Consider the following 72,089-nt stretch of genomic DNA (forward strand, 5'->3'; position numbering starts at 1 on the left):
TCGATACCTGAGGAGCCACCAGGAATGTTGGATACCGTAGACAACCTAACAGGGCCCAAAATACTGGGATAATGGTCCCCCATGTGTACGGATCAACACCAGCCCGAAACATTCGACACTCTGCCAGAACAGATGGAGGTGGATAACACAGCATCCCCTGGGCTGATGAAGGTTGAGGAAGACCAACCGGTGCGTTGTAGCAGAAGGGGTATGCAACCACCCAGGAACCTATCCCCACAGATATTAGGCACATTGCACAACTACTCCAGAGCCTCAAAACATTGGACCACAATGCAAGTATCTTGTGGCCCTGGAAGTGTGTAGAAGTGGAATCGAACCCAAGACGCCCAGTGGTCTTGGCATCAAACCTCCATAGAAGTAGACTCACCCATTTGCATGAGAGGTGAGAGCGGGCTACTTAAACAAGACATTCATGGCAACGAGTTTGCTTTCAAATATACGTCGTCTTGCCGACACTTTACGCAACCAATGTAGAAAATTTCAAATGACAGAAAGAGCACTCATGTTCTTCAACCCGAGTATGCACATGGCGCCAGTCAGTTAATCCTTTGATAAATGTAAAATTTTCTGAGTTGCTCAAAAACACTATGTATACTGAGCAAAGAAGCGAATGATTTTCCTTGTTGTAACACAACCAACATCTGTTTGAGCCATCTTTTCGAAAAAAAGACCTTTTGACAACTTAGTTGTCAGTTTTCTGATTTGGATGGTAATTCCAAAACAATAAATTTTCTTCACTACTGCACGGTTTCTTGAAGTAGAAAACTGGGGTTCCCTCTTTAATTTTAGATGCAACATTTTTTACAGCTGAAGACACCTTTTCTTCCTCAACCTTTTGCACTACTTCAGATGTTTTTTCTGCCACATGGTCATCTGCCGACTCAGCTGCGAATGAATCGATTGTCATTACATTAACTCCACAAGGTCCACTTTCGAAATGAGTGGCCTTATCATCTTCACTAATGTCTACAGTTACAATATTGGCTTTTTAAATAGATTTGAAAGGTTCTTGCACTTTGATGCACTCTCTTCCAACTTTCTCCTCTTTCAATCTTGCTCTTTTTCAGCACCTTCTTTTTTTTGGTTTCTTTTGACTTCTTTTCTCCATAATCTTTTACAGATGGAGACTCTTAAAAAAAAGATGTTAATTCAAAAACCTGAATATTTTTTTGAAAATAGCTTAAGCATACACATACGATATAATATTTCTACGTGTATCATTAAAACATGGCAATGTTTGAATGATGTCGTTAAGTCTGATTTTAGTCATGTGAAACTACTTTGAGCTTCACCATTCACTTATTTTGCAACTAAATTTTAAAAAATACACTTCATAGGTCACTTTTTCAGCTATATTTTGAAATAAAAATTTCAATTTTCGTTCATTAAAATAAAAATTATTATAAAATTAGTCATGCCCATTATTTAAAAGGGAGGAAATTTTTAACATTAATTAATAATAATTTAGTGATTAATTCTATAAATTTTTAATACTAATTAATAATTTAGTTATTAATTCTATAAATTTTAATACTAATTAATAATAATTTAGTAATTAATTCTATAAATTAAAACAAAATTCTTTCTTTAAAAAGTATTTGCAACGCAGTACAATAAATTTACTTTTGTATTCTAAGTTTGGACGATAAAACAGGGGAAACCTTTTTTTTCTTTATCAGTTAATTCTAGGCTAGGTCGACACATAGACACTTTATACTCGGCATATTATCTCTCAAATAAAATTGTTCTTATTCAATTTGAATTAGACACGAAATAAATTTTCTTAACGAGAGGCACCAAAAAAGATAGGGAAATTTTAACAAACCTTTGTTGAAAATTTCGTCTGGTAAATTTCAGATATTTCTCGGCAATTTTTCTATATTTTTTTCTTTTCTTTTCTTTATTAATTTCTTAATAACGAATTATAAAATTACTGAATTCTTTTACATTGGAAGTTTTCACCAACGGAGTTGTACATATACTTTTTCTATTCCTCGAATTCTGGGGGCTGGCTTCTTATCTATTTGATGAGTCAATTTCAGGACGTCGACTTCGTACAGAGAAAAAATGTGTCACTGACTTTTTCAATTCTAAAAATTCCCCTCGTGGTTTGATATTGGTGCTGACTAACCAATCTCTTTGATTTAGCCAATCAGGTTGTTCATTCTCTGATTTCTAAGAATAGATCAGTCCATGGCTTCAAATTCCAAGCCCCCCCACTCCGTTTTAAGTGGACTGAAAATTCTGAACTCTTTTTATTTATTCATTTTTCTACACTCGCCTGATTTTCTCTATAGGTAGTAATTTCAGCAGCAAGTGCTGTGCCTGCCTTGCCAATGGTATCCAGGTTAAAAGATAAATCCCTTTCTCCTCTTCTACTAAGACTGCTGACCAGCTCTCCTTCAGGTCTAGGACAACAGCATATTCTTTTCATTATTTTGACTCTTGATTGCGGATCTGTTGATATCTTATATGCTTTTACATAGAGTGATGTGGTTATCGATTGATTAGGTGTGTCTAACTGTGTCGGATATATACTAGAGAGTCAAAATAATGAAAAGAATATGCTGTTGTCACAACCCTAATATCAATATATAAATTTAACATTTAAAATCTTAGCTAAAAAATATTGACAATTTGTTAAATATCACAAAACAAATAGTATATGGCATATAAAAGAACACCTGAGAAAATTAATGTTTAAAAAATCCCAGGCAACGTTGAGTAAATACATTTAGTTATGTATAAAATTGAAGGAATAACTATAAAATGTCTGTCAATTAATAAACAAGTTGTTGACAAACTCTGAAATAATTATCTGAAAACAACAAAACACAAGACAAAAGCTTTTTTTAATATATTTTGTATGAGTGTGAGTATTAAACTAATCGAATTTTAAGTACATAATAGGTTTGTGGTAGTGTACATTTAAATACATCATGTTTTCGTGGAGTGTACATTTTAAATACATAATATGTTTGTGGTAGTGCACATTTTAAATACATCATGTGTTTGTGATAGTGTACATTTTAAATACATAATATGTTTGTGGTAGTGCACATTTTAAATACATCATGTGTTTGTGATAGTGTACATTTTAAATACATAATATGTTTGTGATAGTGTACATTTTAAATACATCATGTGTTTGTGGTAGTGTACATTTTAAATACATAATGTTTGTGGTAGTGTACATTTTAAATACATCATGTGTTTGTGGTAGTGTACATTTTAAATACATAATATGTTTGTGTTAGTGTACATTTTAAATACATAATATGTTTGTGGTAGTGTACATTTTAAATACATCATGTCTTTGTGGTAGTGTACATTTTAAATACATCATGTGTTTGTGGTAGTGTACATTTTAAATACATAATGTTTGTGGTAGTGTACATTTTGAATACATCATGTGTTTGTGGTAGTGTACATTTTGAATACATCATGTGTTTGTGGTAGTGTACATTTTAAATACATAATATGTTTGTGGTAGTGTACATTTTAAATACATCATGTCTTTGTGGTAGTGTACATTTTAAATACATAATATGTTTGTCGTAGTATACATTTTAAATACATAATATGTTTGTGATATTGTACATTTTAAATACATCATGTGTTTGTGGTAGTGTACATTTTAAATACATAATATGTTTGTGGTAGTGTACATTTTAAATACATCATGTGTTTGTGGTAGTGTACATTTTAAATACATCATGTGTTTGTGATAGTATACATTTAAAATACATAATATGTTTGTGGTAGTGTACATTTTAAATACATCATACGTTTGTGGTAGTGTACATTTTAAATACATAATATTTTTGTCGTAGTGTACATTTTAAATACATCATGTGTTTGTGGTAGTGTACATTTTAAATACATAATATATTTGTGATAGTGTACATTTTAAACACATAATGTTTTTGTGGTAGTATACATTTTAAATACATAATATGTTTGTGGTAGTGTACATTTTAAATACATCATGTGTTATTGGTAGTGTACATTTTAAATACATAATATGTTTGTGGTAGTGTATATTTTAAATATATAATGTGTTTGTGGTAGTGTACATTTAAAATACATAATATGTTTTTGGTAGTGTACATTTTAAATACATAATATGTTCGTGGTAGTGTACATTTTAAATATATAATGTGTGTGTGGTAGTGTACATTTTAAATATATAATGTGTTTGTGGTAGTGTACATTTTAAATATATAATGTGTTTGTGGTAGTGTACATTTTAAATATATAATGTGTTTGTGGTAGTGTACATTTTTAATATATAATGTGTTTGTGGTAGTACGCATTTTAAATACATAATACAAAAACTGGATCACTGCTCAACATTCAACATACTCCATTTCACATCCGACTCAGTTCAAACACCTGTAAAACAGAAACAACAACTAGTTCAGAGCTGTAATTCGCCACATAACCCGCAGAGATATAAATCATTGCACATGCAAAATTTCAGCTAGATCAGACAACTGGAAGTGGGTCATGGGCATTAATTATTGCACGCCCCTCGTAACATACGTCTGACATAGATACGTAAAACTCCAAACATTAACTTATCACTCTTGCAAAATATATCAATTTTACACTTAAATCCTTATAACTGCTGTCACAAATTTAATTTTTACATATCCTTAAGGCATGGTATGTTTTTTGAAATGTGCATTACCACAAATGTATTATGTATTGAAATGTGTACTACTACAACTATATTATTTATTTGAAATCTGTACTAACATAAACATATAATGTATTTGAACTGTATACCTCAACAAACATATTATGTATTTGAAATGTATACTACCACAAACATATTATGTATTTGAAATGTATACTACCACAAACATATTATGTATTCAAAATGTATACTACCACAAACATATTATGTATTCAAAATGTATACTACCACAAACATATTATGTATTTGAAATGTACACTACCACAAACATATTATGTATTTGAAATGTATACTACCACAAACACATTATGTATTGTAAATGTACACTACCACAAACATATTATGTATTTGAAATGTATACTACCACAAACATATTATGTATTTAAAATGTATACTAAGAGATGTCCTTTCAAACAGCCAGAAGATAATTATATTAAAATATAGGTCCTCTGTGTTTGTTGAATAATGAAAGTCTTGCTGAAACCGTTTTGCAATATAGTAGTGATATCTTTGCAACACCTCTATCCAAAGCACTGATTTCTACCTCCAATTCTAATGTACTAATTTCATATCTTCAAAACTTATGAACCAGACAACACAGTAGGAGCTGAAAATTGTTAGGTAACCCTGTCTTATCTAATGCACACAACATAGTGTATTATTATTACATGAAGGGAAAATTGATAGAATGGCTAAACACGTGTTGATGGAAAACAATAGACAAAGTTGTCGAAACTATTTCTGTCAAATTAAGGTTGGTTGGTCAATTTAGCGGCTGAGTTGTCAAATTAAGGTTGGTTGGTCAAACAGAATATGTCTGCGAAATCCTAATCATCCAATATTTGTCCATCACCTTAAAGGCAAGTCAATTTAGCAGCTGAGTTGCTAAAAACTCGATGGAAGCAACCGTTCTAGGGCAATAGCTCTTGACATATCAAAGGCCATTGATAGGGTATGGCATAAAGTTTTACTTCACAAAATCTCCAGCTATGGTAAAGCTGGAAATGTCTTCTCAATTATTAAATCATTTCTCTCTGATAGGTTGATAAGAGTAGTAGTTGATAGGCAGAAATCAGAAGCTCTCAGTATTAATGATGGAGGCCCTCAGGGGTTCATCCTGGGCCCAACTCTCTTCCTGATCTACATTAATGATCTTCCAAATCACATCCTTGCATTATTCATAGACATGCTGATGACACTACCGTCTCTGGTAGCATATTTAAGACTGTAAATGACCAAGTTCTCTCTGGTTCTCTCTCCTCTGATCTTGAGCATGTGGTACAATGGAGAAAGAAGTGGCTGGTTACTTTTAATGCATCTAAAACCAAGCTTTATCTTTACATCATCGACGCTCTCATGCCTATCAAGCATCAATTGAAATGAATAACTCTCATCTCAGAGAGGATCCATGTTTTGACAAGCTTCTGGGCTTGACATTTACTCTTGATCTGAAATGAAACACGCACATCAAATCTGTTGCCAAGGTCGCTGGAAAAATGATGGGATCCTTCTATCGATTACATAGATATCTCACAGCTTATGCAATTCTCTATCAATATAAGAGCCAGGTACATCCAACGACAGTAGTGTTGCCACATCTGGGCAAGAGCTGCTAGAAATACCTTATGCCTTGACAGAGTTCAAAATAAACTTTGTAGCCTCGTAGAATTTGCCATTTTCCTTTCCCTGCAGTCTTTATCACAGAAGAGATGTTGCGAGCCTGTCTCTACATCATTGTTATTTTCATGACAAGTGCTCCTCTGAGCTCCAATCTATGGTATCCCTCGCCAAACATTCATGATAAACACTCGTCTTACTGAAACCACTATTAATAATTCCCCCCACTCTTTATCTGTGCCTAAACCTAAACGTAGATTCCATGAACAAAGCTTCTTTCTTAGTTCCACAGGTGTGCAGTTCTGTCTTCTGTTTCTTCTGTTTGCCTGCTTTCCAACTGACTACAATATGGTCACCTTCAAGTCCAACGTAAATGAGCTGTTCTCCTTAAGTAATCCAATTTACCAATTTTAAACAACTAACAATTACTATGATATTGTCCCTTGGCTACTGTACACTCTTTAACTCTTATCCCCGAGTGACCTTGTGGTTTTTATAAGTGGTGACTCCTATGCAAAAAAAGCAGAAAAGAAATGATTAAAGATAAAACATTAAAATTCTAATAAAGTAAACAACTGTGGTTAAAATAATTTAGTGTTAAGCTGAATTATGTGTATATATCGCAACAATATCCAATGCATATGCTAATGTGAGCTTTATAGACGTCTTGAATACTCTCAGTTAAGTAATTTTATAGTAGTGTTTAGCAAAGCCCACCTTTTTAGAAGTCTTTTTAATGGTTTCAAATTATTAGTATATTAAAAAAAATTCCTACAAATATTAAGACAGGCGAAGCTTAAACAAACTGATAATTTAAATATCTGTAGTTATAAATAATTTTATATTCCGATGATTGAACATATATTTACTCAAACTAACCTGTGATAGACTAATATGATTAGTAAATTGACAAATATATGAGAAAAAAAACGAAGCATATAAGCAAAAAACGTATAAAATTTCACTGTAGCTTTTTAATAAATTAGTATCTTTTGGAAGCACTAAACAATCACACATTAAGAAAATGGTTAAATATTTTTGATAACTTTGCATATTCAGATATCAATTATATATATGGAATACAATGATGTGTATGCAATAAATACTTTTTGATAAATTTATTGTTACATTAATATAATATATTATATATATATATATATATATATATATATATATATATATATATATATATGCGCTTGTGTTTCTCTTCTTACTATGATGGAAGTCATAAAAAACTGTTAGATAGAATTTCAACTAGACATGTTAAGCAGAATATTTAACGACTTTTCAGATGAAATGAATTCTCAATGTTGTGAGTTTAATGCGATATTTATAATAATAAACAAACAGAATACTAATATATGAATGCAAATACTAAAACTATTGAATTTCATTATTTTTTTCAGATTTTTTTCCTTATTTAACACAATTATTGAATTCCAATGGAGTATGATTTTCTTTAAACATTATACTATGAACAATCATCACTTATGTGGCAGACTACACTGAGCTTTGTGAGAACATTTCTTATACTGGACACAACTGTTTAATGAATTTTGTGAAATAGTGGTAAATACTGAACCCATCTTAAAGGTAATAATAATTTTTGTGTAATATGTGTTTAATGTTCAAAAAATTTGAAACGTAATAAGAGATCGAATCACAAAAAAGTATGTGGCGTTTGAAACTGCAATATGTTCTATAGTACCGGAAACTATAGTAACAAAAACTGTAGCACTAAAATAAACTCATAGAAAAGTAACAACTCAGCATTTAAAAAAGATCTCTCAGTTGGAATATATGAGACCATGGCTTAATCTTTAGCATCTAGTAGAAGGATCCATTCTCAGCTTGAACAAACTGACAAGAAATTGAAATAGAAAAGAGAAAAGCAATTTTCCTGTAAAGTGTGGATATTCTTGATTGAAAAATCACAGTGAGGAATATGAGAACTCAGTGGGAAAAGCTGCATACTTGATTAAATATATCAGAATTCATGCTGGAAAAAATCACATTCTTGTGTAGTGAGTCGATATACTTGTTCTAAAAATCATATATAAAAACACATTGGGAACTTGAATGCCTACTAGACACTATCCCCACGTGTCTAAAATCCCTCTGTACAAGGGTTTGCCAGAACTTGACATGAGAATATATTTCCCTAGAAAAAAACCCTGAACAAATATTCAAAATCACATAGTATTAGCTGCCCAAATAAGATCTCCCCTCTAAAGCTAACCCACATTAGCTTTTACAAAGAATGGTGCACCTTCTCCATGTGATGTTACCTCACGTAATAGAACGAATCTGACTACTACACCAGACTAAACCACAAGGAATGATGCATCTTCTTCAAGTGATGTTGCCTATAGTAACACCAAATTAGATGCAGTCTTGTCCTGGAATCTAGTAAATCTAAGAGACCACAAGAACAATATACTATTACGTATTTACTTGGAGACGTAAAGGAGATTTAATGAATTATTCGAATATCTATGTATTTTATATAAATATCAAGTGTTAGCTCCAGAAAAGTCCCTTTGATTTTTTTTTGCGACAGAAGTAAAATGAAAGTAAACAGGAAAAAGCAAAATATTTGTGAAGTTTGTGGATATTCTTGTTCTAAAAAATCAGATTTAGGTAAACATATGAAAACTCACACTGGAGAAAAGCCACATTCTTGTGAAGTGTGTGGATATTCTTCTTCTAGAAAATCATCTTTAGTTAGCCATATAAGAACTCACACTGGAGAAAAGCCGCATTTTTGTAAAGTGTGTGGATATGCCTGTTCTGAAAAATCAGACTTACTGATACATATAAGAACTCACACTGGGGAAAAGCCATATTCTTGTGAGGTTTGTGGACATTCTTGTTCTAAAAAATCATCGTTAGCAATACATATGAGAACTCACACTGGGGAAAAGCCACATTCTTGTGAAGTGTGTGGATATTCTTGTTCTCAAAAAGTAAGGTTAGTGACACATATGAGAACTCACACTGGGGAAAAACCACATTCTTGTGAAGTGTGTGGGTATTCTTGTTCTCAAAAATACAGATTAGTGACGCATATGAGAACTCACACTGGGGATAAGCCACATTCTTGTGAAGTGTGTGGATATTCGTGTTCTAAAAAATCATCGCTAGTGACACATATGAGAACTCACACTGGAGAAAAGCCATATTCTTGTGAAGTGTGTGGATATTCGTGTTCTAAAAAATCATCGCTAGTGACACATATGAGAACTCACACTGGAGAAAAGCCATATTCTTGTGAAGTGTGTGGATATTCGTGTTCTCAAAAATCAAGATTAACGACACATATGAGAACTCACACTGGGGAAAAGCCACATTCTTGTGAAGTGTGTGGATATTCGTGTTCTCAAAAATCCTATTTGGTGACACATGTCAGAAGTCACACTGGGGAAAAGCCATATGCTTGCAGTTTATGTAGTTATTCTTGTTCTCAGAAATCAGACTTACTGAAACATATGAAAACTCACACTGGTAAACCAAAATGAAAGATATATTACAATGTATAAAAATGGTAAATTGGGGAGAGGAAAATTATGTTCTCAATTTCTTTACTAACTCAGGGTTTAGGGAATAAAGAACATAAATGGAACATTCGAACATCTCATATAGAGTTCAAGTGTTTGACCCAGGTTGTGTACCCCTTGATTTCTGAAAACTCTGACTGAAGTAAAATAAAACAAAAAAGTAAAGTGCAAAGTATATGGATATAATTGTTTTCAAAATCAGATTTAGTGACATATATGATAACTCACTCTGGTGAAAGCAAATACCTTCACTGGAAGATATGTAAGAAACTCAACATTCAGTGTAGTAAAAAATCCTGGGAACATATACCCGAACGAACAGTTGGGAATGACAACTACACTATTCACTATGACTACATAATCCCTACTGCTACATATCTAGAAAACGCAGCTGTTAAACCAGATATAGTGATTTGGGACAGAGCAAACAAAAAAGCGACCGTAATAGAGGTCAGTGTACCCAATGATACAGGGTTTAACAGAGCTGAGAGGGAAAAGATAACAAAGTATCAAGGACTTATGTATGATATGAAACGAAATTGGAAATTAAAAGACGTTTCAATTAAACCAGTCATCATTGGAGCAACTGGGCTTATGAAAAAGATCTTTAAAAAGTACATAGCAAGCATACCCGGTGAACCAAGTGCAAGTGAAATACAAACGATTGCACTGAAAGCAACGGCTAGAATCCTAAAAAGATCTCTTGCTGGACTCACTAAAATAGGGGTAAATGTCAGACATCTGGTTGGATGTCCCATCTCCTAGAAGAAAAAGTTTAAGAAAAATGAAAAAAAAGGGAAAAACCACATACATGTGAAAGCAACCAGATATTGTAATATGGAACAAGCCTGAAAGAACTGCACTCATTTTTGATGTCACAGTCCCAAATGATGTTGGCCTTGATAGAACGGAATGGGAAAAAATGACAAAATATTAAGACGTAAATGTCATCTAAAAACGATATTGTCTTTGAAAGAAAGAAACATACCGATTCTGATAAGAACAACTGGTTTCATAAAACAAAGAATCTTCAGAAATACTTAGAAGCAATCCCTGAAAGACCAAGCTGTAACAATATAAAAATAGCAACCATAAAGGGAACATCATTTATCTTAAGAGTCCTCCAATATAAATTTAAATTATAAGAGAATCAAGTGTTGTCCCAAGATGGGAGTCCCTTGATATCATAAAACTTACTGATGTAAAATCAATAGTGAAAAGTCATACTCTTGCACAATGTTTGAATATTCTTGTTTTTTATCAAGTTTCTTGATACATGTGCGAAAACACAAGTAAATGCAAAATATATGTATAGTTATATTGTAAGAATTTTCATTTTCTTTCGTCTTCAAGTCCAATGTAAACAAGTTCTTAATGAGCCATCCCCTTAAGTAATCCAATTTTTCCAAATTTCCACTACTAACAATTATTATGACAATGTTCCATTAACCACTGTACGCCTATTAAACCACATTCTCGAGTGGCCTATGGGCCTTGGTAAGTGGTAGCTCCTTTATAAAAAAAATACAGCTAAATCTACTGTCTCCCTACTTATTGTTGCAAATGCTATGCAATATTTAATCATTTGAAAGAGAAGAATGTTATAAAATAATATATAACAGTTGAAATTGAGTTCAGCAAAACAAAGAACGTTTGAATGCAAGTTAATCAAAATAAAATTTTTGCACATAGTTTTTAAAGAGTAAAAATACACTTTAAAATAAGGAATACGATTACTTGATTGGTGGCATAAGAGAATGAACAAAGAAACACCTTCTCATATAACAGTTACTAAGAGAGTTAGTCAATCTGAGTTTGCAAGTAAATGTGGATAGAGATTTTGTTTGTGATTCGTTAAAGCAGATTGATCAACTAGGAAAGATGGAGTAAATAAAGAGAATTATAACTCAGGGGGAAATCACAGACCCAAAATAAAGCTATATGAAGATACAGCTTAGTGTTATATAGCTTTGTTGTGAGGAATATATATTCTGTGTAGTGTGACAATTACTAACAGACAAGGGACAAAAAGATCAGATATATTTCTTTTTTGTATCGTGTAAAAGATGTCTATTCATCATGTTTAAAGAACAGTCTTGCATACCTTATTTGTCGCGGATGTGAACAATGTTAATATAAATATACACCTATGAACTGAAGACAATAGACGCTGTATACTAACAAAACAAAAGAACATTATACATGCATCAAAAGACATATTTACATTAATATTATTATGAAGACGCGATACAACCTGAAAGATATATATGCGCATTAAAACTATATCTATACGCAACAGTATCCTACAGCACATCTGATTAAGTTACTGACGTCAATATTAAAAACTGCCAACAGAACTAAAACAAAAGAGTCAGCCACTTGCTTCTACGTTTTACTATTTACTCTAATAATAAAACTGTTGTTGGGTACAAACCACCTTTATTTGAGTACTAAATGGAATCAACCAGTCCTATGAATAACACTGGTTTCAGAAACTAAACGTAGACATTCATACCATGTTTAACCGCATGCTACGAACACATTCCTCTAATACCACTTTAGTGGCTCCTGTATTCTTTATGATAAATACATATTATATTTTATACACTTTACACTACTTGTGGTTTCTTTCATTTGTAACCCCTAGCATTGGTCTACAAAAAAAACATAGCAACTATTCATTTTCTAAATTTAACATAAGATAACATTTTCAGTAGAGATTAAAGCTAAACTTACCCTTACTTGTTTTTTTTTTTTTTTATTACATTTTCACCCCAAACAAGGCACATTACAACTTTGGTGTAGGGGCTACTATCAGGGGCAGCAACTACTGGGGCACTATGTTGGGATTTGGGCAGCAAGATGTCGGTTCACGTTACACTTGAACTTCTGCATGTCAGTACAGTTAGGGAAGCAAGGACCTGGAATGGAATTCCAGAGTCTAGTGGTTCTGGGGAAGAAACTACTGGAGTAGAAAGATCTTTTACATCTAGGGATCTCTACTGTATGGGGGTGGGATTTAGCTGCCTGTCACAAATGTCTGCAGTTCGTCAGAGCATTCACCATTAAGATGCATGTAGAACAGGCAGAGGGATGCAACGTTTCGTCGATGGGACAGAGGCTGAAGCTTAGATGCCAGTTCAGGGCCTATCAGATTGGCGACCTTCTTTTGAACCTTGTCTAGGAGCAAGAGACTAGCAGCAGATGCACCAGCCCAAATGTGACAACAATACTCCATACATGGGCGAATGGTGGCCTTATAGAGGTACAGGATACTTTCAGGTGTCAGTAGTTTTCTAGCAGGGTAGAGAGAGCTCACCTTTTCCGCAGCACGCCAGGCAATGTTTTCAGTATAATTGTTCCAACTCATGTTTCTTGTGAACGTTAGGCCAAGCAGTTTGAAAGATGTACTCTCATACAGGGAGTCGTTGGCCATTGCTATTGGTGGCAGAGAAGGTCTCTTGTAATTATTGAAGGAAACCAGTTTAGTCTTGGCAGCATTGAATGTGACCATCCATTTATGTCCCCATTCCACTACAGATTGGAGGTCATCCTCTAGTGTTTTTGCCATTTCTTTAGTTATGTGTTCATTTGTTTTCCTGTCATGCCTGTTATAGAGTGTGGCGTCATCAGCATATATACCCATCTCAGAGGCAGTTTTGTCGGGGAGGTCATTAATAAATATTAGGAACAATAGAGGTCCAAGGATAGACCCCTGAGGCACTCCCACATTTATATCACACTGTTTAGATGTACGACTGTTGAGGACAACCTGGATTTTTCTCTTATCTAAGAAGGATTTAATTATGTTAAGTATTCTACCAGTGATACCGTATGATTTAATTTTCCTAAGGAGACCCTCATGCCATACCCTGTCAAAAGCCTTAGATATATCTAGAGCTATAGCTCTGCCCTCCCCCGCTTTGTCCAGTGAATGTAATTGAATTAGCTTAAATTGTACTTTTTTCTAATTGAGAGTTACTTTTAACTTTATCACAAACCAATGCTGCCAACATGAAATCTAGCATTTACAAACAGGCTTAATGCCGACCAGAACAAAAATATTTCAGAAGTCTAACTAATTTTTTCTGCCTATAAATATGCTACTTCATAAATGTGAGGGTGCTAAAAATCTTAGTTAAAAAATATTCACCATCTGATCTATTTAATACCTAGGAGAATGTGATATTTGTAATATATAAAGGGCCTTCATCAAATTCTCACATGGGAAATATTCTTAAAAAAATTTACATGTATTCATTAAATGAAGAAAGCTGTCTTTTTGTATAGTGTACGAGCCTTTTTCAAGTCTCACACAAAAACACACATTCACATTTCAAGCTATGTCATATGCATACGTGTACACAAACATACGCGCCCACGTCACACATGTACACATATTCACGTTCGCGTACATACACTCACATGGTATGTACTCACATGCACACACGAATGCACACATGGACGACGTCACTTCTGCTTTCTGGGGAAATATACACATGCACAAAACACCACCGGAAACGAGTATAAAACAAAGGGACAAGCTGTTTCTAACCCTTTTAGAACCAACTCTCAACCAGAGAGGTTGGGCTAACCAGCTGCCTCCCGAAAGGGAGGCGCACACTCGCGTGCGTCAACACCCCTGCAACTATGTATGGGGCACGAGCTAACAGACCGCATGTACACATTCACACTCTTTCTCTCTCTATCTACTACTGTTCCCTGAGAACACCTTTGCATAGCTTACTACTAACTGATGTCAACTCTCATATCTTCTTCTTTGTCTACACGCTGGACTATCATTCTCAATTTTCACTACAACACTTATTTCTCTTCCCACGCGCGAACAAACGATAGTGACCCGAACTTGAAATGAAAACACATTTCCTTTTCTTGCTACAACACCAGTCGTGCAACGAACATTGGTTACATACGCGCGGACATGAACACATGTTATAACTAAAACGTTCATTCTTTCAACAGCAAATAAACGACGTTTATCTTATCCATCAATTGAGTCTTTGTTTCCTTCAATTCCATTCGTTTCATTATTCTTTTGTAACGGGATTGGGGTATTTATATATCCTAGTCCCCTACAATAGATGTTACATTATTGATTGGCCATGTGGCTACATCAACAGTCTTTGCATAAAAATCAGGAAAATGCTGTCCCTACTAATATACAATGCAATCCTAATCTGTACTTTATATAAAGAGAAGGTAGTTTGGGCCTAAAAGAATCCTTGGATATAAATTTATCTCAGCGGATCAAGTGGTACAGAGGAACCCATAATATATTTGCCTTTACAGTTAATATATATTAGTGTTCCAAATTAGAACACATTAGAGAGAAACTGTCTCATTAAATATTTTTAAATTATAGTTTGATCTGCTGGACAGAGAACGTTGGTAGAGATAAGTGTTAAGCGATTCATTAATGTTTACGTATATTTACTTTGTAATGAAGTCTGGATCAATTCAGAAAATAAGAAAATTGAATGAAATAACCGTATTTATATTGAGATCTATAACTTAATGATAATAAATTGCTTATGACTGCTATTGTTTATATTAAACTGAAAGAGTATTTTGTGTAAATTATATTCACTATTTTTTATCAAACATTTTATATAACCATTAAAATATGTGACGTTTAAGTAATTTAAATAATATTGAACACACTTTGTAAATTCAATATTCTTATTATTTGATAAAATATTACAGCACTGTAATTCTTTATGACTCGAATTTTTTTTTCACAAACACCACACATTTATTCAAGTTTCTGATGGAGGTAATCGATATTTGTAATGACCCCTAGCTACCAATGACAGCCTCATTCAATGTTTGTAATTTTTTGTTTTGTTAACTTCCCATTCAGTTTTCATTTATTTTCATTTGAATAATCTTAATGAAATGGTTTTATTTACTTAAAAATTTTGTTCTTTTACGTGATTTGAATTTTATTTTTTCATTTAATCTTAATTATTGCTATCAGATTATCAATTTTTTTTTATTAATATAGATTTCTTAGTTGTTTATTTGCTACGTTCGTGTCCATTGTTTTGTAAAATATATATCAGTTTGTATTGCAGTAAAAATGTTTATTTTTTGTGTGTGAATATATATATATATATATATATATATATATATATATATATATATATATATACGAGCATGAGTGTCCAGCGTTGCCCGGGTGTTTGGAGATGTATATTGAGCAAAACATAAGTGGTAGTATGATGGGAGGCTCGATCCCGTACCTCAAAGAGGAAAAGAATGCGGGAAAAACGTGACGTCTTGGCTGTTTAAACACCGCCAAACCGGAAGTTGCGTAGGTTTTACTTAAGGCAGATTTGCATACATACATACATACATACATACATACATACATACATTTATATATTAGTAACTCCAATTTTCGACCGCAACCGATTAAAAGATTGCCCTATCTCTGAATACCCTTTATGTAAAATTTCAAATATGTAGAAAAAATTGCCAAAGTAATTATTTTGTTATGGCATTTAGTTATTCTCAACACAATGTCCTTAGAAAGTCCCACGTAGGAAAGTAGTTTATGTCTTGAACAAAAATCGACTTTATATCAACATGACAACATTATACATGTTGCTATAACTTATTCATCTAATTTTGCCATCGTCTGAAGACACATTCTTGTGTTTAATCGCAACTTTCCACCAATATGGAACCATGCATGACGCTAAAACTTCAGGACACAAACTTTTATATAGAAAATAAGAAATTGCGAAAATGATGAAACATAAAATAAAGAATATATAAAAGACATATGAGAAAAACTCATTTTTATTTGCATTCCTTTGTTATCTAGTGGAATTTTGGTGACATGTGGATGAATGAATGCATATATATATATATATATATATATATATATATATATATATATGTACTACATAATGCATATATATACTACATAATGCATATATATACTACATAATGCATATATGTACTACATAATGCATATATGTACTACATAATGCATATATGTACTACATAATGCGTATATATACTACATAATGCATATATATACTACATAATACATATATATATACTACATAATACATATAAATACGACATAATACATATATATATATATATATATTGCATAATACATATATATACTGCATAATATATATTGCATAATATATATATATATATTACATAATATATATATGGCATAATATATATATATATACATATATATATATATGAGCAAACAGTTAATGAAATATATTAAAAAACACTTTGAAATGAGTTAAAAACATATTTAATCTGAAAAGGAAACACTAGATAAATGGATAGTCCTTAATCCGTGGAGTTTCGAAGAAATACTCTCCTTCTCATCAGAGGGTAGGAATTAGCAAAATGCGGGATCGGATTTTGCATGCAGAAGTATTTGATGAAACAACAAATAAGTCAAAGATCTTACTTAAAAACAAAATATATATTTCATATCGTCGGGTTTAATCCAGCTCAACAATCATATATATATTGCACAATATATAATGCATATTTATATATATTGTAGATTTATATATATATTGTATGATATATATACTTCCTAATATATATACTGTATAATATATATATATACTACTGCATAATATATATATATATGTATATTGAATAATATATATATATATATATATATATATATATACACATATGTTATGAGGTATACATACAAGGTGAAATAAAAAATGTTACGAAAAAGAAAAAATGTATTTTTTTGAATTACAACAAAGTTTTGTACTATACATAATATATATATGACTGCAAATTCTGTGGACAGAGCCATGACAAAGGAAAGTGTCAGGCTTATGGACTCACATGTGCTATCTGCTTAAAACGCAAGCATATTGCCAAAGTATGCCAATCACAGCCACAACCCACCTCATCACAACAGCAAAATAACTCCTCAGCGAACTGCAAAGGTGCGCTATGTGGAAACAGAAGCAGTCAGCAGTGACGAAAGCATTTATGCCCTGAGAAGTCTCACAGCCCGCAAACACTATCAGGCAGACGTTTGCAACCCCACTCCAGGAGACGGCACAAAAACCTTATGCAAATTGCAAAATGACACTGGGGCCAGCTGCAGTACCTTGACTTTTGCTGACTACAAACGCATTACTAAAGCACCGCTACAACTGTCTATCACAAAGTTGAAGCTGTATGACTCTATACTTCAACCTTTAGGCTCAATAACACTCCACTGTGAAGTGAAGGGAATAAAAATCGTAACCTTCCAAGTCGAGGATAGCAACTCACCATCACTACTTTCTGGGCGGCCTAGCTCTGCACTGAAGTTCATAGCTTTTAATACAGAATAATAATAATAATAATAATAATAATAATAATAATAATATTATTATTATTATAATCATAATAATAATAATTATTATTATAATTATAATTATTATAATAATTATAATTATAATAATAATAATAAAATTAGCTCCACATTATCTTGTCATTTAATTACCCCCTCACACACACGTTTCTGCGAGTCTAAAAACAAGCGTAGTCGCCAAGTTACATTTATATATGTGTTGCGGGGCCGGTCGTCCAGAGACAATCGACCCAACAACTAACAAGGTAGACACAGGTAAAAAGTAAACAGCAAGAAAGGCAAACAAGAATGACAAACACAAGTTGTTTGGTTTTAGACAAGGGTGTTGCGAGGCCATATCAAGCATATTCACGACATAGTTATAAGGAAAACCATTATACCAGTATATATATAAAACTACATCATTTATTTAATACAAAACAAAGCAAAAGTCATACATTGGTGAAATAATTTGGTAGTCACGTCAGGACGTGTGATAGTGGCTTGTACGTGTTTACCTCTGTTGAAGCGTGCACAAATAGAGGTTATAGTTCATATTTTATATGAGCGATATATAGCTTAATTATAACTGTCTTGGATTGTTCATACTGTATTAGCATGTAAGCATCTTAAAAGTAACATTGTTTATACAAAAAATATGCAAGCCTACCTCACATTTCTGTTTGCTGCTCTTTGAGTGCATGCTTTTCAAACATGTGGGTTTATACGTGTGCGCTGCTTGGTGTCAAGCAAAAAAGAGGGAGAGAAAAAAGGAAATGGAAGACTATGTCAGAGATCACAGGAAATGCATGCATATCAAAGTTATGCGATGTTTGCGCGTGTGTGCTACTACACACAGCTTGTTCTGTGTCTGTGTGTTTGATCTAGACAAAACAAATTGGTATAAACGGCTTACTACAAGGGTTTGCCTTTTATTTGCAAAGGAAGCGAAAAATCGCTTGATCTGGATGCTGGTTGCCTGGAAGGTTGCACGTCACTGGAGGCTAAGGTCTGGAGGTCTGGAACAGGTACTCTAGACGTAGCATGGTTCAGGGTTGCTTGCTGGGTCTGGAACAATCGGCTGGACGTCAGGGCAATCCGGAACGGATGGTGGATACTGAGAACGCGGGGGTCAGTGTTAAGGAATGGATGACACTGAGAACGGAGGATCAGCATTAAGGAGTGAAGAGAAACAGTGAAGGTGACGAACAAAGAAAAATGGAGATGGTGATTTTGAAACTGCGACAAGGCCCTCATTTGAGGACACTATTCCAGATCTCACATCCGCGAGTCCATTCACTCAGGAACTACGCCATAAAATGGCCCAACTAAAGTACTCACCACCCAGGCAACCGTCATCAACAGTCCACGTCCCACATCAGCTACAGGACTGTGAGTTCATTTTCATCAGAAATGATGGGCTAAAGAGACTTCTGACACCAACATACCAGGGACCCTTTAAAGTCTTGAAATGCTCAGACACCATTCAGACAGACACCATTTCCATCGACAGAGCCAAGCCAGCATTTCTGGAAAAAACACCGGCAGGGACAGATCTCATCTCGACCTATCCAGACACCACACCCGTCCCACCAACCATGCCGTCACAGTCAGCAATTCAAGAGGTACATCCAACTCCAGAAGGGTCCATTCCCCGTCGAGGAAGAAAGGTTACCTTCCCAAGCAAATACAAGACATATATTTATTATTAATTGATAATGATCAATTATTCAGGGAGAGGGTCTTGTCACGGTTTCATCAGCAACGTCGCTACGCATGTCGGAATTTAAATATATCAACAAAACAAGTAAGTGACTTTTAGACGAAATTAATTTAAATAGAATCAACAAACTCACACTCCACTTTTGATTGCATAAATTTCGTCCTAGAATTAATTAGAGTCGTTTGTTTGTTTCCTTGGGAGCGACATCACTAACATCATACTGGTCAAATAAATATAACTTGTTTTGGCCAAGTCAGGCTAACTCGGCTGGGGATTAAGAGGAGGCTCCCAAAACGACGTCTGGCGCTACCAGTCACATCGACCGAATCCACCAGCACTGAAAGATTCCAGCAGCAGCAGCAGCAACAGCAGCCGTCCAAGTAGCAGTTCAAACAGCCTTTATCAGGGTTAATAAGTTTTTTCACAAATGTGATTCACTACTGCTTTCTTCCTGAAAACCCCCAAGCAGCGAACATCACTCCCAGTCTCCAGCGCTTCCAGTTCACTCCAGCGGCTTCCTGCTCATTCCTGCAGCCTTTTCAGCCCTTGGTGCCTCCAGCTCGTTTCAGCACCTCCAGCTTCCTCCTGCAGCTTTCCTACACCTCGCTCCTCCAGCCTGCAACCCTGCTCCTCCAGCCTGCAACCTCGCTTGCACCTCGCTCCTCCGGCCTGCAACCTCACTTGCTCCTTACTCCTCCGGACTGCAACCTCTCTTATACCTCGCACCTCTGGTTTGCTAACTCACTCGCACCTTTTTCCTCCGGTCTACAACCTCGCTCGCACCCGGCTCCCTACCGACCGTCCGTTCCTTAACACTGATCCTCCATTCTCAGTGTCGTCCATTCCCTAACACTGATCCTCCGTTCTCAGTTTCATTTGTTCCGGATCGCCCTGACGTCTAGCCAATTGCGTCCTTTGTTTAAGGGGGGAAGAGTGAAGAGAAACAGTGAGGGTGACGAACAAAGAAAAACAAAGCAAAATGGAGACTGTGACTTTGAAACCGCGACATATGAAACATGCGGATAAATATTTGTAATGCCGTGAAAATGCTGGCCCCAATTTTAAATGTGATATTCGTTTTCAGCACACCCAAAAACCTCTAGAGAAGATTTAAAGGTAGGTTGTGCGTTAATTAATAATTAATTCATTTTTTTTGTTTTATTTTTGTCCTCTCCCCACCCCAAAAAACAGCGTCATTTAACCCCTAAAAAAATGAAGATCTACTTAAACGGCCTTTATGAATAATATGAAAAGAGAAATTTGGTATTTACCCGCTCCCGCCACGAAAATAAAGTTTATCAAGTAATTTTATGTTTTAAACCCCACCCCCATCTCCATCCTTACAATACTAAAATTTTAATTAAATATATCGCTATTTTATGTTTCAAATGTAATTCTCCCCCCTCCCCCAAATTGTCATGTTTTACAGTTAAGTTCTGGCAAAGTTCGACAACTCTAAAAGGGTTACATCAGTATTTTACACCATCAAATCACGAATATTACGAATTATTAGTTAAAATAAAAAATATTATTAAATTTTTAAAATAAAGAAAATGCAATTAATATAAAAAAATATTTTAATATTGGAAGTAATCACTTGATTAAATAAAGTAAACGAACAAAATATACATTTTTATATATTTATAATTATTTATTTAACAGCAAAATGAAAAAAGTTTTAGAAAGTGTATTATTGTCTTAACAGAAAAACGAACAAAATAAAATCTGAAGTAATGAACCACATAACAAAATATAAATTTATACAAAATAAAACAACTTTGAAAATTAAACATTTCTTAAAACGTGTTTGTATTATGCTTTTAATAATCCGTGGAAATAAGTGTCTTATCTCGCACCGTTTCCACAACTCTTCTATTAGATGGGAATGGAACAAATTTTCATTAGTCGCTACCATCCTCATCTTCCTTTTCACATGTGACCAGAATTCCTCCACAGTTTATTAAATATTAATTACATATTTGACGGTGTAAAATACTGATGTGACCCTTCTAGAGTTGTCGAACTTTGCCGGGACTTAACTACAAGACTGCCGGCAAACATGACAAAATTTCTGCCTGTTTGCCGACCTTCCACACTCTCCCCACGCACGCCAATTCTACGGTGACATGTCTTGTTGAACGCTAAGTGGCCAAGAAGTGAGTGATCACTTTACGTTAAATTTATATGGAAAAATGATCTCCCACTCTAAAATGCTATTTATTTATTATGATTTTTTCCCAAAAAAAAAACTTCTCTTTTCATATTATTCATAAAGGTCTTTTAAACGTATTAGGCAAAAAAACAAAAAGAAAGTAGATATTCATTTTTTTTTTTTTTTTTTTTTTTAGGTGTTGTTGAACCATGCTGGGCCCCAGCATAACTTGTAAAAATTGACCGTTTAATCGTTATTCGCTGGGTTCTGGTTGTATGTTTAACAGGAGAGCTCATTATCAGATTTCCGACTGAAATCACGAGAGAAGTTTAACTGCAAAGTGCATCGGGTGTGGTAACAACAAGTTTCATAATGTAATAATTAGGTTATAGTTTATTTCCCAAATCTATTTTGTCATTTGTTGACTAACTTCACCGTATGTGCAATTCCTTCCTTTTATTTGAGTTGTTTATGTGAAATATTCAGTTTCACAATTTTTAGGCAGTCTTCTTGCAGTTAAGTTCGACAACTCTAGAAGGGTCGCATCAGTATTTACACCGTCAAATCACGTGTTATTTTGTTAAGAAAATTAGGTGCAAGTCTATAAATGGGCCACAAGTAATATTTGTTACTATAAGAATCTGAAAAAAATCTTTATAATGTACGTACTTGTCACTGCATGAAAATGTCATATTCCAAAAATTACGTAAATCGATCAAGTAGTTTTTTTTTTATTTAAGAAAATCAAATATTATCCGACGTATTATCGAAGTTTCGCCATTCCGCCATCTTGTTTGAGAGATAACGCCACTAACGACACCTAGCGGATATATAGGTCAACAAGGGCAGAACATGCAGACCATCGAATATTTTATCAATCAGGTAGTTTGTTTTTTGTTTTTTTTAAGAAAATCAATTTTTTTTTAAAGAAAAAACAAATTTTACGCTTTTTAGGGATAATAAATAAATAAATTGATTTCTTTTAATAAAGAGAATGTGTCTTTTAATAAAGAGAATGTGGAGGGCAGACCATCGACTATTTTTAGTTTTTTTTTTGTTTTTTTTTTCGTAAATGATTGATAAAATATTCGATGGTCTGCATGTTCTGCCCTTGTTGACCTATATATCCGCTAGGTGTCGTTAGTGGCATTATCTCTCAAACAAGATGGCGGAATGGCGAAACTTCGATAATACGTCCGATAATATTTGATTTTCTTAAATAAAAAAAACTACCTGATCGATTTACGTAATTTTTGGAATATGACATTTTCATGCGGTGACAAGTACGAACATTATAAAGATTTTTTTCAGATTCTTATAGTAACAAATATTACCTGTGGCCCATTTACAGACTTGCGCCGAAAATTATATTGAACGAATTCAAAGTAAGCACTTGATTAAATAAAGTAAACGAACAAAATATACATTTTTATATATTTATAACTATTTATTTAACAGAAAAAAAGAAACAATTTTTAGAAATTGTATTATTGTCTAAACAGAACAAAATATTTTTTAAAAAAAACTGAAACTTTGTCGTGCAAAGCGTAAAACTTGAAATAAAATATTTTAAAATATCTAAATATTTAAAAAGTATTTGAAAGCATTAATAATTTGTAATATCGTGATTTGACGGTGTAAATACTGATGTGACCCTTCTAGAGTTGTCGAACTTACTTTCGAATTCGCCGGGCTTACTGCCATTTTTATATGTGAGGATTATTTGGATTTTGGATGTTAACATTTGTTCGACTAATACAAATAATAATGTAACGTTCGGTCTTAAAAATAAACCTGATTGTTATATCTTCATGTTATTTTTTAATGAACTGGACACACAAGAAATAATTATTGAAGAAATCCAAACATTGACAAAAATAATGTAAACTTTATATTCAAACAATTCAATACACTTAATCAATAAACGGACAAATACAAATGGCATCTTAACAAGTCTTAAACAATGACAAATATAATCTTAACGTGATAGAAAAAGCGGGGGCTGGGCATGAATCTCAAAGTGTAGTATCTGTTCCGGCAGATACTGCAATCAAAGACCATATGTGGGGGTAAACCCACATATAATACCATTGCTCTTGAGCAATCAGTCATTGATCACTGTAGGGGGGAACCCTTCATACCAATTGTCACTATTCAGTTCCCTCTCGGGGCGGGGGGGACTGGTCCCCTCCCCTTTACTCTCCACGTTAAAAAACGGCCTTGTTGTGCCCTTGTGCCTAATTTGCTGAGTGGGGAAGCAAATAATTACTAACTAATGAACGGACATTTTTTTATACGAGGAACGAAATAATGATTACACCGTGTTAGGATGACCTAAATTCATTATTCTTTAGCACTTTAAGTTTTCTTTAAATAATTTCACGTTTAAATCGTGCTTTTCACCTTTCCATTTTTATTCTTTTATATTTTCATGTATTTTATTTCTTACTGAATTACACACACACACACACACACACACACACACACACAAAGTTGTATCAGTTAAAAAAAAAAAAAAAACCCTATCATGCAAAACAAATATCTGTTTTGAACACAAAGAAAACGAATTCACCCCGTTCTTTTGGAGTGAAAGGTAAGTTATTATTTTTTTTCTTTTGTTATACAACTATAAAAATAATTATAACCAATTAGATGATCCGAGAACAATATTTACTGTAAAATTTGGTGCTTATGCATTTTTGCTACCACGCTATTTGTAAATAGTTTTTTCAGGTTAAATTCAAGTTTCACGATGTCTGTACTTAAGGTGAAAGCAAGAATATATACAAAACACCCTCCCCTCCCCATTTTATGAATGGCTTTCAAAATAATAACATTATTATTTTAGCACGGTACCAAAAAATACGTAAGTACCCAAACTCTTACTTTGTATTGTTCAATGTTTTTTTAATTTAAAATTATAAAATAAAACATTTAATCATTTTAAACTTCATCTTGCATTATTATTGTTTTTATTTATTAAACAACGTGATTACTTTAAATCAAATTTTAATCTCATCCTCACATGTGAAATAATAACATGATTAAAGTTTACCTACTTAAAGTTTGTGAAACAATTCTAATATACCCATAAACAAACTTCTGTTAACATTAAAGCGATGTACTGATGTCGAATGTAAAGAGTCACTTTTAATAATTACAGGGTATTTGTGCGATAGGGTCTGCCAAACGATTGTGAAAAATGGACTGCATGTTTCCGTGACGTCAGATTTGTGTTAACTATACGAGCTACACGGAAAAGCAGAAGCGACTTAATGATTTTTTAAAACCTTTGTTTATCTTCTTCAAACTGCAATTAATAATTAATCTTTGTCATAATTTTGTTAGGTTTTAAGATTTAAACAGTTTAATGATTAATAATATTATAAACATTTGTATATTAAATATGAAATACGGATTTACTGAATCTTCATTTGGTAACCTACGGGGTTCCATATTGTGTTTGTTAAAAAGAGATAAACAAAATATGAGGGGGGCTACAACATGCTTAATATTTGTGCAATAATATTTTCAAATTGGTTTTAATCTGGCGATAAAATAGCTGACAAGAGTCCTGTTTATATTAAAACTTAATATTTAAAACAGAATTTAAACACAATTAAAAATCTATGCTGTAACGGAACATTTTGAAATAATGAAATTTTAATCGTTTTAATCTTTTAAAAATTAATTAATGTTTACGAAGTTTATTTTTCTTGGCAATTCAACTGATTATAGTATATATTAATTCGAAAAAATGCTATTTAAAAAAAAAACATAATATTTAATTTATATCAATTTTTTAATTGCAACTTCAAGGTAAATTTTTGTTCAATATGTGCATTAAATTTTTTTAAAAATAAATATTTTTTATTTATTTGAACTCTTATGTTTCATAATAAATAGAAATTTCCATAGATTTAAATATATTTTGTTCGAATATCGAAAAAATAAATATGAGGGGGGACATGCACCAAAAAAAATATTTTCCCTCGTATATTTTAGGGAAACTGGATTTTATATGTAATTTCATTCTAAAATGGATAAGTATCAAAAATTTCACGAAAATCTGACCATTAGTTGATTTTTGATAGATTTATTAAATACGGGTATGTTTTCACGTTCGGAATGTCTACTATATGGGAACATTATTTTAAAGCGTCAATTATGTAAACACGATTTTCGTCTCACAATTTCATTATTTTCATTTGATGAAAAATTTTTTAAAAAATTATTACTGGTTTATTTTTCCCTTCTTCTTTTAAGTGGTACAAAAGTTATACTGATAATATTAATTTATAATAAAGTTATATTGTGTTACATATAGGGTGGGGTAATTCTGTGGTGAATTTTGGCAGTGGCTATTGTACAACTAAACGGCGAATCTGCCAGAAAGTTTTCAAACAAACAAAAGAATAAAGAACAAAATATATAGTTAATGTTTTTGTGTCATCTAGTTTTTAATTGATATATTAAAGAAAATTAAGCTTTTTTTTTACAAAAACAGATTTTTATGTTTTTCGTTCTTTCTTTTGGAGGGGTCTTACCCAATTATAGAACTTATACAGGTTTTAACAGGTGTTTCTGCAGTTTAATTCACCGTTTTTCCATAAGTAACGTGCTGACATTATCCAAACAGAAGAGTCGTTTAATATTTCACAAAAATTCTGTTTACATTTCGGATATTATCTAAACTTTGCATTTCGAATGTGTTTAATCTTCATTGTCTACTCTATGACATCTAAGAAAAATGCAATTTTACTTAATTTTCCGAAAAAGTTACTTTTATTTGCTCAATGAATTTTCGTAATTAAAAAAAAAATGACTCCTTTTGAAATTATACTTAATTACATAATGTTTTTATTTAAAACAACATATTTTTAAAACATTGATCCATCGACTCAATCTTAAACAAGCACCAAAAATCTCCTAAAATTATATATATAATCTGACATTTAGATTTTGTCAAAAATCCCTTTCTGACCACATTAACTATTATTTCACTGGAGAATTCCACTTGATTTTGGTACTTGTGCAAAATTTGGACCAGACGTAACTTACTAGCTGCTCAGCTTTACTCGGAACCTGACGTCAACAATCGCCAGCTTTCACCGAGCGTCACCGATTATCAAAGCGCTACTCAAGAAAAATAATGAAGAAAACATGTAAAAATAATAAAAATATAATAAAAATAAAAAAGAAACAAAAACCATAAAAGTTTCTGTTTTATTCTTGTAACGAATTTTTAAGTGAAAAAATAAAAAAGTACTTTTTTCAACCTTTTTTGTTTGTCAAACAAAACTGAACAAAATTAATAAGATAAGCAATTTTTGTATTTTTCATGTTTTTAGCAAAAGTTTAAACATAGAACACTTTTTTATGTTTCCATTCATTGTTTTTTGCACACACACCCCTTTATTTTTGTGACTAATGTAAAGTAAACTGTTTTTTTGTTTTTTTTTCATGAACAATTTTTGTTTCCTGTGGGACTGGACAGCCGTTTTATTTATTATTAATTTAAATTAAGACAGCCGGGATATTCTATTAGAATTAGATACTTTTCTACAGTTGCATCAGACAATGTCAAAGTGGGGAAAGAAGAAACAGCAAATGTGGAAGAAACTTTGCAACCCGGTTAAGCTTTCCAATGTATGATTTAAGATTGAGACAAAAGGATCATAATCAAATTTGTCTCTACATAAACCCGAAAAGATAACTGTCAAGAAGCTCCTGGCATCTGCAACTGGTGATCCAATATGGAGATATTCATCTTGTATAAAGTTGTTAGGAACTGACGTTTGAGATTGTGTTGTTTGCTTAATATAAATATTTTTTCTTCCAGTATTTTCCTTTGCTGTGCATTGATTGGCTGATCGGTGTCTTACATCAGATTACAATCAAACCCAAGTGCATGACATCATGTTCTGAGCAAAGCCAAGCAAAAGGTTAGTTACATCTGGTTCAAATTCTGCGCAAGTACCAAAAGATATATCACTATAGATTACAAATGTTGGTGTAATCTAAATTGTGCGTTTCGAGTGTGTTAACTTTTCATTGTCTACTTGATGCCATCTAAGAAAAATGCACTTCCACCCAATTTGTCAAAAAAGTTACTTTTATCTGTAAATAACTTTCTACTTGATGAATTATCATATTAAAAAAAAATATTACTACTTTCAAAAAATAGTTTTAAGGACGTAATAATTGTTTTGCTTAAAACGACATATATTTTTAAAAATTGATCCATCGATTCAAACTTAAACAAGTAGCAACAATTTCCTAAAATTATATTATATAATCTGACATTTAGATTTTGTTAAAAAATCCTTTTTCGTCCTCATTATCTACTATTTTGCTGGAAAATTCCGTTTTGTTTTTTGTTTTCTTCAATGTTTTAAATTTTAGAATGGGATCTCTTTCTTTTACAAAGTTTATATAAAGTGAACACATATTTATTAGCCATCACCAATTAGCAGAAACTTAGTGTAGATGTTGGTTTGATTTTGTTGTTTTTGTTTCACAGCATATCAACCCATTTCAGGTTACTTAATGCAGTATCCAGTGATTTTGAAGAACAATTTTTTAGTAGAATATATTTGGGGTTTTTGTTCAAGTCGGGTTCTATTTAACCCATACTTGGGACCCTGACAGGTACTACCACTCTAGGTCCGAGTGGACCTAGGAGCAATGGCAATTAAAGGGTGGCTCCACATTCCCCAAAGCCCGCAAGCTGGGGCCTCACCATCGGATATAGTTTAAGGTCATATTCAGGGCTACTTAATATAGAAAAAATAGTAAAACTTTGTAATCTAACCCAGTAGAGTTTACTACTTAAAAAATAAAAATACATAATAAAAATTGACTTCATTTTGACTACTACAGCCTAAAAAAATCCTCAAAAATAATAATAATAAACTTGTGAATATGGATTATCTCCTCTTTGATAACCCAAGCTGTATATTTCCGCTTGTCAATTAGACGAGTAATAAGATTCTTAATTGAATAAAAGATTACTAGACAGAATCTCTTGTGCTGTTTTCATTACAATTTATTCAATTAAGAATGAAACAATGTGTGTGACCAGAGCAACTTACCACAAATCATGGCATCGTCTCTGTTGGGACTCCATCAGACACTTTGGATTTGCTAACACCTAAGTGGCTGACAGATGAAGAACTAGCACTGCAAAAACGTGTTCATACAGAGACTAACTCTGATACAGAACAGCCTGCTCCTCTGAGAAGGAAACCTTTTGGAGCTAGGTATTTTAGAGCCAACAGATAGAGCCTCCCTATTTGAGTACTCGGACCTCGAATCATGGGTTGTCGAAGTAGCTACTGCGAGCTCATAGGGAGCCTGGACATTTAAGGGACTTTCTTCCTTATCAATGAGAAATTTGGTGGAAGAGAATGCTGTGAATATGGATTATCTCCTCTTTGATAATCCAAGCTATAAAAGCTGTACATTTCTGCTTGTCAAGTAGACTAATAGTAAGATTTTTAATTGAATAAAAGATTAATAGACGGAATCTCTTGTCCTGTTTTCATTAGAATATTTAAGATTTTATGGCGGGGAATCATTTTCCTATATAAATTTAATGTAAGATGAGCACCCACTTCATGGCCAGTTAACAGTTAATAATATCTGCATTTTTTTGTAGTTTACAATTTTTCTTGCAGGGGAAGAGAGAGGGGATCATATCGGTTTTTTGTTTTTATATTTTTTGGATGGGAATTAGATCCTATGTATAGTTAACTATTTTGTACTTTCACTTAACAATTTAATAAACTAAAGATACCATAAAATTCTTTGGGCATAATAAAACTTTGCAAAAGGTGTCATCGTGACATGTATTGGGTGGTTTTCTTACAATCATTTTGTTTTATTATCGATTTTAAATGATTATCGAGACTTCCTAGATGATTGTTTTATATCAGCCAATGTTTCTCATTCTAACCTAAGAACTGGTATGAATTTTTTTAAAGTAAATAAACACTTCAAAATAAGTTAAAACACAAACAAGCTTATCCAAGTAGGTAGAAGAGTTACTTACATTGCCTTTGGTAACAATCATTGGTTATATATTGATTTGTCACCACTTTTTTATTTTTGTCAAAAATGGCCATTTAATGTACTAAATTGTTAGGTGAAAGTACAAATTAGTTAGCAAAGACATCCTTCCTCGTGTAAAGAATGGCTTTCTAAATAATACCGTTATTATTAATGAGTGGGGATGTTTTTTTTTTAATTTAAAACAGAACAAAAAGTAGAATCTATGAATTTAAAATTGAAATTTAATCCCTTTTATTTTTATAGAATGTAAAGCAAAAAATAAATGCTATGGCATTTTTAAAATATCAAATATGAATTTAAATATTAGCATTTAAGAAAAGCTAAAACCAATATTTTTTTTGTTAATTAAATTAGTTGGTGAAAATGTAGAATAGTTGACAACACGTGGGTTCTTACTCCTCCTTAAGAAACATAAGAAAACCAAAACATATATTAGCCATCCCCCCCCCACTAATTGCTGCAAACATTGGAAACTGCGATCGATTAAATACCTGGTTGATTGCTAACTGGCCATGAAGTAGGTGCTCATTGGATGTTTAATTTATATAGGAAAGTGATCTTCAACTGTACAATAAAAAAATATTTTTTTTTAAATTCTTTCAATGCTTTTTTAACATTTAGGGGGTAAACAATGCTAGTTAGATCATAAAAATTGGTATTTCTAAAAATAGAATGGATGAGTAAAAAATGCCCCCCTTCTTCGAATGTAAAACAAAAAATAAATAGGGTGACACGTTTTTGAATATCAACATTTAAGAAAACCAACAACAATATTTTTACAGTATCTTTTGTTTATTAAATTAGTTGGTGAAAATACAGAATAGTTAACGTGTCCTTACCTTAAGAAACGTAAGAAAGCCAAAATCTATATTACCCCCCTCCCCACTAATTGCTGCAAAATTGGAAACTGTGATCAATTACATGCCTCAGTGACCGCTAACTGGCTATAGAGTTTTATGTTAAATTTATATAGGAAAGTGATTCCCTACTCTAAAATCTACAATATTTATTATTTTTAAAATTCTTTTAGTGCATATATTTTAAGAACTGTTGACATGTGAAAGACTCCAAAAAGTATATTTTGAACATTTAGGGGTAAACTATACTGGCCTAGATAGTAGAGATTTACTAAAATATTTTTGATTTTTATTTTAATTTTTGTGTAACAGAAACGTATTTTGTGTACATGGGAGGGGTGTATTTTAATGAACTATATTTATTTGGTCTGTTTTGGAACAACCGTTTCTTTTAATTTCCAAAATTTTAAACTTGTAGAACTCCATGTATATTATTATTTTTTTTTTATTTCGTAAATTTTCATGATGGTATCATTTGTTAAAAGGACGAACTGATTACTCTTTTTTAATTTCTAAAATTCTAAACTACTTGTATAACGACAGAGAATTGCAGCTTCATACTAAAAAATATATTCCGAAGTCAACAGTGAATTGCAAAAATCAGGTCTTAGCATATTTCACGCATACAAAAGTCTAGACCAACACTAACTTATTTAGAATGTGATTTCTCTCACTAAAACTTTGAATTTTATTTTAATTACAAATGTACTTCTTATTAGACAGATGATGCGGGGAGGTTCTCTCACGATTTCTCCATTGCTTATGACCTAACTCAGATTGTTCATGAACCCAATGGGGTTCCTGACACAGATTGTGAATATACAAGTCTCCTAGACCTTTTTCTCACAACTTGCCCTGAGCTATGTTAATCTTCTGTTCTGTCTCCACTGGGATCTTCCGACCAGTCGGTTGTCTCGGTTAAGATAAAAACAAAATGTAATAAGTCCTCTGATATACCTCGCCATCATACAGTATATCGATACTCTATGGCTGTCTGGAATAGCTTTCCTACATTTATTTCAAATCTACTTCTACATTCCATGTTTAAAAAAACGTCTCCATTGTATCAGACTAAACAGAATAGTTAATTGTATGGTATAGACCAGTTCACCACCTCCAAAAATTCCAGCAAAACCTAACAGCCAGTCATGGTTCTCTCCAGAATGTGCTGCTGCCATTCCGCACAAAAATCACTATTTCCATTGCTTCCAATGAGAGTAAAGCTGGCTTCAGGACTGCCAGCAACCACTGTAAAAGGGTAATAAAGAATGCAAGAGAGTTGTATGATCAATCCGTCAAGTCCAAAGTGGCTAAGCAGTGGCAAATAGTAAACATGGGCCTGCATAGAAGTATGTCCTTTATACCAACCATCATCAATGGATAATCTCATCAGCATCAAACAAAGACTATCTCTTTGCCAAAAACTTTGCAGCTAATTCTACCCTATGCAATCAGAGCTGCTAACTCCCTGTATTTCATCCTGTGTCTGAAAACACACTATGCGACATAAATTTATCTGTGTGTGATTTTTGCCAAGCTAATCAAAAACCACAATTCCAGTAAAAAGCAACTGGTCTTGACAGCATTCCTATTATAGTGCTCAAAAAGCTTTAAGCAGAACTAGCTCCCTTAGTTACAAAGCTGTTTAAACATTGTCTTGAGGAGAATTGCTTTGCAACACCCTGGAAAATTTCGTCAGTGTACTCCATATTGAAAAACTCAGCTGATCGGTCATCTCCCACTCAATACAGACAAATGATTCTGCTATGCATCATGAATGTTGCTGGAATCTGTGTTAAATAGAGAAGTAGTCAACCACCTCAGCAAAAATAACCTCCACAGTAACATGCAATATGGTTTCTGTTCTGCTAGATCAACAGCAGATGTGCTGAGAGTTATATCTCATAGTATTAACAAATCTCTTGACAGAGGTTTCCTTTCTAGGGCAACTGCTCATGACATATCAAAAGTCTTTGATAGGGTATGGCATAGGGGTCTACTCAACAAAATCCCCAGCTACGGTATAGTTGGAAATGTCTTTTAAATTATTAAATCAATTCTCTCTGATAGGGTCATAAGTGTAGTGGTTGATGGGCAGAAATCAGAAACTCACAGTATTAATGCTGAAGTCCCTCAGGGGCATATCCTGGGCTCTACTCTCTTCATGATCTGCATCAATGATCTCCCAAATCACATTCTAAGATCATTTGTGGACAGTTATGCTTACTACTATCTATAGCAACACTTTAAAGTCTGTAAACGACCAAGTTCTCTCTAATTCTCTCAGATTTTCATTACATGGTGCAATGGAGGAAGAGATGGCTGGTTAATTTTAATGCATTGAAAATCAAGCTTCTGTCTTTACATCATCAATGCTCTGATCCCCCATTTGTCATCAATTGGAGTAAATGGGTCTAGTCTTGGAGATAGACCACGTATATCAAGTCTGTTCTACCGTTCTATTAGATATCATCTACTTGTATAAAAACCAGGTACGTCCAAGGATGGAATATTGTTTGCCACATCTTGATGAGCCATTCCCTTAAGTAATCCGATTTATCCAATTCCCATTACTAATGATTACTACGGCATTTTTCCATTAGCATTAACTACTGTACACTCATTAACCCTGATCCTCGAGTGGCCTCCAGGTCTTGATAAGTGGTGACGCCTTCATAAAAAATAATAATGATTGAAATGCTTTATTTTTTACAAATCTTCAAAGCATATTTTTATCAAATCCCCGTCACATGTTATGAATCTCTTTCTAAATAATATTCTTTAGAAATGTATTTTAACAATTTGATAAACAGAAGATTAGTTAATACTGCCCTTGACTTGAACGTAACAGAACATGAGTTTCACTATTATTTATTACTGCTTATTTTAATAGCAAAATTCTTCAGCCGTTTGTTATTTATCATGTCTAGATACATTTAAACATTTGTAATTTAAGTGTTAAGAAACGATTTGTTTTTAGTTCAGGGAAGATAAAGCCAGAATGAGAAGGAGAGTGAAAAATGAAATATGGAGGATTATGCCTAAATCTTAGATATTAAATCGTGAATGAGATGGTTCTGCGCATCTTGATAAATCAAGTTCTCCCCTGAAACAACAGATGACTTTGTAATAGAATATAATAAAAACAATCACTATTCACCGCTGATGCTGAACACATTTGTGATATGATTTTTATCTTAGTTTTCATTCATAGCCGATAATTAATGTTGTGACTTCACTGAATAATGGGTATTTTGCACTGCTGTGAAAAAAAATTAATTTTCCCTTAAAATCCAATGACTGCTCAGTCGAGAAAAGGAAGCAATGTGCACCTACCTTAAGTTGGGGAAGAATTGCCTCCCTTCCGTGACATGACAGTCTGTTAACAATCTCTAGCCAGCAAAGCTGAGGTAATCAAAGAGTAATTTTCCGGCACCAGCCACAAATGCATCTAAAAAAACGTGACCACTGGAGAGAATCTCCTTTTAAATAACTGAACGGTCATGTGATTAACTGTCACCTGACCTGGAAAAAAACTTTAAAAAGGAAGAGAAGGCAAGGCAATCTCTTTTGGTTAGTAAGCAAGGTAAGTGCACACCGCTCTCCCTCTCTTCAGCAATCATTAACCGCCCCCCCCCCCTTTTTTCCACACTGCATGTGCTTTTTCTGTTTGGTGAACACCTGTCTTTAGAATCACTGCGCTCTGACCAAGCGTTTGTTTCTCCCCCACAGTTACAATTGATAAAAAATTCATTTAAATTGTTCTAATAAGTTTCAATTGTAATTACTTTTTAAATATCTCTTACATTGTCAAGAGTTATATTTTTAATTTATAAAATATATTTCTAATCACATATAATAGTACATGATTATTTCGTGTAGCAATTGGGTTTAATTGTTCTAATATATTTTGTGTACAATTACTTTTTCAAGTATCAATTAAATTGTCAAGGGTTATATTTTAATTTGAAAATGTATCTAATCCCGTATAATACTTTGTTTAGAGATTGGGTAATGTTTGACAAAAAATCTATTTGAATTGTTCTAATTGGCTTTAGTTTGCAATTAACTCATCAATAACGTGTGTTTTACGATGTTGTCTATTCTCTTCCTTTCTCGAGTATTTATGTATATATAAAAAGATTGGTCATACCACTGTTATAAACAGAACTGAGCGTATGGAAGCAAGAAATTGACAAACGAATGGGGTTAAGTTTAAACGTTTATTTAAGTTAACTGATCGTGAAAGATACTTCTGGCATGTCAGGATGTTGGTGATGGCGGCGGCGGCGGCTTCTTGTTGTTGATAGAGCGTTGTTCACAACACGGCTCACAGTATTTGGTGGCGACGGTGGCGGGGGCGATGATTACTTGTTGATAATGCGAGCGGATTGCGTTGCACACATTAGCCTCCTTTTTGTTGAGAAGATTAACGTTTTTATAATGGTGGCGCGGATGTAGTTGAAGACAAAAGGGCAAATTTAAAATTAGCTTGCATTTTGCTGTTTTAATTGTGTTTGTTTATTGTGTCTTGATGTGTTGTATATACCTATTTACTATGCCTCCGCACAGGACAGAGTTAGACACCAGGGTCGTTTTTTAACGTGGAGAAAAGGTACAAAAATAAAAAATTATCTCAGTCGTGAAGGACTGCTCATCCACCGAAAGAGAACAAGAAATGGAAGTGCAGCATCTGAAGAACAGATACTACACTTAAAGCTGAAAAAGTTGTGAATGTAACTTAGTTGATGTTGAATTGTTGCAATGTTTTGTGTAATATTTATTTGCATTAATATGGTATCTAAGTTGCGTTTACTGCGATGCTTGCTGTTTTAATTTTGGTTTTCTCTTTTGTTGTGCAGCCTTATCTAGCGATTTTCTTGGTTGAAGTGATGTGCGAGCTATTCTATTGATGTGTGTATGTGAGAGAATGGGCTTTGAAGTTGTTGTGTGTATTTATTGAGTTCATTTGTGTTGCATTGACAAACATCTTTATCTTAGCGTCGCCATTATTGACTGTCGCAGCCACTGCTGCTGCTTTCTGGATTAATCGTAAATATGAAGTGATATGCAATATAACACCACATGATAAAGTCTCTGAACTGCGCAGGGAGTTGTCCCCTTGTTGTCCTTGCTGGGACTTACCTGGATTGATCCCTTTGTGAGGCTGGAGCCAGAATCCCCTCGACATTGTGTGTGATACTGTGCGACGGCTGTTTCCCACTGACGTCACAATGTGGGGGCGGAAAAGCATTAGCAGAAAGGTGGGGAGGGCAGGGTGTGAGGCTATGCACTGAATATGTGCACGGTATACCCAGGCCGTGGCACTGTTCTTGTCCTGCACCTGATACATCATGTCTTTGAAATCGAAAAGATCCCTATCCAATGGAGATGGGATGATTGTTAAGTGGCTGATTGTGGCCGATGAAGTAGTACCTTGTCCCCTACTTTGAATCAGTTCATGTAAGAGGGCTGGTTTTTGTTGATCTCCATTTTGTGATCGGCCTCATCACTAGCCAGAATGACACGCTGGTGAACCTGTCTCAGTAGTGCATTAATTTGCATGCCGTATGCTTCTGGGTTATCGCTCCTAATTTCCTTTCTGTGAGGAGTCTGGATGCCCATGTTGGGGTGATGGCTTGAGATTGTGTAATGTGGGGAGACACCCATGGCTTTGTTGGACATGGCGTTCATGGACAAAATGACGGATTGAAGGATGTCCGTCCATTCGCAGTTTTTGTCCTCACATAACATGTAGAGAGCGTTTTTCATTGTTCGGTGCTGTCTTTCTATGTTCCCCGAGCTTTCTGGGCGCCATGGGCAATGGAGCTCCTGAGTGATGGACATCTGTTCGTAGAATTGTCAGTAGACTTCTCCTGTGAAGTACGTGCCACAGTCGGATGAAACTATGCGTGGTATCTCTCTGTGTCACAGGAAAAATTGATATAATCCACGGGCAGCATCGATAGTGTGGTCTCTTGCGCATGGTATGGTCGTGAAGTACCGACTGAAGCTGTCCAATATTGTGAGTATGTAGCGCTTTCCCTTAGTTGGGAATTGAGACAAAGTCTATGGACTAGGTCAAATGGTCTTTTGCCAAGTTTACAGTGGCCCATGTGCCAGCTAGTGCATCTACCATAGTTTCCCTTGCACTTTGCGCATGTCATGCTAGCGGTTTTCTTGGTTGAAGTGATGTGCGAGCTAATCTATTGATGTGTGCATGTGTTATATGGATTTAAAAGCTGAAAAAGTTGTGAATGTAACCTAGTTGGTGTTGAATTGTTGCAATGTTTTGTGTAATATTTATTTATTAATATGGTATTAATATTTATTTATGAATATGGTATTTGTATGTATTTATTAAGTTCATTTGTATTGCATCCACGAACGTCTTTTTCTTAGCGTCGTCATTATTGACTGTCACAGCCACTGCTGCTACTTTCTGGATTAATGGTAAATATGAAGGGATATGCGATATAACACCACATATTCATTTTTAAGTACAAAACTTAAATGGAAAGTTTTTTGTGTTCAATCAAGAAATGCAATGGTTACGATCCTCTAAGAAATAACTATATTTTTTAAATAGGAGAAAATAAATAATTATTTTTAAATTACAGCCTTATCATTTGATGTGCTTATCGTACATTTAAAATAATAGTTTTAATAAATATGAATTTGTTAATCGTATTTTCATAAAATGTTTAGTTACATTTTCGATCGGAAGCTCAGTACTGTAAAATGCTTAGTTAAACGACTCTGATTACAAATAATTCAACATTAAGCTACATTGGAGGTAAACGGATATTTCTCTTAAAAATCCCTTAACTTTGGGATAATAGGATTGAAAAATTGAGAAATAGTTGAAAATAAATAAATGTATGTGGCTCAAGGAAAGCAAATGCCAGCATTAATCCACATGAGTTAGTTGCATTGTCACAAAATGTTTGCATACAACCTATATAGTTTGGCTTTTTTATAGATATTTAGTTTTATTAATATTTAAAGATAATAACATTAAAACTTTGTTAAGTGAAACACCTGTGGTTGCAAAGAATTTTTACGCTCAGATGAAATAAGGATGAACAGAAATTTTTTTACCCCAAACAAGCCACAATGCAACTCAGACTAAATGGACTATATAAACCTAAAACTACAGGGATATCATATGATAAAACGGTTAGTTTAAATCTTAATTATCTGGCTACAGTAATTTAAATATTTTATCAAATTTAAAGATTACACATTTCATATGTTGATAAGTTGAACGCCTGTTATAAAATATTTTTATGTTCAATAAACTGAACAGATAATTAAATTAAGACGTTTTTACTCTTTTACGAGACATATTACAGCCTGGATGTAAGGGACTACTATTTGGGATTATTACAAACGGAGAGTAACGAGATGTCTGTTCACATTACATTTAAAATAATACATTTAAGTACACTCAGGGAATTTCAGAGTCTAGCAGATTAAGGAAAAGGACTATTACAGTAAAAGGGTTTTCAGCATATAGTAACAGGGAAGTAGTAAGAGTTTGCTGATTCTTGAGTTAATTTAAAATATTAGGTCGAGGAGGTACAATTTCTATAAGTTTATCACAGCACATTCAATTAAATTACTTGTAAAACAGGCAGTTGGACAAAGAGTGTAGGGGCGAAAAATATTAGATTTGAGATTTTTTTTGAACCGTGTCTAAGATGATATGATAGTTGCAGCCAATTTTATTTTGCAACAATACTCAATGCATATGCAAATGAAGACGTCCAGTTCAAAGTAATTTTCTGTAGAAAACATCAGTTTAATATAAAAGAAAACCCACCTTCTTTGAAGAATTCTTTCTAATGCTCTGAAATTATTGTCTAATGTATTTGACTATTAGTAAAGTAAAATTTGTTCCTACCGATATTTAAAGATAGATGAAACATTAACACAAATCATTTTATATTCAGATGAATTAGAGATGAGTGGACATATTCCATTAAACATAATTGGATTGATAAGAAAAAAGCCAAAAATTATGAATAAATAAAAATGTATAGAATATCAATGTAACGTTTTCAACAAATTTGTGTCTTTCGAACAAAAGAAAACATAAATATTTTTGATAATTTTACATATTCATATATCAATTATATATGCTTGGATAATGCATAAATGTGTATGCAAGAAATGCTTTTTGATGGACTCGTTGTAATTTATTCTCCTTGTGACATTAAGATACATATATATATATATCCTATACCTCTATAAGGCCACCATTCGCCCATGTATGGAGTACTGTTGTCACATCTGGGCTGGTGCATCTGCTGCTTGTCTCTCGCTCCTGGACAGGATTCAAAAGATAGTCACCAACCTGATAGGTCCTGAACTGTCATCTAGGCTTCAGCCTCTGTCCCATCGATGAGATGTTGCATCCCTCTGCCTGTTCTACAAATACTTTAATGGTGAGTGCTCTGATGAACTGCAAACACTTGTACCTCCCGACGTAACTACCCCCGACAAACCCGACAAGCTACTAAGTCTCATCCCTTTACAGTAGAGATCCCTAGGTGCAAGAAAGCCTTTTACTCCAATAGTTTCTTCCCCAGAACTGCGGGTCTTCGGAACACCCTTCCGAGATTCTGCTTTCCCAACTGCACTGATATGTAGAAGTTCAAGTGTAATGTTAACAAACATCTTTCTACTCATCTCCCTTCATAATGACCCCGCTAATTAAGTCCCTGATAGTAGCCCACTGCTTCAAAGTGGCACTGTGCCTTGTTTGGGGTGAAAATTGAATAATAAAAAAAAATAGATGTAGTATTGCATATATAATTATAAATCTTACCGCAATGAAAATCATAAAGACAATGCTAGATATAACTTAATCTAGATTGTAACTCAAACAAAATCTGTATCAACTGGCTATGTGTCAGGTTAGAAAACATTTGGTTATATTTGTAATGTGTCTCATACTATATTTTGAATTACATTAAGCTAATGATTGTGGGTTTAATCCAGTAATATTGACAACAATAAACAAACAGAATACTAATATATGAATGCAAAGACTAAAAATATTGAATTTTGTTATTTTTTGCAGATGTTCCTGATTTAATGCCCGGATTGAATTTCAATGGAGTATCATTTTCTTGAAACATTATCCAATAAACAGATAATACCTTATTTGGAAGATTACAGTCACATTATACTGACACTACTATGGTGAAAACATAACACATCTTGAATGCAATATTATTTTTGAGGAAATATGTGCTTAACGTTTAAATAATTTAAAAGAAATTAGAGACCGAATAACAAATTGCAGAAAAGTATTCAAACTACAATATTTTATTCACTGAAGCCTATTACACAAAAATAACAAATGATAATTTCTGAATTCTTGTAAAGTAGCTTGCATTTCTTGTTGCATAAAATCAAATTTGCTTCAACGTATATGAATTAGAAATAAAAATCCCAAGGAAATGACCATATTATTTATAACTATGTTAATAATATTAGCCAACGATTAGTTCTATTAAAATATTTGCATTTTAAAGAAATCTCTCAGTTGGAAGATATAAGGCAGCAGATAAATGTTTGGCACATGCTAGGATGTGCAAGCCTTATCTTGCAGAAAATTAAAATAAAATTGACAAAAGGAAAAGCAATGTTCCTGTAAAGTGTATGGATATTATCGGCTTAAAAAATAAAGTGAGACATGAGAACTCACACGAAGGAAATAGCTTGTGAACTATGTCGATATTTGGTTCCACAAAAATCAGATTTAGTGAAACGTGAAAACTCACACTGGGGAAAAGCCACATTCTTGTGAAGTGAAAAATATTCGTGTTTGATATATTAGATTTGGGTAGACATGAGAATGAACGTTGGACAAAAGCTCCATTCTTGTGAAGCGTGTACATATTCTAGTTGTAAAACATCAAATTTACTGAGACATATGAAAACTCACACTGGGGAAAAACCATATTCTTGTAAAGTGTGTGGATATTCTTGTTCTCAAAAAGCAAGTTTAGTGACACATATTAGAACTCACACTGGGGATAAGCCACATTCCTGTGAAGTATGTGGAAGGTCTTATTCTCGAAAGTCACACTTAGTGGAACATATACGGACTCACAGTGGGGAAAAGCCATATTCTTGTAAAATATGTGGATATTCTTGTTCTCGAAAGTCATACTTAGTGGAGCATATACGAACTCACACTGGGGAAAAGCCATATTCTTGTGAACTATGTGAATATACTTGTTCTCGAAAGTTAGACTTAGTAATACATATAAGAACTCACACTGGGGAAAAGCCACATTTTTGTGAAGTATGTGGATATTCTTTTTCTACAAAATCAACATTAGTAACACATATGAGAACTCACACCGGGGAAAAACCACATTGTTGTGATATGTGTGAATATTCTTGTTCTCAAACATTTGATTTAGTGAGACATATGAGAACTCACACAGGAGAAAAGCCATATTCTTGTGATTTCTGTGGATATTCTAGTTCCGAAAAATCAAATTTAGTGAAACATAGAAGAACTCACACTGGGGAAAAGCCATATGCTTGCACAATATGTGAATATTCTTGTTATCGTAAATCAAGATTACTGATACATGTGAAAAAACACACAATTCGTAAAAAAACATAGTCTTGCAAAATATATGTATTTTAAGATGTCCCATCTTTTATATGAGAAATACAAACTGGAACAAAAAGATGAGATAATATAAAAGGAAAAACATTGAATATATCAATTTGTGACGAAAACTGAAATGGTTGATCCAGAAATGACGCCTGCTAATGTTGAATTGATTTCAAGAATGACGAAATCGTTGCATTGACAACCTACTAGCAAGTATAGTTATTGTTTCATCAATCTGTTGATTAGTAAGGAGGCTTCATAAGCATGGCTAATAAACGTTATACAATCCTCACATGCAATCCTTATAACAGTCATACACTCTGCTAAAGCACAGACTGACGAATGTAAAAGCTTTTCACTCACCTGGTTACACAAATATTCAATGAACAACTATGTCTGGAATGTCACTTAAGAAAGAACAAACAGGATGCTGGAGGAAGTGTTTTTGCACCAATAACTAATTGTTTATTACCATGATAATCATCTTATTTTGGCTTTGATTGATTAGCAATCAACAAAAATCAAAAATCTAAGTTGATCGCACATATAACTCATAAAGTTATATTAAAAGATGCTGGTACAGAGTATGGGAAAAACACTCTATGAGTTATGAAAACAAGTGTGAAGTAACGTCCAGAATGTAAAAGAATGATCGATTCTAGAATTGCAAAATTCCAGCATATGATGTATGTAACAATTTTCAATCTGAAGAAACAAATCTCACTCCATAGCAAATAAAGGTTTCACCAGACTATTGATTGCTAAGGAAGCCACAGATAATAAAATGTGATATAATTTTTTTTTTTTTTTTACACAGTGATCACCACTTATCAAGGCCCGGAAGCCACTCAGGGATAAGGGTTATTGCAAGTACATTAAGTTAGTGAGGAGATTTGCTGAAGTGTTTACTTAAGGGGGCGGTTCATTAGGAATTTGTTAACATTGGACTTGAAGACATCCAAGTTGTAGTCCGGAGGGAAGCAGGCAGACAGAACAGAGTTCCACAAGCGTGCAGTTCTAAGAAAGAAGCTTTGTTCATGGAATCCGCGTTTTGATTTAGGCACAGATAAAGAGTGGGGGAAATTTTTCACAGTGGATTCAGCTAGACGGGTGTTTTTCGTGAAAGATTGGCGAGGGGGGGCCAGAGATTGGAGTTCAGACGAGCATCTGGCATGGAAATAACGATAAAACAAGGACAGGCTCGCAACGTCTCTTCTGTGGGAGAGAGGTTGCATGGTAGAGAAAAGGGCATCCCCCACTAAGCCACGAAGTCTATTTTGTACTCTGTCAAGGCAGGATAGGCTGTTTTTAGCAGCTCCTGCCCAGATAAGGCAACAGTATTCCATCCTTGGACGTACTTGGCTTTTATATAGATAGAGAATTGCATCAGTAGTGAGATATCTTCTGGAGCGGTAGAAGGATCCCACCATCTTTCCAGCGACCTTGGCAACAGACTTGATGTACGTGTTCCATTTCAGATCAGGAGTAAAGGTCAAACTCAGAAGCTTGTCAAAACACGGAGCCTCACCCAGACGAGAGCCATCCATCACAATTGATGCCAGCTGGGGATCAGAGCGTTGATGATGTAAGGATAGGAGTTTGGTTTTGGATGCATTAAAGGTAACCAGCCACATCTTCCCCCACTGAACCACGCGCTCGAGATCAGAGGAGAGAGAATCAGAGAGAACTTTGTCATTTACAGCCTTTGATGTGTTGCCGTAGACGTTGTGTCATCAGCATAGATGTCAACGAATGATTTAAGTATGTGTTTATAGTCACAATAATAAATCTACTGTCTCACTACTATTGCAACTTGTAACTCCCAGGTTTCCGACATGAAACAAGATAACACTGTTTAGAGTCAAAGTTGGCCTGCAGACCTGAAAGGAAATATTGTCTCTGCAATTTGCGAAAACAGATGGACTTACTAGAGAACTAGAGACGATGTTGGTCGATCATACTAACAAAACTGGCCGTGTTGTATACAGCATCTATGAGCAATTCTCATCTGGGGGATACTTCTAAAGAAAAATAAATTCTAAAAAAACACAAATGCAGAAAGAAGATCGAAAGTCAGTTTTTACATTGCACAAAACAACCCTTAGTATCAACATCTGAGAAAAGGTTAGATGTGACTGGCGAGCAGACGTGAAAGTAGATTTTGTCTCTGCAATTTGTGAAAGCAGATTGACTTACTAGAGACAATGTCAATCGATCATACAAAACAGAAAAGAAAACATTATACATACATCAATTTGTTTATTAAAGACAATGTTAGTCTAAAAATCAAAAAAAGGACGTACATACACTAAAAACACATTTGCATGAACAAAGTTACATAGACGCAGTATAAGCTGACATGTATATGTGCACGTTAATTAAACCTCAACATGTGCTCTTCCCTGGTCTGGTTTTATACATAATCCATGAATAATGTTCATTTGGAGAGTACTTAAAAAAAAATAAATAAATGCAGAAGGAAGTGTGAAAAAAAAAATAAATGCAGAAAGTGTGTTGGGATGAAAAAAACATTTGTTGATCAACAAGATTGTTATTGTAGAAATCGACAAAGAGATCTCAGCCTTGCTTGAATTGTTTACCAAAACATTTTTACATTGAACAATAACGATCCTTAGTATTAACATCTGAAAAGGAATCTTCCAAATCGAAAGCTTATTTCTAGTAGACTTAATCCTGGCAATAAATCTGCAACTGAATACATGCTTATAATCTGAATCAATAGATCTGCTACTTAATAATACTGAATATATTGAATAAACACTTTAGTTCTTATAACTTTACCACAGAAAAGATCTTCAACAGAATCAAAACAAAACAGTCAATCACCTGCTCTTACGTTTTACTATGTATTATTTTCTCGAATTATAAAAAAACATTCTGACTACTCGTTTTGAAATTCCAAATGTATAGGACGTTTGATTTTGAGTAGAATTTTTAACTTCTGATATTCGATTGCCATCAAGAATAGATCCAAATAAAAGATCTCCGCATTTAGAGTAGTATTTACTTTTTAACATCATCTTAGAGCCAATACTGTTAATATAAACTGCAAAAAAAAACTTTTCATCGATTAGCTCAAAATTCAGATCAGTTTAGATGCGAAATATTCAAATTAACATGAAATTAATTTTGAATCGAGCATTTATAAACTGGCAGGACGACAAGAACAATTAGATCTCACAAATTTAAGTATTGCTTTGACTGATAACCAAAACGCGTATGATAATGTGCCCTACTCGTGTCTGCTATGATGCTATGAATTATCAAAAGCATATAATAATGCATCCCACTTGAATCTACATTATGTTATTAAACAACATCTATTGTCCGTGATGTCAGCATTGTAAAAGCAAAGAATGCATCTAGTGTGGATAAATTAAATAAACTCTAGAACCAAAATGAGTGAGACACTTAAAGGTACTGTCCATCAAGTACACCCATGCTCTGCTCTAGCTTATATGAATAATTCACATGGAAAGTTATAGAAAAAAGCAAGGAAATCTAAGAATTACCTGGATTGGTTACCAAAACGATTATCATAATGTGTACCACTCCTATCTACTACAATTCCTTGAATTATAAATCATGTAATCAAGACAACCTGTTTATATAAAGATATGCCAAAACATTGTTATTAAATATCATTTTAACTATAACAATATTTGAAAAATGTCAACATACAGAAAAGAATTTATCAAGTAAACATTCCATTTCCGTTTATAATAAACAACATGTTTTTATGTGTTTATTTTTCCTGGCAAAGAATCTGCTGTTTAAGAAATGATTAATAAATTGAAGACTGAACAGTTAATCACCTGTTCTTTTGAAATAAGAATATTACAACCCTTGAGCACTGGATAATAAGAGCTAATGTTCAGGGGGATATAAAGAGTGCCTTCAATTTCATTTACTAACATAAAATATAATGTTACTCTGTATTTAATATGATGAAAATGTATTTCGGGCTTAAAAGATCACTCAGATATGAACTTATCTTATAGCGAATAAAGTGCTATATATCTTTGAATGACTTGAAAACAAAATAAACTTGCAAAAAAGTAATATAGATGTTGTGGTAGGGGTATAATAAAAATATTAAGACTTAGACAGAATCTTTGCAAAACCAAGTTGTAGAAAAACTTTTTAAAGATAAACTATATTATATGTTGTGGTAGGGGCATAATAAAAAATATTAAAACTTAGACAGAAAAACTTTTGGAAGATAAACTATATTATATGTTGTGGTAGGTGCATAATAAAAAAATATTAAAACTTAGACAGAAAAACTTTTTCTGGAGATATATATATAATTTTTTAATTTTAAAATAAGCTAAAATATTTCACTTTTAATAGCCAATCGAATTGTGTTACTTAAATATGACATTTATTTTTTTTAAATTCTTTTACAAGAATTCTTTTTATATATATTTCAATATCGTTACATTTTTGTCATTTTATTTATAAAATTACGCAGGAGTGATTCAATAAAAAAAATCTGAACCGCTAAAAATCATTTTTTTAAAAATTCCTGTATTTAATAAAAATTATTTAATAAAAAAAATATTGTTTTCTAATTTTGTCAATTTCAATATTTCATTTTATTTATAAAATGAGGCCAATTTCACAATCCAATCAAGTGGCATTCTTACTACCGGTGTAGCACGACTTATGTCCAATTTGTTGGAATTTTTTGTACCAATAATAGTGCATCCCCCTGTTTACATTTATTATTTATATTCTGGTTCTTATATTTGATTTTTTTGTATTTCGTATCCTTTATCATTCTTAGTTTCGTATATTTTGGGTTTGTACGAAACTCCCTTTAATTTAAAGAAAAGGGAAATGCTAGCTCCTTGATGACGTCACAAGCCCAGCGCGAATTTCGGTCTCTTTTTGGTTCCAGTAACTGGAGAGTGGACGCTGATTCATTGCCCGGCGCAAACAAGGAATTTTAGAGCCTCCTTCAAAGAAGAGAATCCGGCAAGAATACCCCAGCCATGCGACGAGGCATGCTTCTGAAAACTATCTATGTGGCTACGGTCTGCACATATTTGGAAGGGGTGTAATTTTTAAAAATGTCTTTATTTTATGTGGCTACGGTTTGCACGTAAATGGAAGGAGAAAAATTTCTAAAAGGACTTTAAACGAGAAATAAAGAAAAAGGCACGTGCCTGACTGGCTTTCAATTTGTGAGTACATTCCTAAAATTTATTACATATGAGAGTGTGATTAGGAACTATTATTTTGAATCATGATATTGTATTCGATCATGGATACGACATCTTCATTATAAGAACCAGCGTTGTTTTTTTTTTTTTCATTATATGTTACATTGGCGTTTTTTATTCTTTGAATTTAATGCCCGCAAAGGGAAAAATTTGCAACTTTCTTGTAAATAAAATCTCTTCTTCGTTTCGAAACAAGACCTTTATATTTTATTATTTACCCCCTCCCTTTTTTATTTCATGCTGTTATATTTTTTTCAGGCTAGTTACTTTCGCGTCGAATTTATCTAAAAGACGATAAATTTCTGACACATTTTCTTCTTCATATTTTCGTTTCCATAAACTGCAAGAGGGCTTATCTTTATTCGTCCATTTTGCCCATACCTAGTTTTTGACATCAACAACTCAAATAATCGAGAGGAAACGGCGAAGTTAGCTAAAGAAAAAATAGTTTTGAAGCAAGAAAGTAAATCACAAGAAAATGATTAGATTATGAAACTTGCAACTTATTGATATGCAACCTGATTATGTTAAACTTATGATTCCGGATTAAAATCTGCTAATTAATCTGCGCAAGGAAAGTGTAGTACCTGTTTCTGTATAGTGTGATTATGTGAGACATGCTTTGCCCTACAATCATTCTGACGGGTTAAACGCTTTACTTGTCATGAGTTGTTTTTTCTCAGGCCTTAATTTCTCATTTGAGAGGGGAATAGCTAATAGCCAATAGCTGACGATTCGCCACTCCCTAATACCAACGCGCCTTTGTTGTACATTTTGTAATATTATTAGTACGAATATGTTAAATTAAGGAGACGAAATGAGACGTGTTAGCTTAAGGAAAACATCATTATTTTCCTAACAAGCAAGAATTTTCCTACAGCAAGAATTGCAACCAGCAAGGAAAGATAATCCATATGTTGACATCCCTCCTTCATAAAAGAAATGAAGGATCTGTCAGAAACAGACTTCATGTATGAACTTTACCTATAAGTTCTGCTTTTTTTTGGAGGGGGGTACGACACAATCTGATCTCGTGACGACTGTATCATCTGGTTTGCTGTTGCTGGATTGTGTTTCGGGTGCAGATTTGTTTGTTTCTGTAGAGGAGACACAGATACTAGTGCGTGTGTTGGAAACTTCTTCAGGATGAATGTTTGGAATATGAGGTTGTGTGGGCTGCATGTTATGCGGGTGTGTATTTTGCAGGAATGCCTTTATCGGTTTGAGGTGCCTGTGGTATCTGTGAAGAACCTGTCCTGTTGGGGCTTCCACAATGTAGGATCACCATTCAGTGCAGACTAGTTTGACGACTGTTGGAGTCCACTTTTTAGTGTCTTGGTCTTGTACTCGCACCTTTTGCCCTGCACTAAGATCAAGGAGGTCCTTAGCATGTTTGTCATGTTGATTTCTCTATGACAACTGTCTCAGTAGTAGGCACTTCCGAATCTCTTTTTTCCGGGTATTTTGGTTGGGGCATTTAGAGGGTAGATTGCTGGCCAATTTTCGATTGAATAACTGCTTTCCCAACAATGGGATTACATGGTCTAACGGAGTCGATCCGAGACATAACAGATTCATGTTTATGGCTCGATTGCTAAGTATAGCGTTCTTCATGGCAGCATTGATGGTCTGTGTGGAGCGTTCTACCATGCCATTCGATTGTGGGTATCTGGGAGAAAAGGTGATGTGTTCAACATATATGAACGTGTCTCCTTTCAAACAAATATTTTTGGACACTTGTCACACTTTCGATTATTTCCATTAATTGAGAATTTGGGAATTGGATTGTTTCCTAATTGAAACAAAAATGTAGTAGGCAAAAAAAAAATAAATGTTCTGTCAGCAACAGTACAACTTCAAAATAGTCAATATCGCCCACCTCCAGAAGAGAGGGAATTCCTATCCGTGATAACCGTGGTAAAAGAAGACACACTCCAATCGCCAGAAACACCCACACACACAGTTTGCAGGACACTGCCGACTCGTCTCTAGCCTCCTGCTTTTATAGTGGCCGGGAATTATCCATTTGCATAATCACATGAGACAGAAACGTGATTTTCCGAGAGTTGCATGGGGTAAATGCTAATAAAAACCCCCGGACGCCATCTTGGAATTCTCTTTTTCCCCCCAACTGGTGACACAACAGACGTACCCGAGATAAGCTCTTTTTCCCCTCATTTTAGTTATTGCTACTTCTGCTACACTCCCCCCTGATCTCATGATCACAAATGGGGCAGGGGGGCAGTCGTCTCTGTCTGGTACTTCTCCGAAGAACCGGAGGCAGCACTTCCTCCCTGCCATCCTCCTCATCGCCATTATTGCCACCAGTCTGCTCCATAGGCGGTGTTTCACAATCAGGGCAGGGGGGCAGTATTCGTTTCTGTCGGGTACTCCTTCGTAGAGGCAAGACGGGTGGTCCTTCCTCCGCTTCTTCAGTATGTACATTATATGGCTCAAAATCCTCTTCGTCGTCCTGCATCATACTCTCTGTCTTTTCAGAAGACATCATACTGTCTGAGTCTCCCTCTTCCTCCGATGTAACAACATAATGGCGAGGGCGCAAATCCTTCACGTGACTAGGCACACCGTCCACCAAAATCGACTGAGGGCTGATCACCTTGGTCACCTCACCCTTGCCGAACCTCGTGGTACATCGATTTTGCGGTCTTCTGACCCATACGCGATCTCCAACATGGTAAAAGCTGTTCTTGGGACCTGGGGACGCAGTTGCGAGATTGGTCTCCTTTACTCGAACTTCGTATTGATAAATCCTGTTGGCAGGCGCAGTGGAGGGAGATGTGTCGTCTCTTGGTGTGATGTTATACCAGTAGACAGCCTCCTGTATGGGACAACACATTCTAGCTGCTATTCGTTTCACTGTACGATGACATCGCTCCGCTATGCCATTCCCGGCTGGAGCGTATGCACAACGGAATCGCAAGTGAACTCCCCATTTACATGCAAATGCTTGGAACATATTGCTGCAGAAAGCTGTGTCATTGTCTAAAAGGAGTTCATGCGGCGCGCCACGCTCGAGGAACACTGCCTCCAACTGATGAATCACGCTTGCTGAGTCCTGCCTTGCCAATTTCCTCCAAATGGAGAAACGCGATGGACCACACTCTGTTAAAGTTAAAAAATGGAAGGTGCCATAATGCGTGATATCCATTCCAATTCTCTGCCAATTCTCGTTAACTTCCAGCTTTCCCTTTTCCCACCTGACTGGCGCTGGGTCAATGGACTGACATTCCTCGCATTTTTGTATGACCGTTCTGACAGTTGCTTTTGTCGTGGTTGGACATCTTCTCCTGACAAAGTAGGTAGTGCGTCGCACCCCCGGATGTCCACTATCTTTGTGAATAGCCATGATTTGACTCTCATCCAGCTCGTCTGTGTGGACCGCGCCTATCACTGGGTCAAGACCGTTTTTCTTTTTCATTGCCTCAAACCACCGCTGTGGCACTCGTGTACGTCGGTCAGCAATGTTTCGTGCTGATGGAACCAGCGTCACATCCACTGTCAGCCCGTACTCTTTCATGAGCTCCTTAAGAGTGCTTAATCACCTCCTAATAAGCATCTCGCTTGCTGCTTTGGTGCGTACTCGCGCCTTTCCAGTTAGCGTGTCCGAGACCCAATGGTGTACGCAAACAGAATCTGTCTTTATGTGTAGCACCTTGCTCTGCCACTGGAGAGCCAAATTGATGCCTTTCAATACGGCATCCAGTTCAGCCAAGTTGATATGTTGAGAGTCATCTTCAGGTCGCAGCCAACATGCATCTTCCAGCACAGTTTCACACATCTCCAAGGCTGCCCCAATTGCTAGGGAGCTAGCATCGACCCATACATTCAGCTCTTCGCCGTCCACACACCAATTTCCCTGTGCCGGATCGTTCTGCTGTGCAGATTTTAAGGTTTCGAACATCATACGATGTAGTACAGCGTCCCTTGCTTCATCATCCCAGCCCTTCGTTACCGAACTTACTCTCCTTCTGAGTATTCCGCAAGCCACACGAAGCCAACCGCACACCGGAAAGTGCCCGACAAGTCGACCACACAGGGAAAAGATTGTTCGTCGCGTAACAATACTGGGAGCCTCCGGAATTGCATTTCCTCGCTTCCACCGCAGTTCATTGCATTCCATCCTGACTGCCAATCCCAGCACCCATGCACCGTCCTTCAACTGCTCCGGGTTCTTGCACTCCAACCGGAACTGCGCGAGGTGTTCTCTCACACGGGTCGCGGGCACCACGTCTTCATTGACAAAAATGTCATCAATGTAAGCAGATGCTGCGCGGCTTATAACTTCTTCCTGAGATAGTACTTCACTGACAATTGCTCTCATTATCAAGGGAGCCACATTCAAACCAAACCCCAGACGGGTCAGACAGTATTTTTTCCCATCGATTTCCACAGTCTGGTATGGCCACAGTGTCTCATGGACCCGGACTTGTAGGTATGCTCTTCTGAGGTCCAGTAGAGACACGTTAGCACCTTTTTGTCTCCACTCACGCAGCTTAGCCGCACAAACATCTGCGTTGGCCGTAAATGCGTCTACGTAATGATTTAGCTCCCGGTAGTCCATTACCGGGCGCACTTTGGCTTTGTTCTGCTGTATCACAGCCATCAGGGGAATTAGACCTTTGGGGGATCCCAATTTATCCTCTGGGTATGGCACGAGCCAACCATTATCTATCCAGGTGTGGAGCTCCTGCGTGTATTCTTCACGAATTTCTGCTGGCACTGGGTACTCTGACACTCGATTATGCAGCCTTTCAGGGGGGTGGTCCACAGACCATTTCCACGATGCGGTCCACGTTCGGTTTTGATGGTCAAAGGTAGCAGTGAAATCTGGTTCATCGATAGAAATGGCTGCGCATTTAATACTTTTCCTGGCGCCCAGCCGCACTGATCCTGTAGGCTTGACAACGACACCTCCTAGAGCTTTTATGGCGTCGATCCCTAGAAGCAAGTCAAATCCCAGTGGCTTGCCATGCACCACCAACACATCGACTCTGGCAGACACACCTTCATCAGTTGATACAGAGACCGTTCCAACACCGCAGCACGCATGGGACATTCCACCAATTGTGTTGACATTTACGTTTGTTTTTCTCCAAGACCGGCACCTGTCTGCATGTAAAATTGTCCTGGAGCATCCTGTATTAATAAGCGCCAAACATCGCGTCCCGTCAACATGGATGCTTATCACCGGGAGCGTCGTGTTCACATCTTGGTTGGGAAGGAGACTGGCGCTTATGCGTCCCCCCCTTGCTCATTTCCCGAGCAGTTCCGAGCCCAGTGTCCACTCTCACCGCAACGGTAACACCGTGTTCCACGTTTTCGACAGTCCCTTGCAAGGTGGCCTTTAACATTGCATTTGAAACAGGTCACGTTAACAGGATTATTCTGGGCCCTGTTGTTGGGTGAGCGTGTGGCCGCAACCACATCCTGATTTTGTTCGCCGGTCGTCGTCAAAATTCTCGCTCTCGACATTAGCTCCCCCATGGTCAGGGCTCTGATGTTCGGCACCTGTTGAAGAGCAATTGAGATGGTGTCAGGGAATCCAGTGACAAAAATTAATTTTGTGAGTCTCTCTGAGCTTTCTCCTGTGAATCCGGCCAATCCAACCAACTGCCTGATTTTGTTGGCGTACACATCCACACGTTCACCAGCCCATCTAACCATAGTTATTTTTCTATATGCTGCAAACGCGTCATCAGTAAATGCCTCCTTTAATCGAGCCTCAATCTGGTCTATTTTCTTTTGATCGTCCTCCTCCATTTCCATGTAGAGGGCCAGCGCATCGCCTTCCAGGTATAAAGATAGCAGACTCGCTACGTCATCCACCTGCTGAAGTTGTGCGACAAGTCTCACTTTTTTCAGCCACGCTACAACGTCTCCCTCGCCAGAGAACGGCTTGATAATATCACTGCTTATCCGCACCTTTGCCATATTCGGGCCGAAATAGCTTGAAACAAAAATGTAGTAGGCAAAAAAAAATAAATGTTCTGTCAGCAACAGTACAACTTCAAAATAGTCAATATCGCCCACCTCCAGAAGAGAGGGAATTCCTGTCCGTGATAACCGTGGTAAAAGAAGACACACTCCAATCGCCAGAAACACCCACACACACAGTTTGCAGGACACTGCCGACTCGTCTCTAGCCTCCTGCTTTTATAGTGGCCGGGAATTATCCATTTGCATAATCAAATGAGACAGAAACGTGATTTTCCGAGAGTTGCATGGGGTAAATGCTAATAAAAACCCCCGGACGCCATCTTGGAATTCTCTTTTTCCCCCCAACTGGTGACACAACAGACGTACCCGAGATAAGCTCTTTTTCCCCTCATTTTAGTTATTGCTACTTCTGCTACACTAATTTAATGAAAACTCAGTGTACATCACCCCCTAAGTATCTGTCATCCTAATAAAGAAGGGACAAGCACATTGTCAGGAAAGGATGACTGGTGGACAATCTATCATTGATATATGATAATAGAGACCACTAACAGAGAATAGCGATTAGACTTGAAGAGGTTTACGAATGAAGCCAAGCCTGTGTTTCAGATATATGTCGCTGTTAATTATGAACAGGAATACAAAGGAAAAAGATCTTCCAAGTGATTACTGCTTCTAAAAGAGAAATGGATTTTGAATCTACAATCGCATTTTTTTAATTGTGTCTATTTATCCTGTTCAGAATAAATGGGACTAGGTTGCTCTATGATATCATGTACTCCACTAAACAGACCATAAAACGATGTGTGCAATGGTCTTGTTCTTCAGCGTTTTGTTTTCTTATGCCCATATAGTCAAAGACTCTCACACTGGAAACTGTCGAAAGAAACAGATTCATAAGTATAAAAATAAAACAAATATGGGGAAACAAGAAAAATACTTGAATACTTCCCATATATGTCGGTTGTATGTGGGACTACTATCAAATAGTGAAACGAATATTTAATTGTCAAAATGTGTGCAATACATCTGTTCATGATGTAATAACGATTACATTTTTAGCTCATAAGGGAAACCTACAGGAAATCTTCAAATGACATCGAACTGTGTATGGTCTAATGAAACTATATTCTTCGAGTCATGATGGAAAGTGTCAATGACAGGCATGCGCAAACAATGAAAATTGTAAAATAAATCAAATAACGAAAGAAAAAAAACAAGAAAAAATAATAATGCGCCAATGTTGATGACAAATGAGGGTCCATAAAAGTTATGGATTATAGGACCCCACCCACCCAAATAAAAGTACTGAGATCAAACAAAGAAGAAAAACAATTTCTTCACCAACTTCCTGATTGTATATCCAGCTAGATAAAGTCCTTGGAATAACATTGGCCTTGGTCTTGCTTGCATAAATGAAATTCATGATTGTTCGAATAGGACTTCCTCGAATATATCAAATTCGTGATGCTTGAATAATATTTCCTTATGCCTTCTTTGAGTATATCAAATTCGTGACATGTGAATAACATGACTTTGGATCAAGCTTGAATATATCAAATTTGTGATACTTGAACATGACTTTGTACCTTCCTTGAATATATCAAATTCGTGATACTTGAACATGACTTTGTACCTTCCTTGAATATATCAAATTCGTGATACTTGAACATGACTTTGTACCTTCCTTGAATATATCAAATTCGTGATACTTGAACATGACTTTGTACCTTCCTTGAATATATCAAATTCGTGATACTTGAACATGACTTTGTACCTTCCTTGAATATATCAAATTCGTGATACTTGAACATGACTTTGTACCTTCCTTGAATATATCAAATTCGTGATACTTGAACATGACTTTGTACCTTCCTTGAATATATCAAATTCGTGATACTTGAACATGACTTTGTACCTTCCTTGAATATATCAAATTCGTGATACTTGAACATGACTTTGTACCTTCCTTGAATATATCAAATTCGTGATACTTGAACATGACTTTGTACCTTCCTTGAATATATCAAATTCGTGATACTTGAACATGACTTTGTACCTTCCTTGAATATATCAAATTCGTGATACTTGAACATGACTTTGTACCTTCCTTGAATATATCAAATTCGTGATACTTGAACATGACTTTGTACCTTCCTTGAATATATCAAATTCGTGATACTTGAACATGACTTTGTACCTTCCTTGAATATATCAAATTCGTGATACTTGAACATGACTTTGTACCTTCCTTGAATATATCAAATTCGTGATACTTGAACATGACTTTGTACCTTCCTTGAATATATCAAATTCGTGATACTTGAACATGACTTTGTACCTTCCTTGAATATATCAAATTCGTGATGCTTCAACAACCTGACTTTAAAAAATGTTCTTTTTCGTTTTGCGACTCACAAAGCAAAATGATCTCATCATTTTGTGCTATTTTTCACAGATTCGTAAACTCATTTATTTGAAATTAAGTATTAGTTCACTTAGCGCCTCTGTTTACAGAATTTGCAGACAGCATACTCTCCTAGATATTAGATATTTTTATGGCAGTCTTGGCCGATTATGTTTGTTTCATTATATGATACGGGATGAACCTTATTAAAAAAAGACACCAGAAGACAAGATACATTTAAACCTGATAAGTCATGGAGCAAGTCCATGTATTTATTTTTACTAACCACAAGGGACGCAACTCTTGTATTGTTTTATATTAAAGAGTTGACCGAAGGGGACATATCTCATAATATGACATCATCTAGCAGATTTACTTCTAGGAAAAAAGTACAAGAAATAATCTGTCTACTTGGAAAATTCCTATTATGATGTTAACATCACGGATTGTTATTGTTTAATTGTTGTTAAATTATTGTTGTTTAATTGTTAATTGATGTTGTTTGATTGTTGTTGTTTATTTTTTGTTGTTTAATTGCTATTGTTTAATTGTTATTCTTTAATTGTTGTTGCTTAATTGTTAATTTCTGATTTGCTGTTGTATTGTTTAATTGTTGTTTAATTGTTATTGTTTAATTGTTATTGTTTAATTGTTGTTTGTTATTGTTTAATTGTTATTTTTTTTTCTGAATATCAGATGGATGATTCAAGGCATGTTTAACCACTTCCTCCTGAATTCTGCTTGTTTGTTTTTGTTTTTTTAGTTACCTTCCTAACGAGAATTGTTCGTAGCTGCTGTATACAAGTTCGGGAAAGAGCATATCTTTATAGTGTATGCCTCAACTGTTCATATGAATCCAGGCAAGTAAAAAGCGTCTTCATTGCAGTAAAACAGCAGAATTATCTGCATTATCACCTAGTCTCTCATTGTTCTGGTTATATGGGGTTAGTATTACCTTTTATTAGCCATGATTCTCTGATCTCTTTAAAAATCAGTAGATTGGTAAAACAATCACTACAACTGATATGCTGTGATGCTAGCATCTGAAACAAGAAATTTCCCAAGAAGTTTATGCAGTTGTAAGTTCAATGTTGGCATTTCAGATGCAATTTGTGGCATTTCAGGTTTGTTTTTTTTACATTGGACTATTGTCAATATATACTGGGTATCATGTTTGTTGTTTTTCGTGCATGTTTTATTATTAGGTTTTAGCTGTGCATGGGGCATCTTACTGGATGCTAGAAATTTACCTGATATCTAAGACATTACAACCGAGAGATCTTTTAAATATTCTAATCATGCTAAATGTGAGTTCTTATATGTCTTACTAACGTTGCTTTTCCACAACAAGAATATCAAAAGAATGTGACTTTTCCCTTTAGTTTTGATTTTCTTATCGCTTTGTTTTTGCTGGAGATGAGCATCCTACCGGATGCAAAATATTCTATCATTAGTTTAGTTACTTTAACTTTAGTTGTTTAAGATTCTTACCGTCCCTTTAAGTCCAATTATTTGTATTTCTTTTGTATTTGGTTCACCGGATATATTTGCTAGATAGTTTTGGAAATGCTTTTTCATTAGCCCCGTTACTCCTTTAATGACTGGTGTGATGCAGTTCACGAAAATCAAGGGGAGACTTCCTGGAGCTTACATTTAATCACTATATGAGATAAATAGATATTTGCATATTACATTAAAACGTCTTTATGTCTCAATTGTTGAGTTAAAAGTATTAATTATAACTTTTTTATTTATTTTACTAGAGTAATTTTTAAAGAGATCAAGGGAGCTAACTCCTCCCAAAGCTAACACTTGATTTCATTATGATTGGAATTTATATCCTAAGGCCCTTTTCAGAATAGATGTTGTTCCCTTTATGGCTTCACTCTTTATTTCATTACAGCTTGTTCTTCCAGAGATTGTGTCCAGGTACTTAAGATTCTTTTTCACTCAGCCAGTTCTTCCTATCACAACCGATATCTCTTTCATCTTCAAATCATTCTTTAGGTCCTGATACTTGATTATCTTTTCCTTAATAAGGCCATAGTCATTTGGGATAGTGACATGAATAATAATGAACGCAGTTTTTTTCATATAATGTCTGGCTTGATGGCCTCGTCTTTTATATGTCTGTCCGCCTGTAAATCTTTGTCATAGAACATTGCCATATTTCCATGTGATGTTATCGGTAGTGATTCATTCATGTTCCCATATGTTTGGCGAGCTGTCGAGCTTCATCTCTCCACAGATCTTCCAATGGAGGTATTTACATACTTTGTTGTGGTGGACAGTGTGAAGGCCATCTGCCAACAGAGCTTGGCATCCCAACATTAGGTGGCTTAGGCTTTCAATCGCTGAGTGGCAACCTTTGTGAGTTCTCATATTTATAATTAAATTTGATCGCTGAGAACAAGAATATTAAAACATTTCAAAAGGATGTGGCTTTCCCCTTTTTATTTTATTTCAGTAAGTTGGAGCTAGCACGATGCCATTACGATTTAAATTTAAAGAATAGATGCTGTTCACTTTATGGCTGCAATCTTTATCTCGTTGCAGCTGTCTCCTAGGGATTGCTTCTAAGTATTAATGGAATGTTTTCTATTTGGGCCAATTGCTCCTATCACAACCGGTATAATGTTTATTTCTTTCGGAGACCATGTTGTTTTTAGATCATTTTTAGGTCCTGATATTTTGTTATCTTTTCCCATTCAGCTCTATTAAGGCCAAAATCATTTGGAACTGTGACATCAATAATGAACACAGTTCTTTCGGACTTGTTCCGTATTACAATATCTGGTTTGATGGCCTTGTCTATTATGCATCTGCCCGCCTGTAATGTCTTTGTCATAGAACACTGTCACGTTTCTGTTTGATGTTCTCAGTGGTTGTTTGTATTCCCAGATTTTCAACGATCTGTCAAGTTTAATCTCTCCACAGATCTTTCAATGGAGATATTTGCATACTTTGTTGTGACAGAGTGTAAATAATAAGATTGGGTATCTAGATATTAGCTAGCTTGGGTTCTCAATCGCTCAGTGGCAAAATCTGCACTGGCCATTTACTTTGTAGACCAACCATTTTTTTAATCCATTTGTAAGCCTTGATTTGCCTTGCTACAACGAGTCTTCATCAAATGGAAGAATCCTGTCTAATAATCCTGGTTAAGCTCCTCCAGGAACTTTCCTGCTCTTTTATGTTGTTCCCGTCCTTATTTTTTTTATTTAACTTCAGTAAGTTTTAAGAGATCAAGGGGCTTTTTCCTGGTGCTAACACTTGATTCTGTTATGATTTAAATTTATATCCGAGGGCTCTTTTAAAAATACACACTGTTCCCTTTATGGCTGCTATCTGTATTTCCTTACAGCTTGGTCTTCCAGGGATTGCTTCTAAGTATTTCTGAAAGTTCTTTTTTTGTGAATTCTTATATGATTGAATAAATCTGATTCTCAAAACAAGAATATCCACAAACTTCACAAGAATGTTGCTTCTTTGAATTTCACAAGTATATTTACAGATTTTACAAGAACGTGGCTTTGTTTAAGTGTGACGTTGAGTTTTCAACACAAGTATATTCACACATTTTACAATGCTTTTCTCTTTTTTGTTTTATTTTACTTCAGTCGAAGTTCTCAGAAACCAAGGGGCCCACAACATGAGGCTAACATTTGAACTCTATATAAGATATATAGATATTCAAATGTTTCATTAAAGTTCTTTATCTCTCAAACACTGAATTAATAAATTGAGAACTTTAATTTTCCTCTCCCTAATTATCCATTTTCACATGTTATTGTATATCTTTCGGTTTGGTCTCTTGTTAATACTAGATTCCAGAACAAGAATTTATCTAATCTGGTATAATATCCAGCCTCGTGCTATTTTCATATGTTGTAGTATATCTTTCATTTTGCTCTTACTGGATTCCAGGACAAGAATTTATCTAGTCTGGTGGAGTATCCAGCTTCGTGCTATTATTTAAGGTAACATCACTTAGAGAAGATGCTCCAATCCTCGTAAAAGCTAATGTTAGTTAGCAATAGAAAGGAGATATTATTTAGGCTGTGAATACTACGTGATTTTGAATAGTTTGTCAAAGTTTACTTCTAGGGAAAAGTATCCTCATCTCAGGTTATTCTGACAAACTTATGTACAGAGAGAATTAAAACATTCGATGATAATGTCTAGTAGGTATTCAAGTTCTAGTGTGAGTTCCCATATGTTTCACTAAATATGACTTTTGAGTACAAGAATAGCCACACATTTCACAAGAATATGGCTTTTTACCAGTGTGAACTCTCATATGTGTCGCTAAGGCTGATTTTTGAGAACAAGAATATCCACACATTTCACAGGAATGTGGCTTTTCCCCAGTATGAGTTCTTATATGCGTCACTAATGCTGATTTAGTCGAACAAGAATATTCACAAACTTCACAAGTGTGTGGTTTCTCCCCAGTATGAGTTCTCATATGTATCACTAATGCGGATTTTGTTGAACAAGCATATCCACACATTTCACAAGAATGTGGCTTTTCCCCAGTGTGAGTTCTCATATGTTTCCCTAAATCTGATTTTCGAGTACAAGAATATTCACACATTTTACAAGAATGTGGCTTTTCCCCAGTGTGAGTTCTTATATGTATTATTAATGCTGATTTAATCGAACAAGAATATCCGCACACTTCACAAGAATGTGGCTTTTCCCCAGTGTGAGTTCGCATATGTGTCACTAAATCTGCTTTTCGAGTACAAGAATATCCACACACTTCACAAGAATGTGGTTTTTCTCCAGTGTGAGTTTTCATATGTCTCACTAAATCTGCCTTTTGAGCACATGAATGTCCACACACTTCACAAGAATGTGGCTTTTCCCCAGTGTGAATTCTCATATGTCTCACCAAGTTTGATTTTTCTGAACAATTATATCCACACAGTTCACAAGAATGTGGCTTCTCGCCAGTGTGTGTTCTCATATGCTTCTCTAAGTTTGATTCAACAAAACAAGAATATCCACACACTCTACAAGAATGTGGCATGTTCCCAGTAGAGGAACTCATGTCTCAATATTGTTGATTCCACAAAACAAGAATATTCACACACTTCACATTTAATGTGCCTTTTCTTCATTGTAAATCCTCATATATTAAACATTGAATCAGGTTTTTGAGAACAATAATATTTACACATTTTACAATGAATCTGACTTTACTCCGTTCTGTGTCAATGTGATTTTATAGAACAAAATAATGTATCTGCATTTTTATTGTAATTTATGCTGGGACTATATTACCCACATTGTTATGAACATATATGTTTCCCCATTTTTTAAATCTTAATTAACAGATGTTGAAGCAAATTGCATTTTATTCAACGATAGACGCCAGTTTCTTAGCAAGAATAAATCATTTATCTGGTGTTTATTCTCTAAGAGATATTTCTTATGGCTTATTGTTTAAAACATTGTCTTTTTATAAGCCACGTACGTTTCTGAAATGTTTGATTCGAGATTTCAACACATTTTTGTTATTTGAACATTTAACAGATATTTAATTAAAATTAATATAATCTTTGAGATGTTTTCACAAATTTCTTTTCTTCTTTATAATATTTTAAGCAGATGATATTTTATTAAATAGTGTGACGCAGGAACATCTGTAAAAAATAAATAAAATTCAATATTTTAGTATATGCATTCATATATTAGTATTTGTTTTCAATATTATAAGATTAAACTTATAAACTTTAGATTAATTAAATCTAAAGTCATATAAGACACATTAGGAAAATAAAATATTTTTAATATTATAATATGACCTGGGAAAGAAATGACTGACCAGCATTTTAACTGGTGATAATATTATTATGAAAAAAGTGTTTTGATAACGAAAAAAAGTTTTGTAATGGGACTGAAACTTAATGTAAAACAATAAAATAGGATTAGTTTTTCATGACGATGACTAATGTGTATCAACTGTGATCAGTGGTGTGTGATAAAGTCTGTGCTTACAACTAGCTTGATAGCAAATATAAAGAGCGGATTGCATGAATCAACTTTTGTAGTGACCTCCTTTAATGGTGAGGATCAAACAATTATGCACATCAATTCTAATGCTTGTTACACCAAAATTTTTATAAATAGATTGTAAACCATGTACATGAGCATTATATTGAGACATTTCTGACCTACAAATCACCTACAAATCATCTACAAATGCGTTTCGATTGCAGTTTTGAACAATTCAGTAGTCTCATTTGCACACTGTTCAGCAGGAAGAGAAAAAATATTTCCCCATGGGGCGTCTCTGATAAGATCTTTCCCAGTCAGCCTTTTTATAATATCTCGTTGTTTTGAGCACTGACTCTTCAGTTTTGGCTCTAGAGTTTAGGGCGATTTCAACCATTATCACTGCATGATCAGCGTTCCCAAGTGGACTGTCGGCTTTCGTTATACAATCATCAGGAACTGTGGTCAAAAACAGATCTAAAAGTGATGCGTGTTGTTCTTCCTGGTCAGGGAAACGGGTTGGAAAAAGAAACAATTTGTGATAGGGAGTGAGATATAGAGACGCTATGAGTTGTGCTGACTGCTGCATCTGTTTAAGTAGAGAATCCAAGCCAGTTTTTGTGATGGACATTAAAGTCACCAAATACATGATAACAATTTGCATTTCTATTATTTAGATTCATTGGACTACTGTTTTCATCTGGAGTGTGATTTTCACATTTCGGTTGATTTAACCTCCCACCTTCTTCAGGTGTATCTTGTTAACCTCTGGAATGTTTCTGTTGAACTCAAAAATTTGGACAGAATTTTGATGGAATCCTTTATTTACTTCACGGTGGTAGTATGTTCTTTCTCCATCAGCTATGACTGGATGGAGGTTCTAAATAATTCGGCATTGTATTTTTCAATCGCCCACACTGAAGATTGAACTTTAAACCTTCAGGAGAATATCACTTTAACAATTGATTTTTCCAAGTACTCTTATCACTGCACCACGGGTCCTTGCGGCCAATTCTAGTATGCATTTTAGAAGTCTTAAACCTATTTTTATTTTTTGTTGTAAATATCACTATTTATTACAAGTATACCTATATATGATATATCTATATATATAAGTTTTTTAATTATTATTTATATATTATCCATTATTTATAATTAACGGTTCCCATATCGTATTAAATTCTATACTAGGTCTACTTAGTAATTAGTTATCCCCCAGCATATGTGCTGTTTCTTTGAGTCGTCTTTCCCTCCACTGTTCTTCTATGTCCTTAATTTTTACTTTGCTCCATAATGGTAGCTGGTTCCCCTCTTCCTTCCAGATATGGTCAGCTATACCTGATTTTTCAAACTCTCCACGTGTTATGGCTTTTCGATGTTCCTATAACTGTACTTTTAATGGATGACACATCTCCCCTTTATAGTTTTCAACATTTACATGGAATTTCATATACACAGTTCTCAGTTATGATTTTGTTTTGTAGGGGGCTTGACTCTCACAAGTTGTTTTCAGAGAATTGATCACTCTTGAATACTATCATGATGTCATATGGATTACATATTCATTGAAGTTTTTCACACAATCCCTTCATGTATGGTATACAAACTGTGTTGAGTTTTGGAGCTGTGTCTTTTTGTGTCTGGCTCAGATTTCTTGGAGTTAATGTCATGCTCTCTGGATAATTGTTTTGGTGGAAGTTTTCTCTTACACTGTCCATCCCCTCTTGATATGCACTGCTGTTACTATATATTCCTTTTGCTCGGTGTCCTAGGCAATGGACAATACCTTTCTTTACATTATATGGATGGTGGAAGTTGAAGTTTAGGTACTGTCCAGTGAAAGTTTGCTTTCAGTTTACAGATGACATAAACCCCTGACAAGCGCGGGCTATCAGCACATCTAGGAATGATAATTTATCTTTTTTTTTCCATCATGAAGTGTATAATTGGCCGGATCGATTTCACATGGTCTAGTAATGTTTAACATCTTCCTGATGGGGCCAGAGTATGAATGACATCTACATATCACAACCACATTTTGGCTTTAGTGGTGTTGATCCTAATGCCATTTCCTTAAAGTATTCCATATATGCATTGGCCAGTACTGGGGACAATGGTGATCTCTTCACCAGACCTTCTTTCTTCCAATATATAACAGATCCCATCATGAAGTCAACATCGTGAAGTGAAGTCAACATCTCCATTATATTGTCAAGGATGGGATGCAAGTGCGTTCCTTAAATTAGGCATCAGAAGTCAGCTTGCCCTGCACCACTACCAGAGTATAATCAGTGGGTATTTTCATGATCAGACTCACCATCTGGTTGGAAAAAATGGGAACATTGCTTATTATTTTCACAAAGTGGGCTAAACTCTTGACGTATGATGGAGATTTGCAAATGATTAGGGAATCGGTTTAATGAATGGTGTGCTGAACCTCAGGTGCTGACAATGGTCTTTAATGGAATACCATCCTAGCGATTCTTAGAGAGGCCGAATTCTATTAAATGTGCCAATTTCTTGGAATATTCTGCTCTATCCATTAACACTGTAGCATTGCCTTTGTCTGCTGATAGCATTATGATATCACTATCATCGTGCAGGAACTTGATAGCCAATACTTCTTTTAATAGGTTTGGTTTTGGAGGCTTTGAATTCTCTAGTGCTTGTCTCATTTTAAGTATGGAATCTGCATTAAGTTTATGGCAAAGTTGAGGCCTTTGTTTAGCACTGAATAATGTTGGAGGTTACATCGACCGAAACGCATGAAAATCACACACAAGATGAGAACAGTAGTCCGATGAATCCAAATAATACATATATCCAAGGCTTATCTAAAAAATTCAGAAAAAATAATGATATTAAGTCATAAAATTAGTAGTGGAGTACGAGTTCCAAATTGGATAAACCCATATTTATAGTCATTAGTTATCCTTTTCATAATGATCTTGCCATATCAAGATGGATGTAATCATTCAACAAGCTCTGCATATTCATATAGTCATTAGTTATCCTTTTCAAAATGATCTTGCCATATCAAGATGGATGTAATCATTCAACAAGCTCTGAATATTCATATAGTCGTTAGTTATTCTTTTCATAGTGATCTTGCCATATCAATATGCATATTCATATAGTCATTAGTTATCCATTTCATAGTGACCTTATTATAAAGGATATAGCATTAGCAGGGTGCTATCACAGAAAGAAGTTGTGGACTACATAACATCAGCTTACATTGATATCTTTGTTGATGAAGACGTTGTGCCTGCATGTAGACTCTGAGAAAATTTAGCTTGATTTGAGCTAGAATGCAAGGACCCAGAATTGCTTAGGGGATGGCACATGCATGCTGGGACTGACAGACTTAAAAGAGCATAGGGTCCTGTGCTGAAATGGAGGGAACGCTATCCCATAAATTCCCAATATCATAACGCGACAGACTGTATTTTTCTTTTGTGGAAAGCTTATAGGGTATCTCCCACTATGTGTGCGGCTGCGTGTGACATGCAATGTAGTAAAGAGAAGAGCTTTGTCAATCAAAAACGGCTGCAGTGAAAAGGGGACAGGTTAGGGTTAGGATTAGAGTTAGGGTTATGACAAGGGGAAAGACTCTCTAGTACGACATATGATGTGCAAGACTGTGGATGCAGTAGAGCTGAATGATCCAGCTTGTTAGGACGTGCAGGGATGGCTAGGAACTGAACGTATGGGTCAGTGCCATTGGAAAAAGATGGGATTGTGGTGGAGGACGCTTGTTGGCTGCAACCTGAGAATGATGTACAACATATTAATCTGGCTGAATTGGATTCTGTGTTAAGAGGAATTAACTTGTCACTTCGGTAGCAGATCAAGTGTTGCACATAAAGACAGACTCTGCATGTGTACACAACTGGGTGCCAGACATTCCTAGTGGGAAAATGCAAACTCACACCAAGTCTGTCAGTGAGATGTTCCTTAGAAGACGAGTAAATACTCTCAAAGAATTGAAGGAATATCGGCTCTCACTAGATGTAACATTGGTTGCATTAATCCACAAGATGGCTGATCAATTAACATGCATACCATAATGATGGTTCAATGGCATGAAGAAGGATACGGGACACAAGCCACTGATTGGTGCAGTGCATGTGACTGAGCTAGACATAGCCCAACTCATTGCCATTCACAGAACTTGGGATCCAGGAGTGCAACGCACTGCTTATTTTGCTTGAAATGTTTGCCCTGTGATGACAAAAGCAGCAGTTAGATTGAACATAGTGGAATGCCAATTTATAGATTCAGCACCAGTTCACTGGGAGAAAAGAAAAATGGAGGTGAGCAAAGATTGGCAATGGGTGGAAATGAACATTACACAATACAATGCTTACCATTTCTTAACTATCAGGGATTGTGTTTTGTTCCAGTTTTCAGTGTTGAGGCAGTTAGTATAGCATGACTCGGCAACTATAATTCACCAACTCAACGTGTTTTTTTGTGAATGTGGCCCACCTCGCGAAATACAGACAGATAATGACACAGGCTTCCATAGTAAAGAATTCAGGACATTTCCAGATGAAAGGGGTGTGAACTGCTTCATACCAGAAGTGGTTTACTGGTAAAACGTGACTCCAAAAGATGACAAGTAATCGTTGACCTCATATTGGTATATCATATTGGCTGGTGAGCCAATGCTATATACAGGTACGAGGTCCAGATAAAAGGAATCGACGTTATGCCACCAATAGCAGGCCTTAAACATAGTCTCTATCAATAACCAAGATCATTAGTCCACAGTTGGTCTTGGTAAATGGGATGGCCTGACATGTGAAGGGCCTGCATACCCAATAAAGTGTACTCCCATGAGAAGAAGATTCAGACATAACATTCCGAGAGCAGGTTAGAATGTCTGTTACCTGATGACGAAACAGAGTTGGAAGATAGGCATGAGGCAGGAGTAGAAATGCACGCTCCTGATGAAGCCCACTGTTTGGAAGCGGCCCCACAAATGCAAAAAAAACATCCGACAAAGATGATCACTGTCGGAATGCTGCCTGTGGGATCATGAGATTAGGTAGCAGTGGGGCAACGGTCATGGAAACAAGCATTCCAAGGTGGCACGTGTGCGTATTGTAAAAAGTCACCAACACTCAAACTTGAAACCAGACCAATAGGAAAGGAAAAAGTGACATATGAAAATTAAGATGCAATCAAATTTGAGCCGGATTCCTTTTATTGGGAAGAACATGTTTCTTTTTGATTCAGCAGTTCAAGGGAAAACCTGAATTTCAACTCTTCACGTCATAAAAAAATATGAAAACTCGGTAAAAAAAAACAAAAAAAAACAAATAAATGTTACCAAAAAGAAGAATAACTCTTCTACCTACCTAGAATTTTTCTTTTTAACGTATTTTGAAGCACTTATTTACTTCGATAAATGTAATCCTGCCAAATATTACATTAGAATATGACTAAAATAGATGAATTGAAACCGTCCTGTAGAGAGTCGTGATAACCGCTAAAAGATAAAAAAATAAAAATACTGGTACAAAACAACCCAATATATGTTACGGTGACAATTTAAAAAAAAAAGTTTGGGTACTTATGCACTATTTGAGCCATGCGCTGAAATAATACCAATTATTTAGAAAGTCCTTCTTAATATGGGGAGGGGAGGGTGATTTGTAACTATTCTGTACTGCCACTTAAGAATTTAATAAAAAAGATATCGTAAAACTTGAATTTAACTTTAAAATGCTATTTTAAAAAAAACAGTGTGGGTCAAATAGTGTACAAGTACCAAGTTTTGTTATGCCCAACGATATTTTAATGGCATTCTTTTTTGCTTAGTAAATTGTTAGGTGAAAGTACAGAATAGATAACAATACGTGGGCTCTGCCCTTACTCCCAACAAAACGTGAGAAAGCAAAAACGGATATGCCCCCTCCTCCTAGGCCCACCACAAAAATTTGAAACAGAGATCAATTACGTATTTTGTGGACCTATAACTGGCCATGAAGTGGGTGCCCATTTTACATTAAATTTATATAGGAAAGTGATCCCTTTCTCTAATATAGTAACTATTTATTATATTTTTTAATTCCTTCTTTGCGACAAATTTTATAAGTCTATTGAAGCATAATGACCCTAAAAAGTGGATTTTAAAATTTTCTAGGGGGTAACCTTCGCTAGGTTAGACCGTAAAGATTTACCAATATTTTTCTTCTGTTACTTAATGATAGCCAATTAAAGAGTGCACATTTTATGCAAACTTTATAAAACAGAGTGACCCCCGCTCTTAAATGTAAAATATTTGATAAAACATCAGAAATCAAACGAAATTCTCTAGCGACCTAATTAGTAGACACAAAAGAAAAGATTTTAAAAAATGTTAAAATGATTAAACATCGAAAACGTAGTTTTTTATGCTCACAATTTGACCATCTTCAAGTTCAATTATGGTTTTTATGGAAATATAATTATTTTCACAGAAATCACATAAGTTTTACATAAATAACACATTTTTGACAAAAAGTTAAATGTCAGATTGAAAAAAATATTTTTAGGAGATTTTAATATTTCATACATTTTTTTTATTTATGTTAGTTATAAAGCATGTCGGAATCCCTTTTTTTTTTTTTTTTAGATTGCAATAAAAATAAACTGTTTTTTAATTCTTATGAGTATTTTCAAAGTTATTAAGTGGCATTTTTAAAAAATAAAGAATAAAAAAAATACTTACCTCTCATACCGGGAATTCAATACGAAATAAAAAGGACGAATTCGTTGTTGTTGTTGTTGTTGTTGTTGTTTTTAAAAAAAAATAGCGCGGATCACTCTCTGCATTAACACCAAAAACACATAAAAGAATAAAAAATTACAATATGAAAAATACGATTTAAATGTGAAATTATTTAAAACGTAAATCAACTGTAAAGGACAATGAATTTCGGTCATCGTAACACGGTGTAATCATTATTTCGTTCCTCATGTAAAAATGTCCGTTTAATAATTAAGTGTGCCGAATTGGTTTCCTATAAAGTTTAGATATTTGTCAATGCTTAAGCCTTGTTGTGATTTAAAAAAAAAAAAAAAAAAAGTTTTTGTGTACAGTTCATTAAAATTAAACTTTTAAAGATATAAAAATCAAATTTATGTTTAAAAAAAAAAAAAAGAAAAAAGAAAACGAACATTTCATCATTTTTATCCTTGGCCTCCGAATCAACAGTTACTGTAATAATCAGGACTCAGAAGCGTCATAATAATTGCACTATTTCTATTCTTTACAACGGCTACTTTTCTTCCCTCTTGTCTTTCCGCCTAAGCAGGGGGTGATGTAGCAGTTGCAAAGAACTATTTTCTCAAATGAATCAATGCCGCCCCCATGAGTTTTTTGGCCACAGATAGACCTATCAGCTTACAGGGCGCATTCGCTTTGATTCATCTGCTCCCTAAAGAATTGAGAGAACGTCACGCAGTCAGACCGGACCTTCAGCAGAGCAACACCCCTTCCCTTGTCCCCTGTCCACCAGACACCTTTACCCTAGCATGGACGATCTCTATTGGAGACACCTGCTATTAACTGGGGACGACACAGGAATTATACTGACTGACTAGCAATGTCAGAAACCGATTTTAAGAATGCGTAAAAAAAAAAAAAGGAATAATTCGACCTCCTATTTTTACAAGTTTATAACTACTTGAAAATGTTATTCACCCCCTAATATTTTTTCAATTAAAGGAGTAAAGACCAAATTAAAAAAAACAAAAAAAACAGGTTTAATAGAAAATTATGCAATATTTGTTTTTTTTAATCGGCTTTCTTTAAAAAAGATTTGAAGAAAATCAACAAAATTTTACTTCCTTCGAGTATAAAAAATCGATATAAATTCAAAAAAATCACTTACCTAAAAAAAAAAACAATTCAATGTGTAGTTCCATTCTTCCTTATTAAGAATTTATCCATATTTATATTTTAAATTCCATTTATTTTTTAAATAAAAGAATTTTTTAAACGACTATTTGAAAAACGCACGATCATGGAAACATTTTTCGAAAAACCAGAAGTAATCTTTGTTTTGAACTACGGATGGATGTGAGGAAAATGGCTTACCGTACAAACGTCCTCGTGTCTATCTTTCCTGTGAGTTGCACACGTTGAGAAAGAAAGAAAGAGTCCATCATGGCAGCCATGATGTTTTGTAGTGAAATAAAGTCTCGCGAGATCACATGCACGTGCCTAATAAAAACAGGTCACTTGTCGGAGGGAGGGGAAGGAGAAATCATTTGACGTTTGAGAAGTGGCAAAATCAGTGGGAAGAATTTGTGTGAGCAGTGATTTCTGCCTGTTGATTGACTGCAAGCTATTTCGGCCCATTTTTTTGCAATGGACAAGTTTGGTCTGAGATTGATACCAGAGTTTGACGGCTCCTGTGCCGGACCCTCGGTAGTTGAGTGGTGGGAAAAAGCTGAGCTTGTCTGCCAGCTTTGCAAAATAAAGGATCCCACGCTTGTCATGCTATGGAGGCTGACCAAGGGGGCATACTCTGTTTATCAACAGCTCGGAGATGAACAAATTCTGGAGGACATTAAGGTGGCACTATACGCAGCCTTTGCTACGGACCCTTTTATTGCCTGGAGACAGTTCACTGAATGGCGGCTTGGGTTAGATGAGATGGTAGACGTCTACCTGGCAGATTTAAAGAGATTAGCTGCGCCATTTGGTGGAGTGACTGAATGCATATTAAGTTATGCTTTTCTCACAGGACTCCCAGACAACACCAGCCAACTGCTGTGTATCTAATGTATCTGTGCTGGATCTTCGTAAAGCATACCTTCAAGTGCATGTCCATCAGTCAAACGGTGCTCATCAAGGGAGAAAGGTATTGCTTAACCCGCATAGGATTTGGACAATGTGGCGCCATCAATTATGCAAAGGATTGTTGACGCTATATTGTCTTAGGATGAGCGCATTCAGTGGGCAACATCTGCATATATTGACGATGTGTATGTGGATGAAGAAATTGTGTCTGCAACGCGCATAAAAGAACATCTTCACAACTTTTGACCTTCTCAGCAAGGAACCAGAAAGGCTATGGGACGGTGCAAGAGTGCTCGGTTTGCAGGTCTGGGAAGAAGATAATGTCCTGTGTTGGAAACGAGGCAATGAAATCCCAGGTATGTACTGTGTTTCCATGCGATGGAATGTATTTTCATTGTGCGGAAAGTAGGTTGGACACCTTCCTGTGGGTGACTGGCTTCGTATTGCAGTGACATTTATCAAATGGAGAGCCTCTGACGTCACCACCGGATGGGATGACAAAATTTATGATGCTCCTCTCAATACAATGGTCAGAGAGGTCCTCACCAGAGTGCACAAAGAAGATCCAGCATGGGGCAGATGGTGTGCTGACAGCCAGGACCATAGTGTATGGGTTGACGCAAGCTCTCTTGTCGTTAGTCCATGATGGAACCGTAGTGGAAGACGCTTGCTGGTTGCACCCAGAAAAGGACTCCCAACACATAAACCTGGCAGAACTCGATGCAGTGATCAAGGGAATAAACGTGGCAATCCTTTGGAAGACAACCACCCTGTGACTATTCACAGATTCTGCTTGCATCCATAAGTGAATTTCAGACACTCTTACCGGATGGGCTAGAGTGCGAACCAAAGCAATGAGCGAGATGCTCATCCTTCGATGGCTCAACACAATCATGAGCCTGGTAAACAAATATGCACTATCAATGGATGTGTCCCTGGTCAGATCCAGCATAAATAAGGCAGATTGTTTCACAAGGGTACCTTAAAGATAGCTTGATGCCATAAAAAGAACTGTTGAACCTACACAACCTCCAATATTTCCGCCAGGGGTCGTTAGTTGCGTTATCTCTCAAACAACATGGCGCGTGGCTTTTTCTTCGATTAATCGTCCGATAATATTTGATTTTCTTAAATAAAAAAAAAAACTACTTGATCGATTTACGTGATTTTTGGAATATGACATTTTCATGCAGTGACTAGTACGTACATTATAAATATTTTTTTTCAGATTTTTATTGTATAAAAGATTTGTTGTGGCCCATTTATAGACTTGCACCAAATTTTTCTATTGATTCAATTTTTACGATATTTTCAGGGTCAATGTGACATTTTATGCTCTTTCTAATAAACCGAATATACAGTGATGATCATATTTATTGGCACGGTAAAATAAAAGTTAAATTTTGTCTAATAAATTCTAAAAAAGGGATTAAATTAAAGAAAATAACAAAGTATATTATGTATTTTTAACTGGCCTTTCCGATGCAGCAATCGGATTTTAGAAAAAATAAATAACAAAGGAACAACAAACATAATTGCAAAAAACCTTTGTTCAAAATTATTGGCACGGCTTTGTTTTTCTTTTAGTATTAGTATAATATCAATCAATTTCCGGTTTACGTGCTTTCTGAACTTTTTTATAGCCATATTATGCTTGTTTAACGCTAATTCAGTGAATAATTTTTTTCAGATAATTTTTAGATAGCGATTTATTTAAACTATTATAAGTGACTAAATTATAATTTTCAATCGCCATGGTTAAAACTAAGGAGCACAGCGAAGACGTCAGGAAGCTTGTTGTAGCATGCCATACCAATGGGGAGGGCTATGATAAGATTTCAAAGAAGCTAAACCTTCCCAAATCCACTGTTAGAGCCATAATAAACAAGTTTAAATCGCAAGGCCACGTTATGAGTTTAGAGGGTAGAGGGAGAAAAAGGATTCTTTCCCCAAGAGA

At 35.0% G+C, this 72,089-nt stretch overlaps 1 long non-coding RNA gene across 1 annotated transcript; it reads left to right on the forward strand.

Moving 5' to 3' along the window:
* The first annotated feature begins 24,442 nt into the window (after positions 1–24,442).
* Positions 24,443–40,865, forward strand: LOC145240032 (uncharacterized). The gene is made up of 3 exons (XR_013862475.1): positions 24,443–24,733; positions 27,983–28,085; positions 40,159–40,865. It is a non-coding gene; the product is annotated as an uncharacterized LOC145240032 (long non-coding RNA).
* Positions 40,866–72,089: the final 31,224 nt, after the last annotated feature.

The sequence above is a fragment of the Euprymna scolopes genome, chromosome 19 (assembly GCF_053919585.1).
Source record: "Euprymna scolopes isolate OS-2025 chromosome 19, ASM5391958v1, whole genome shotgun sequence".
In the NCBI taxonomy this organism is placed as follows: Eukaryota; Metazoa; Mollusca; class Cephalopoda; order Sepiida; family Sepiolidae; genus Euprymna; species Euprymna scolopes.